The sequence below is a fragment of the Anser brachyrhynchus genome, assembly GCF_964034855.1.
Source record: "Anser brachyrhynchus genome assembly, chromosome: 1".
Classification (NCBI taxonomy): domain Eukaryota; kingdom Metazoa; phylum Chordata; class Aves; order Anseriformes; family Anatidae; genus Anser; species Anser brachyrhynchus.
In genome coordinates, this window is record NC_137694.1 from 63,398,033 (window position 1) to 63,470,121 (window position 72,089).

General features: G+C 40.0%; 1 protein-coding gene across 1 annotated transcript; it reads left to right on the forward strand.

Moving 5' to 3' along the window:
• Positions 1-14,922: 14,922 nt before the first annotated feature.
• On the forward strand, positions 14,923-59,620 carry PKP2 (plakophilin 2). Its single transcript, XM_080552077.1, has 13 exons — positions 14,923-15,273; positions 22,898-23,010; positions 25,627-26,321; positions 31,018-31,156; positions 34,143-34,350; positions 40,351-40,528; positions 49,407-49,524; positions 50,955-51,116; positions 51,992-52,165; positions 52,764-52,917; positions 55,019-55,208; positions 56,285-56,372; positions 58,708-59,620. The coding sequence occupies exons 1-13, from the start codon at positions 15,060-15,062 to the stop codon at positions 58,774-58,776; spliced, it is 2,502 nt and encodes an 833-aa protein (XP_080408203.1). The 5' UTR covers positions 14,923-15,059; the 3' UTR covers positions 58,777-59,620.
• Positions 59,621-72,089: the final 12,469 nt, after the last annotated feature.

The following is a 72,089-nucleotide window of genomic DNA, read 5'->3' on the forward strand; positions in this document are numbered from 1 at the left end:
TTTGTTTGACATGCAAGAAATGTCTTCCTTTGACATCTTCCTATGAGTTATCAATCCTATTTCAATTACTTCAATGATTAAGAAAGAAAGAAAGAAAGAAAGAAAAGAAAGAAAGAAAGAAAGAAAGAAGGAAGGAAAGAAGGAAAGAAGGAAGGAAGGAAGGAAGGAAGGAAGGAAGGAAGGAAGGAAGGAAGGAAGGAAGGAAGGAAGGAAGGAAGGAAGGAAGGAAGGAAGGAAGGAAGGAGGAAGAAGGAAGGAAGGAGGAAGAAGAAGAAGAAAGAAAGAAAGAAAGAAGAAAGAAAGAAAGAAAGAAAGAAAGAAAGAAAGAAAGAAAGAAAGAAAGAAAAGAAAGAAAGAAAGAAAAAGAAAGAAAGAGAAAGAAAGAAGAAGAGAGAGAGGAAGCAAGGAAGGAAGAAAGGAAGGAAGAAAGAAGAAGGAAGAAAGGAAGGAAGGAAGGAAGGAAGGAAGGAAGGAAGGAAGGAAGGAAGGAAGGAAGGAAGGAAGGAAGGAAGGAAGGAAGGAAGGAAGGAAGAAGAAGAAGAAGAAAGAAAGAAAGAAAGAAAGAAAGAAAGAAAGAAAGAAAGAAAGAAAGAAAGAAAGAAAAGAAAGAAAGAAAAAGAAAGAAAGAAAGAAGGAAAAAAGATATTGTTGCTCAAAATAAATCATGCAGCAATATTTCCACCTTCAGTGGCCTCTTGGTCATGCTGCCTAGTCATTACTTAATAGCCATCATATTTTATCCTTGTTTCTGCTGAGCCATTGTGCTTATGCAAAAATCCCTTCCTACATTTGTAAACTCTTGGATGGTTTATAATATCTCTGAATATAATTACCTTTTTTTTAGTTCCATGTCATATTGATATGGTAATACAATCTATGTGCCTCAATCCCATAGTGTGTATCCAGAGGTAAACCTGTGATTCCTTATGGAAATTTTATCTGTATCAGTTGGGTCTCATCAGGACAGAAGACTCCTCAGTGTAATCTTCTGTTTCTGAAGTATATAATATGGTAGATATGAAACAGTAAAATTCATTTTTACTTTAGGAATCTCCTTTTCAGTATATAGTGTGATAACTTCAAACTACCCTTTGTTCTTTCTCATATAAAACAACTTTTAAAAAGTTTTACAAGCCTGTGTGACCAACTAGAACTTGTCATTTTTCTTTATTATTTGTCTCATTAAAAAGTACAGAAATTGAAATCTGAAAATAAGGTATCCAGAATTTTAATGAGACATTTTGTGATATATCAACACATTTCAAAAACTTATTCTACATTTTCAGATTTGTGTTCATTACAATAGTTTAGTGTGTTTATAGTCCCATCACTATGTCTATTGTAACATATAACTTGTCCATATTTCCAATCTTTTTTCTTTTTTTTTTTTAAGAGATACTAACAATACAGAGACACATTTCAAAGCTCATTAAAGTTTCAAGCAGATTGAATTAAACCCAAGTTCAAATATTTCATACCCATTGTGTTCGTGCTATTATTACACAGTATGTGAAGGCTGGAGTTTCAGCGTGAATGAAGGCTTATACCCTCTTCCTATCTCTTTTTATTATTCTTTCTTCCTCTTTCTTTACTAGATCCTTTCCTCTTGATGAGAACAGAAAATGTGTCTCTTTCCCATCCATATGCTAGAAGCAGATCCACCTTGCTCATGCTTGTCACCTAAAAAGAGGACATCAGATCATAACTGTCCCTTTACAGAACACAATTGCAAAATTCCTTGAACACCATACATCACTAATAGTGCCAATGATGCTATATTTTTCTTTTTCATTTCTCAGGACTACCTCGATAGCTCTTGCCATTTGTTCTCAATGGCCATCCCCTAAGATATCCCTAAATACACAAAAGCTTTCTTTGTTCCTATCAGCTATTTCCATGTGGATTCCATCCAGCAATTTGAAACTTATCCCTTGCACTTACTGTGGGCCTTCCTTTTATTTTGGAACCCCTGCAACATGTCCTGCATTTACTTCAGCTGGACTTCTGATGTAATGAAACATACTCCTCATGACAAAGTAATAATATTCTACTGACCTATCTTTTAGTGATAACTTTTAATCCTCAGCTGTGCACATCTCAATCTCATCCTTTTCTGTCTCATCAAGAGCATGACAGCTGCTTTTGGTAAAAAGAACAGTCAATGCCAACCACAAGTCAAGTCTTCAGTTTCTGCCATGTCTATCAAGTCTGATGATTGTTTCTGCTGGCATCTCTCCAGCAGAATTATGCTTCATCTTCAGCATAAATTTCACCAGGTGTTCAGTCTCCATTCACATTTTGCTGCTGTTTCTTCTGACAAGAGTACTACGCTCCATCTGCCTGAGTGGAGTTACGTATGATTCAAGTAGTGAAGGAGAATAAGGTCTCTAATCTGCATATACAAAAACATAATGAACTAAAAAGTATTGTCAGGCTCACATAACTCAACTGCAGTGTTTCTGTGTGATTTTGAAGTCAGGTGTTATATAAGCACATTTTCTTATTACTTAATCAAAAATAAAAAATAAAAAAAATGTCCCTAGCCACATTCTTAGTCATTTCCTTTTTTGTAAAAGGAAAATAAGCAATATTTTGAGCAACTGTAACTTTAACCAGTAATTCAATTCAGGGAATAAATTTCAGTGTTTTTAATTTACTTCTCAGTAGGCTACAAGGTTGTATCATTTCTAAAAAGAATATTACTGTGTAGAAAAAGTGTCTGACAAGCGCCATCACACTTTTCTGCTATCAGTAATCACCAAGAAATAACGCCAGCAATTATAAACCAGTTTTGGAGAAATGCCACACATAAGGCTTTCTGTTTAACAATTGTAGTTGTGCTTATGCAAAATATTCAGTGTTTGATGCATAGATTGTTTCTTTTTGTTAATCACATTTATTTCATATTGAAGCCTCTAATAATATATACTGTTATCCCTACAAAATAGAAGATAATATTTATTTCTTAAGCACTTCTCCTTTGTAAGACCCCAACATACGAACAGAAGATTCTCCTACCTAGCTGAACAAGGTTATTGCTACAAGATAAGGAGTCTTTTGATGACTAAGTGTAACAGGAATATCTCAAAGAACCAAGGAAATTCATAATTAAAATGAACGAATTGCTGGCAGAAGGGTTAAAGTCCTGGACCGGAGCTCAGGATTCAAGAGCTGTGTGACTTCAGGCAAAATGAAGTAGATTTTTTGGAGGTTTTTATTTTTTCCATTTTCTGACTGGCAAGATGGGTGTTACCATACAGCTTTTTTCTGCTCTGTCTGCTGGACTGACTTATTCTATTTCTGAACTGATGGACTACAGAGAGTTTCTAAGGTGGAGACAGCCTGTGCCATAGCCAAATTCAGCTTGTACAAGGATGCCAGACACAGTAGTCCCACCTTGTCTCCCTCCTCACACCTTGGCTTTTCCAAAGGAATGTGGCCACACAAATTTAACTGTCATACTGTGCAGCAGCATTATTCTGTGGCCAAATTCCCTAATCAAATGATGAGGACATTAGAACACCAGGCAGCAACCCAGGACAATTTTGTTCCCCACCCACAGTGTAAACAACAATCTATGAGAAGGTGTAACAATGAGCACAGTAGAACTGCAGTTCTGGCAATATGTTAATAACAATGGTTTAATGATAAATTATTCATTCTTTCATATTTTGATCATGCAAAATAGCAAGAGGTTAAAAGCTCAAAGTCTGTGGAAAAATGTATTTGCAGTCCTGTTTCATAGCTGTGAGTAGACCAGAAATCCAGAGTTTCTTCCTCCCCAGTGAACTCCCGAGGGTGGAAGAATGAGAGCGTTAATCTGTGCACATCTGTGCATACCTCTGTGTGTGAATAAAAAAGAGTCACATTACCCCTTACTAACATACAGCCATACTTCAAAGCAGAACATGGCATAGCACTGAACAACAGATCCAAAACCTCAGAGCAGCCTGCACAATGGGGTAGGAGAGGAAGCAAAGAACAAAAACAAAAACATAAACAAAATCAACCAAACAATGACAACAAAATCCTAGAAAGCTGCTACAGCACCCTAGATCTACATAAATATTGTGTAACTTTCTTCATCTGAAATACTGCCAAGATCTTGTTTCAGAGCTATGGAACATAGAATAGATACTGCGAAGACATTTTTTCAAATATTTCCCTGTGATGGAGAGAAGAGGGACTAAATGACTCGGAGCAGGAGGGAATAAGCAAGCTGCTGGGGATGGATCCCAGTAGTGAGAGGAAAGCTAATGGAAAGTAACTCATGCATGTTTTCCAGCTGTCTGCAGCTTCTGCACAGACATTAATTTTTGGTATTTATGCAGTTGCATGTGTGTATTTTACATATATGCAGGCCCACATATTTTTTGACAAAATTACTTAATTTGCTTCTGATAGCGTGCATTTTGTTGTGTTTGGCTGCTCACAAGAAAGAAAGGTCCTTCTCTTCTGGCCTACTGCACTGGACTTATATTATACTCTTTGAAGAGAGGGAGAAAGGAAGAGTTGCCTTTTTCCTCAAAAGCAAGATAAAATGCTGAGCTTGAGGGAACCATCTGGAGCACAGGGGCAAATAGGACAGTACGAACTGAGAAACAGCATGAAGTAGCAACAGGGACTGAGAAACTAAGTGAGAGGCAGCATGCAAGAGCGAACAAAGCCACAGCCAAAACTCAGGGGGCCATTTCACATCACCTGTCTGCCAGAAGATTTTATCTTGCTCCTTCAGCTGCCAATCTCACAGAAAACTAACCCGGGGGAAAAAAAATATATATATATATATATATAATCTGTTTTAACTAGAAAACTATCTTAAATAATTGTCATGCCCTGATTTATTATTTTATATTCATTGCAAAACATTGATTTAACAACTGGGAGCCTTTGGTGTCTTTTCCGTGTTAAAAAACAGAGCTCGGGAAGACATTCCAATTCCTGGCTGTGGCTGATTCCATGCCTAGTGAGGAAAACTTTCAGCAGGGGTTTTAGAGAGGCTGTCAGGAGACACGTCAGTAACAGAAGATGCCCCTAGTGACCTCTTCAGTTAAATTACTGGCCACTGCATGCCCAGGATCTGGCAGACACTGCTTAACTTCATGCAGTCCCTTCTTCCAGCTCAAATCCAGACAGAAAATATATTTGTCTGCTCCACTTGCTCTTCAACTGAACAAATAGTCCAGTTTAAAATGCCTGTTGAGATATGACCTTATTGCAGCAACAGTTATCATCAACATCATCATCATTATCATTATGATAAGTTATCATCAGCAACATTTCTAGGGACAAATTCAGTTTAGTAAACGTCAAAAAAGCACAGCTTGACTAAAAATAACCATGCTGGATTCAGATTCTGGAGAGACTGACTGATTCGTTTTAAAAATTTTCATAAACATTCTGCCAAAACGAAATGAAACAGATTTAGTGGGCACCAAACCAATGTTTATTCTTGTTGTATCTCCATTATTACCAGTGGCTTCACATCAGGGATACATTTGGCTGGATTTCTTCAGATTTTCAGGAAGTGTTTTACAAAGCTCCCAGATCCCATCTGGAGTTATTGTCTAGAGTTGACAAAGGGTTGTAAATTCCAACGGTTGCTGGCACAGCATGTTCAGAGTTATCTAAAAGCATACGAGAGAAAGAAATTCCTATAGTTACAATTTCATTAAGCTGAAAATGAAAGAGAATACTACAGAGAGCAAAATGTGAGTGCATACACTTGTATAAATTATCTAAAAGATTCCACAAACTGGCAAAGGAGGCAACAACTTTCCAGTCTCCTGTTGATATTAAAATGATACTGAAATTCAGAGACATAGCACATAGGAAAGAACTGTCCACTGGTGTACAGAACATGTACTGTTTAGATCCAGCACCTGGATTAACAGATGGCAAATGCTGTGGTACTGATAAATAAACATGAATTTGTTATGCAAAAAAGCAGCAAAGGGGAGGGAGGATATAAAAGTGCTTGAGTATATTGATCAAGCCCCAGCTAGAGCGTGTTTGAAGAAAAATCCTCTACATTTCATTTCATTTTGCATATGGCCCTGGGTAGGGAACTAGTTGCCAAACATTCTGTTTGGGTGATGTTTTCGAGTTTAGTTCATGAATCCATGTAAAATATTTTGCAATCTTTGGAACAAAGGCAATGTAAGCAAGCAATACAACTGCTATTACTAGAATAGAATCAAATGAGTTTTCACTTCAAGATATTTTAAGTCAGTAAAAGATAGAGACTAGCTTTATATTGAGCAATTTTTACGTAACTAAAATATATACACTAAGACACAACTTGCTGGAAGTTTGAAAACACTTGAGAAACTTGCTGGAAGTTTGAAAACACTTGAGACGGGCAAGCATGACTTGTTTTTATCCAAGTTTACTCTCCACAGGTAAAGTTTGTGTTTCTCTTGAAGATTTTGCTTCAGTTCCTTTTGACCTATGTTGTATTCTACAACATCATGGACACCTTGTGAGTTCACCAAAGCTACAGCAGTAGTTAGATGTCCAACTGCTAAACCCAGATATCATTTAGAAGTGTCAAGCAAAATATTTAAAAGCAACTCCCAAGGCACAGTGACCTTACCACCATTTTCGTCAAGATAATGAGTTAACAATAGTGATAAACTAGAGAAAAAATAAGATTCAAAGAGACAGCCAGGACTGGAAACACCATAATAATAGGATAATTTAATTACTATTTTGTAGTTTTAAATGTCACAGTAGGGTATTTTTAGACATTGCACATGACTGTTTCATGGATAAGCTAGTCAGAGAACTCAAAGGGAGGAACTGGATTTTGACCTTCTTCTGAGAGGTATTTTTGTCCTGTGTCACAAGGTTGCTGTCACTCTGTAATATTAACTGAAATGTGTTTATACTCAACATGCTTGCAGGAGGCATGAAGGCAAGACAAAGAACCATTTGCACAAGTGTTTAACTTCAAAACACCGGCTTAGAAGCAGTCAAAAAAGCTAACTGAACATTAAGGAATTATTAGGTGCAGAATAGAGAATAAAATGGGATATAATCAATATATCACTATACAAATCCAAGGTGTCTCAGCATCTTAAATACTGTGTGCAGTTTTGATGTTCCATCTCAGAAATGATAAAGCTGAACTAGAAAAGAGAAGGCTGATAAAGATGATCTAAAGCCTGAAGCAATTTCCATGCAAAGAATGATTAAAAGGTTAGGGCTGGAAAACCAATTGCAGAGGAATAGAAGAGAGAACTGCAAAGTCAGTAGTATGGAGAGGATGAATAGCTTATTCTCTTTTATTTCGTAATACTGAGAATAGATGATATCAAGTGAAATTATGATCAAGCACGTTCAAAAAACACAAAAGAGAATATATATTCTTATACCCTATAATTAAGCTGTATAACCCATTACAAAGGGGCAATAGTGATGCCAAAGTTGACACAGATGCAAAAAGACATTATTCAAATTCATGTAGGGGAAATCATTAAAGACAATTAAACACAAAAGTACTGCCTCTGACTAAAGATATCCCTAAGTTGCACTTTGCTGGAAGCTGCAAATGTATACAAAGGGAGTACTGCTCTACTTTTGAGCTCACCTTGTGCTAGGCATCTACTGTTGCACATTTTGCAGCAGGGCATGCTACCTAGATCTTTGGTCTGATCCAGGACAGGCATTTTCCTGTTCTTATGTCACTCCCTAAACTGCAGTGGAAATCCTGGAACGTGAACTTTTCATTGTAATATTTGGTCTATTCTGAGAACCAAACTGGGGGGGGGGGGGGGGGGGGTCGGGAGAGAGAGAGATTCAAGGGAATTGAGAAGTAGAGGAGACAAGGCAGCTATTTATACCACAGAACTGGTTGCATTTATTTGGAGCCAGGATCAGGTTGGACTGTACTTTTCTTGTCCTGGTTCACCCAGGATAAATTACTACAAAAAATGCATCCATTAAGAGTCTGACTCCTTACAGAAAAAAATAATAATAATAATGAGAGAGAGAAAGAGAGAAAGAGAGAAAGAGAGAAAGAGAGAAAGAGAGAAAGAGAGAGAAGAGGGATGTGGGAGAAAGGGGAGGTAAAAGAGCGTCAGAGAGAGGACAGAGAGACAGGGAAAGAGTGTGAGAGAGAAAGGAAAATGAGAGAGAAAGAAAGGTATGAGAGAAAGAAACAGAGAGGAAGGAAGGAAGAAACGAAATTAAAAGGGAAGGAAGGAAGGAAGGAAGGAAGGAAGGAAGGAAGGAAGGAAGGAAGGAAGGAAGGAAGGAAGGAAGGAAGGAAGGAAGGACGGACGGACGGACGGACGGACGGACCTACATACCTACTGGGAAATCACTGTATTCATAGAGCAGCTCACAACCGCAGTTCTTGCTGGCCAACTGGACCTGCTCATTCACAGACAAATCTATTATAAATATTCTGGCAACCAGAGCCTATCTGGGACTTCCCTTTCCCAAGGAAACAAGCTGGCCAGCTTTGTGACTGCTTTGTGCACAAAGCTGCTGAAGAAAATTTAAGGAACCAGCCCAAAATGAATATGCACGTGCACTTTGGTTTTCTTCCAACTTAATCTCCTGTATGTTTCAGTGCTTTCTGTCGTATTCTAAGGGTGACTGGTTTGGACACGTTAATGTCGCGTTATGAAAATTAGTGTCTAGTATAACAGATCTTTCCTGTGTGTATCCTCAGGTTGTGGAAAAGCAGTATCATACAGAAATAGCCACCCATTAAATAACATATTGAAAGAAGATTAGGTATCTGTGATATTTATATACAATTAATCCTGTTTTACAGCAGAAAATGAGTAGATGTCTTCCACAAGTCCATTCATCCCTGTTTTCTGCAACTTCATTATACTATCAGAAGAAATTAAGATAGTTTAATGAAATAACATTTTTTGTTGTTGTTGTTGTTATACCCCCAGTTACAGGGGTGCTGACAGCTGATATTAAAAAAAAAAAAAAAAAAATCCACAAAATTTTAGTTTTAGCTCAGAAGATGCTTTGATGGGAAACATGACCAGTAAAAATCTTTCTACTAATACTGGAAGAAAAAGATTGTTTTAAAATGATGCTCTATCATATCTTGAATAACCAAATCTCATAAATCTCAAAATTAGCAACCAGAAAAATGAAAAAAATAAAATGTTTTTCAATTTCTGTGTTACCACATTTCTTCAGGAATTGCATTTAATTTCTCTATCCCTGACTTGTATAGGAAGATGAAACATCAGTCATTTGGATGTATTGCTTACTTGTACTACAAGATGAAGACAAAAACCTCTCATTATATGCAGAACCTAGCAAAAGAGGGCCTAATAAAATTCAGAGCCTCCAGGTGATATTGCGTGCAATAGCAACTCCAATAAACACTGGTGTTGTGCTCCAGTGTCAACAGCTTAAGAGTATTCACATCTCCACCTCTACACAGAACATGCTCTTTTATTACAGGGACCAAAATGCTAATGCATGGAAGAATAACTACCACCTGAGACAACAGAACAAAGTGTTACTCAAAGCATTGATTGCAGCTTACTGATTTAGCCCCACTTCATTCCTTTCATTCCAAACCTTGCAAACAAGTCACATCACATTGCTGCTCTTTTTACGGCAGCATCTGATAAGACCATTTGATTATGCCTTCCTGCATCTTTCCTGGCTGTCTCCCCAGTGCCCAGATCACTCAAGAACTGACATACACAGCACAGCCTTTGTTCCAGTAACTGGCTATGTGCGGCTCCGAGTCTGGAAAGAAAGAAAAAAAAATCACACTTTTAAATTATTACACTTGATTACTAAAAAAGAGAGACTAGGAGTGATAGGATAAAGCAACAAAAGCTCAGGGGCCTGGAAGAAAAAGAAATGAGGACAGTAAGGCAAGCCCCAGGCACAGGCTGCTGCCAGGGCAGCCAGTGGTGGGGCACCAAAGGGTCCCGTGCATACACAGGCTGTGCCCTTACTTTGTTAATCTTTAAACGCAACATTACCAGCATTGTCCTTGCTTCTTTGCTGCTCAGTTTCACCTGCTTTACTAGCAAGCCTTGAGCCAGCTCTGATAAACCTGGACTAACTCTTCTTCCTCCTCTTGCTCACTGAGCATCTCTTCCCGCTGGAGCTGTGCGACCAGGCCTCCCCTACCTGCTGTGCAAAGAGGAGCCCACCAGCTAGAAAAACAGGCCTGGACCTGCTGGGGAGTCTCCACAGAGGTCACTCCTAGTCAGGCCTGCTAAAAACTTCATCTCAGATCCCCCTGGTCCTGCTGTCTCAACCACTGTGTCAAATCCTTTTAGAGCATCACAACAAAGGCTGGATGTTATCTTATGCAAGGGTAGCCACACAAACACACACACAAGTACACACCCCTTTCTCTTGAACACAACTCTATCTACTTCATGTTTCAGAGCATGGTCTAACCCCACAACGTGTGCTGGGCAGAACATCCCAAAATATCCCCTGGTTGAGTGCATCCCAGTTTAGATCTTTAGCAGACCGCCAGCAGTAACATCCCATTCCCATCAGATCAAGCTCAGTGTGGCAGTGAGGGGATGTAAAAAAACTTTTTAGTGGTCTGTGGCCCAGGAGTAGCCCAAGCAGAGATTTTACCTGGGAGCTACAACACTATCCAATGTCAGCTGCCACTCTGGCACAGGAAGGCTAAATAAACAATACCTCCAGACACAGGAGAAAACAAAAAGAGGCAAGACTGCTGAAATGAACTTGGATTTACCCCACAGGTCAAGATACAAATTAGTCCTGTCATACTGCACCATTAAAAAGCCATATGCCTGAGGAGCCACTGTTATCTACATCTTGAGGTCCATCCTAAATTCCTGCAGCCCTTGGCTCTCTTGAGATATAAAACAAGTCTCACAGCCATCTAGCATTTCTGACCTGACATTTCACAACTCAGGAAGGTTAGCCAGCTCTAGGCTATGGGCTGGCTTTCCAAGACCAGCACTAGCGCACACACCTCCCCGAAATGCAGAGTGATGGAAGACTTGTGATGTTCCTAGAACTGGATGCAGATCATTGTTATTTTGTGTATGTGTTTGTTTTCTTTTGTCAGGCAAACTGCCACTCCCTTGAACCTTGTTTGGCTCAGGTAGAGAGTGCCTATCAAAGACCTTGCTGTTTTTACTTGTCACAACTTTCTCAGAGAACTGCTTTCATACTTGTTTTAATAATGCAAAAGTGACACTTTTCTCCTAGGTGGCTTTGAAAAATATCTTTAAATTATCTTAAAGAACAAAAATGTATGATATTCTGCTCCTCTGCTTCCAGGAATTATGCTAGGATTAAAGAGAGCAGTATTTCCATAAGAGAGTATAAGAGGTTATCTGTGCCTGATGCAAAAGACAGATGGATTTAACTTCAGCTTTATCTCCTGTGACAAATAAAATTGCAATAAAATACTGACCTCGGGTGTCTAATTATAAAGTTAACTCTTTCCTTGGTACTCTATAAATCTGCTTTGCAAGTTTTACCCCGGAGAGGAAAGGCAGCAAGGCGGCGGCGCTGGGGTGTCTGTTCCCCAAATGGAACACGCGGTGGCAGTGCGGCTGCTCTGTCCTCGGAGGGGGTTTGCAGACAGGGAGGAGTTGGTTCGCTTTCACTCGGCAGGGTTATTCAAATGATTAGACCAGATGTGGAAACAATCCAGCTATTCCTGACTAGCCTGTACTTGTACATAACACCTTCAACCATGGTATCCAGACCTTGCATAAATAACTGAGGAAATAAAAATGAGTGAATAGCATTTCATTCTCTGGGTATTCCTAGAGACGTACTTAGGAATAATTTTGTTTGTATTTAAAATTATGCTTTTGTTGTCGAGCTCTTTCACTCCTCAGCTGAACACACCAATGTCCATACTTACCATCGGTTTTCTCTAAGCTGGAAATAATCTGTTTTCAGCATACCATCAAAACTAGCTTGTTCTGTAAGTCATATCACAGAGAGAGGGAAGTAGTAGGAAAGAGAAAAAAGAGTGAAAGGATGAGCTACCACAATATACCTCTTATTATACGCATTATATATATACATTTTATTTGTCTGGGACTTCTAATGGGGATAGGTTGCATGGTTTAGGCCAAGCACACCTGGACAGAATAAGAAACAAGTCTTACAAAGAACTTTTTTTTTCCTTTTCTTTTCTGAGCTCCTTGACTCCATCAGACACCAGACAGGAAATGAATGTTTTTGTGATTCTTCACCCCTTAGTCACTATATGTATCATAATTAAACCTCTTGTTCAAAAAAATGATGATCAATCATCCATCACAAGTCACCATCCATTCAAGGATAATCCCTGAATTATCCCATTGCTTTGAATCTACAAATGACACATATTTCCTTCTCACATAACATGAGTCAACTTCGAATAATTTTGTATTGATGGGACAATCATTTACATGGTATCTTGCTATTTTCCTTGGGTAAGAAAGTGTCCTAATTCATTTTTGTTTTATTATTTTCTTGATTAAGCATTGTTTGAATGGCTGTGCAGTCAAAATTATTCCACCACCACAGCTTTCTAGTTAGCAGTTATAGTTACAAGGAAAGCAATCTGTCCCAGAAATCTCATTAAAAATTTTAAAGCCCAGAGAAAACAGCCACTTCTGTTGCCACAGATTTCACAAACACAAACATACATACTTGCACGATGAAGTTAATAATAATAATTCAATAAATAATTAAGAAATAAAATATCAATAACTTAATAATTAAATAATTCAGTTAATTAATGAATTCAATAATTCCAAGAGAAGTAATGCCAATGTGGTAAGAGCTTGCAAAACCCTATGTGGTGTCAGTGGCATCTGAGGACACCCTCTACAAGAGTATTTTCTAAATCTTGAATCCATTTCAGGTGTATTGTATGCATAAAACCAAACTATAGAAACTATACAGAATTTATGTTTGTGCTGAAGTTCAGGAATGGAGAAGAGGGCAGAAAAAGGGAGAAGGGGAGGAAATGTTTCACATTTTTTAAAATGTTTTTTAATCTCCTCAGCAGTCCCCACTCATCTGTGCCTGCCAGTTCTTGACACCCAACAGGAACATAGTATCTATTGTTTACTGCAAATGCTTTTGTGACTGTCTGTATTTTACTAAAAGAATCTAACATAGTTTCTAACATAGTTTACATTCTTTCTGAGTTGTGATGTGTCTTCCCATTTGTTTTTCCTGCTTTGTCCTGCCTGTTTTTCCATTTTTTATCCTTCCACTTCTCTGTTACATTTTCAGCCTGCCCGTCATAGTTATGCCACATAGCTCCAGCTTCCTCCTCTTCACAAATCCCTGTTCTTCTTTCCCACCTGGTACCCCACAGCTTATCGCCAGCCTTTCTGCTTCCATGCATAACCATTCCGTGTTCATTATGAAGGAGCGTGTCGCTCCATCTCTCTTAACCAGTGAAACTATTTTTGCATATCATATGCAGCCATTAATATGACCTCTCCTGCGATAAGGCGCATGAGAACAAAAGGGGATGACGTGAGCCAGACCGAGTGACAGGACAGGACAGAACTGCCTCCTCCTCTTAAAGAAAAATGGGAGGGAGACAAAGAGTAAATCAAAGGCAAAAGGATTGTGCTGCTGCAATGTGTGTCAGCAAGCAGAACTCCTACACACGGAGCTAGTTCCTCCCCCACTCCTCAGTCTTCAGAGAATAAGCAGGAAACTGCTCCTACATTACGATGTACCCTAAAACAAGGATCATCCCACTCCCAGCCACCCTGTGCCCTCACCACTATGTCTGAAGTACTGGTTAAAAAAATAAAAGCCACACCCAGCTCATTTTGAGTGCCAGTGGCCCTCAGAAATATAGCAACAAATGAAGTTAAAAGCTATATTAACCTTTCATTTGCTTTTAAGAAATATCAGACTTTAAGAAAGATCAGATTTTCCATGAAAATGCCTGCATTCAGTTTGTTGGTGTTTTTGTTTGTTTTGTTGTTTTTGTTCGTTTTTTAAATTGAGAAACCCTGGCTCATCTATTTATTTTTCTAAATGGAGTGTGCAAGTCTACACTTTCCTATCCAGAAGACTTTGCATGGTCCCTTTTCCAACCACCTCTCAAACCAACCCGATCCCAGGGCTCGTTTATACAGTAACTCCACGTCGTGTCCGAGACAGTGGGGGAGCTTGAGCCTCCATCCTGCTCCCCTTCACTGAGCCCTATTTCAGCAAGTAAGAAGCCACTTAGGACAGTAAACACCAGCACAGATGTTTGCAGAACAGCCTGTCGGGCGTTTTGGTTGTTGTTTGGTTTGGTTTTGTTTGTTCTTCCCCGGTCTTTAGTTGCGAAATTCCCTTGCCACCTTTTTACAATGGCACTGAGAGAAGACGGCTTCAGTTCACCCCTCTGCAAATCCTCTGGGCAGCCTGGAAACGTGGGAGAGCAGCAAAACTCCTCCGCCAGCAGCCCTGCGTCTACTCCCAACACGGCCCCGCCCGAAAGTTTTTATCTTTACAGCGCGGGCCCGCTGTATGTAAAGCAGTTTCGTATCTTAGTGTAAGACGTAGAAGTGCCTAAACCAGCCAGCGTAATGCCAAATAACTACAGTGCAAGGCGTGTGAGGGGTGTACGTGTTTACAACAGCGTTCACGTCCAGCGGCTTCCCTCCGGGAGCCCCCTCTGGCCCCTGCGGGGCAGCCGGGGCTGAGGCCGGGGCCGGGGCCTGAGCTGACGCCGGGACCGGGCGGCGGCTGCCTGGGGCGGCGTGGCAGTGACCGCGCCCCGCCGCCTAGGGCCGGGCCGGGCCGCCGCGTCCTTGTCCCCGTCAGGGAAGAAAGAAGGCGGGAGGGGAGGGGAGGGGACGAGCGGGGCCGGGAGGGGAGAGGCGGTGGCGGAGGCACGGGAGGAGGCGGCCCGGCCCCGGCGGCGGGCGGGGAGGCGGTGGGGGCGCGGGCCGTGCCTGGCACCTGCGCGGCGGGCGGGGCAGGCCCCGGGGCCGTGCTGAGCGCGGGGCGCGGCCGGCCCCTGCCGTCCGTCGGCGGCCGAGCGGCGGCGGAGCAACAGGTTAGCGGAGCCCAGCGGCGCCCAGCCCGCCCGCCCGCCCGAGCTCATGGCCGGCCGCGGCCCCGGCGGCGAGCAGGGCTACATCCGCACCGTGCTGGGCCAGCAGATCCTGGGGGAGCTGGACAGCTCCAGCCTGGCGCTGCCCTCCGAGGCCGGGCTCAAGCTGTCGGGCGGCCGAGGCGGGGAGGAGAAGGCGCTGCGGATCCAGCGGCAGGTCCAGCAGACGCTGGCCAGGAGGAGCCGAGGCTCGCTGCACAACGGTGAGTGCCCGAGCCCCGCGCCCTGCCTGGCCCCCGGGGGTCTGGGGAGCCGGGTCGGGTCGGGTCGGGTCGCTGCGAGCAGCCGGTACCGCTGCGGGACTCGCGACATGCGCGGCTCTGTCGCGACTCTTGGTGCTTTTGGCCCGGGTGAGGAGTTTGTGCCTCCCCAGCGCTGCAGCTGCTTGCCCTGCACGGCTGCCCGAGGGATGGGTGGATGGGTGGATGGATGGATGGATGGATGGATGGATGGATGGATGGATGGATGGATGAGTGGAGACTGGGTCCTCCGACCGTAACAACCGTCTCTTGCGCTTGCTTAACTCCGTCTCTGCCCACTGGCCCTGTCTGCGAAATGAAATGGGAAGAAACGTTGGAAATGGTTTTCCTTGTTTCACCTCGAAGTGAACTAAAGGGAGGTTTGGCAAAATAACTCTAGGAAAGGCGTGGATGGGAAACGTTGGGCAGCAATGCTACCAGAGGGGAATTTACGCTGCTCTTGGACGTGCACGGTGCAAATGGAAGTCGCCACACGGTCAGGCACATCCAGGATCTGCAGCATCAGGCCCCAGCAGGGTGACTTCGTCAGCGCTCAGGGTTTCAGGCCAGCTGCCCGCGGGGTGTAGTCTTAACTGCTAATAGGCAAGAAAATCATTGTTTATACAGTAAACTTAAAAAAATGTAATCTTGTTTTTACATACAAAGATATGGCAGACTTACAAGTTATATGCCCTGTTGCTACCGGTGTCATTATAGAAGCCGTCACCTTTCATTTGCAAAAAGCTATGAGCAAAGGGGCTTCAAATTTATGACTATACTTCACTCACCTATCTTGTCAGGCAGAAGAATGTTTCCTCGTACTTCTGGCTTCCATCTAAAATACACCTCATGGCTGAAAAAGTGATGAAGAACATGAAAAACTGAAAAAGTTGGGGGTTGGAACTAGGTGATCTTTAAGGTCCCTTCCAACCGAGCCGTTCTATGAAAAAGAGTACAATGCAGGTGCGGACATATTCTGAAAAATTAGGCACACATATCACGTAAACGGGCATACATGGCTGTGTGATGTGGAGCTACGTGTGCAAGTCCTTAACTTGGCAGCTCTCATTTAAATACGGTTTCTAAACAGTTCTTGGAGTAACCATTCCTTTTTCTGTCAGTAGAGAAGAGCAGCCTGGAAAAGACTTTCTAAAGCAATTGTTAACAAATGAAATGGTGTCATGAACCTGAGATCATGTCTCTAAACTGTAATAAAACTATGAAGACAAAGTTCCCATCTTTCTAGCTTGTCTTAGCTTCTCTTCAGTACATTAACAGACCTGACAGATTTAAGGGTAGTTGTCATGGTGTGCCTTGTTTTTTCTAAAGGTCAAGTATTTGAATACTTTGCATTTCTGAGAGCCAAACTCTCAGGCTTCTAGATGAGGAGTGGCAAATGTCATGTCCGTTAGATGTATTGTTCGTGCATAACATGAACTTCTCTTCTTTAAGACATATTCTGGTGCCCAACTTACCATGCATTTTTTAGTCCCACTGCAAAGCTCAGAAAAAAAATAAATGGAACTAAAATGTATTCCATATATTCCATGCATTTATACATGCATATCTGTATATTAAAAATATATGCATATAGCTATCCATCTATGTATATATATCTGAAATATTTGTATATCAAATGTCTATAATGTATTTAACATGCTAACTTTCCTGAAAAAAATAAATGTATATGTGTGTGTTTATGTCCCACTGTGCTTTTTTTTCATAGAAGACTTGCACAAAGATTGAGTAGGCTTTAAAAAACATTTTAGTTTTTATATGTGAGCTACATCTTAAAATTATACACTATTTTATATACCAAAAAAATACCCACTTGACTAAGCCATAACAGTTTTCTAGATAAATTCAGCAAAGGTTTCGTGTTGTTTGAAGTTGCAAGGAAGATAATACAGAGATTTAAAAGGGGTAAAAGCAGGTCCCTGTGCTATAACTGTCCTATCTGTAGGAGTATTTCAGACCCTGTTCAGCAAGGTACTTAGCACATACCTAACCAGAGTATTCACATACATGTCTAAAATTAGTTGGGCACATAACCACTGGGTATGGAAAATCAGTGTTAGTAGAAGCCTTACCCAGCATTGTTTGCACGCACCCGTTCTCCACTAACTGTAGTGGAGGCTTTTAAGCTGCAAGAAGTACCCCACCAGGCAGCATTTCTCCTTAAAGTTTTAGACCAAAGGTGCCTGCTTAGCCTTCAACATTACTTTTAAATAGAAAAATGAATGGAAAAAAGTTTGTTTGTTTGTTTGTTTTACCTCCTATCTTCGTATTGTTCCCCAGTTTATGCCCTTCCCCTTTTTAGGGTGTCTTTCCTTTTTGTTTTTTTATGACAGATATTCAGGTCATCATCGGATTCGAGGGTTCTTTCAGCTGCTAAATGATTAAAATTACAATCTGCCTCAACTCTTTTTGAAGACATTGTAAAGCATTGTTTATAGTTTTTCAAGCATCAGTTTAACAACAGCTATAACTTTTTCAGTTCATCAGTTTCTGAACCTTTGGAAATTAAACAGGGCTGCCCTGCCCTGAAAATTTTTGAACTAAAGTAGCCACATAAAATTTCTGAATGCTATTTAAAGATGGAAATGGAATGATAGATAGTTCAGCCTTATCAAAGAAAAATGGCATTCAGAGCGATATACATTAATGACTAGTGTTCTTCGTCTCACATGGTGCAACAATATTGATTTTTCCTTGTATACTTCAGTATATGATTCCACTTCTCTCTGATCTTGTTTGGCTTGGATTTTGATTTACTTTTAACTTCATCTATGATATTCATGTTTCTCTAGTGTAATTGCTGGACCAAAGTCTTTCTTCATGTACATCCTTACCAGGTCTGCTGTAAAAGATGAGGGCAGAATTTAGTAATATATCACACAAAACCAAATGGACCAATGGTCTATGTAGAGTTGCTTTCTCTAACACAGGGTGTTATAATCACAGAATATTTACAAAAAACAAATTTAAAGATTAAAGATTTTTTTTAAGATTAAAACTTTCATGGTTTCCAAATCAGCACCATTAAATGATTACAATCAGAGTCTTACTTTTTTCTTTATATTTCTTCACTTCTAAAATTCTTAATAGTAATTTTCTTAAACTTGCTTTTAGGAATTTGTAGGAGTTTTTTGTCCTCAGCTTTCTATTTTGCAGAAATCTTATCAAGTTTCGTAGTGATTTTATATCTTCATGGAAAAAAGAAATACAAAAAAGATGGGGTGGTGACTTCTGCTTTTTGTTGGCTTCATTAAATACCTCACCTCTGCTTTCTGAGCCAGAAGAAAAAAATAATAATTTGAGTATTTGTGTAAATGTACTGACCAGTGCAAAGTAAATGCTGGAATGTCCTTTGGGACCAGTCATGCTCTGGTAGTGTGATGAAGGGGCATGATCAAAAAGAAGGCTCTTTCATCTCTAGATGAGGTGATTCAGTGAAGTTTTTGATATTCCATTCCTAAATGGCACCAGCCCAGTCCATTGTGAGTGGTGAGGTATACAGAGGGATTAAAAGATGACAAACCAGGAATACTTATGAGTTTCTGTTGGGGATATAACCACCCACTTACCCTGAGCAGGAATGGAAAATACATACTCAGCAGGCAGGCACTCAGCATGCATGAAAATATCATAGTCTGTAGTAGACTTCTGTGTACAGGGTACAGCAACATTAATTCCTGCTGTGGGAGGTTTAAAGCCAAAATTTTGGCTTTCACGGTAACCATTCAGGTACAAAAATGCTGAAAAAGATACACGGCTGAGAGGTAACAATGCACATGATTTGAGAGGAATCTGATACACCTACCTCCTTAATAGAGGATAATTGTCTTTTTCATGTCTCATATATCGTGGAGATGTCACTTGTCATGGTTATTTTCAAAGGCCAAGCACATAAGAGATTGATTTGTCTGCAGCTATAGCCAGCAATCGCTAGGGAGGAACTTTCAAGGCCTTTAGAAACATTGGGTTTATCACACCTAAGAGGGCTTGAGAAGAACCACCACAAGGCTGGCTGGATTTTTTTTTTTCTCAATCATCTATTCAGTTTCCTTCCTGATAGTGTAATTATTATGTCAGGTCTCAAAATTTTGACATAGCTGTTGAGATATTAGGTGATTTTTGTACAGCTTTTATTTTAGGCTTGAGGAATAGTGAAGAGGTGTAGTGTTCCTCCTCCACTGTCCACGTCCAAAGAGCCAGCATTCCTGATCTTCAGTTCAGACTGACAGGACAAAGGGGAGACTGTGATAACAGGTTGTATTCAGTTGTCCACACATGGGTGGCTGTTGCTCTTTGAGAAGCCTGAGTTTTCCAAAATATTCATGTTGGTTGACAGATGTGACACAGGGCCTGTAGGAAATCCATCCTTTCTTTGACTGGCTGCTGGAAACCAAGTGTGGTATCCAATGGACCCCTATGGATGAGTAACTGCATTCATATTTTCTGAAGAGAGAGTTTCAGTGAGATTTAAAACACTATTTCTCACAGTTAGAAAATATTAATTCTAACAGTAAATGTTAGACATAATACTTTAAATATAAAGACATATTTATAGACATAATACTTTAAATATATACAAATATTATTTTCTCTTCTCCTAACCAGTGCACTGATATATAAGAACTACCTAATGATTTTTGAATACATATAAAACTGAGCAAATCTGAGAGGTGAAAAATGTGTAGGTTTTTGTAGCATGTTGAAAACCTACCTGGAGGAAGCCTCACTGACAGAGGCAAGTTTTGATCAGATCACCCATCCTGCTTCTCATAACTAACAGAAAGGACCAGCATTTTAGTTACCACTTTTATCACACTGGCTTTTGGCACAAGTAAAGGGCCCATCTTGCAACCTACAGTTTATGCCTACCTAATAAATCTTCAGGTAAAACGCTGACAAAAAAAAAATAAATACTGGTACGGTAAGAGAAAGCAAGAGATACAAAAATGCAAAGTGAAATTCCGTAAGCTAACATATACAGTTTATCTCTGAAAGAGAAAAATGTTTTGTTTACTGATGGATAGTTTCACAGGGAGACTGAGGGTTAAAAACAGATGACTGCTTAAAGCCACTGTTCAGCCAGAGATAAATGAGTGTTGCAATTTCTGAGTATGTTTTGCTATTACAAACAGGGCAACTGTTAGATGTGTAGTTTACGCTAGACTGCTTCATGGCCTTATTATTTTTATTTTATCCTGATTATTTTGTTTAGTAAAGACACGGAGTTCAGAGTTAACGAAAACATGCCAAAATTACTTACTCAAGGGTTCTTTATGTTCTAAGGAGATAATTTCTCGCTAAGTAGACTAGACAAAAATACTAAGTATAGAGAAACAATCATCTGTGAGTATGTACTTAAACATTAATTATATAAAAGTACTTTGATAGGTAGCAAAGAATAAAGCTAATCTTTAAAAAGCAGGCATAGACAATAGGCTAAGATGTGGTCTTACTGGGCACCTGAGGTTATACATTGGAATTATATCACAGAAATGAGAGACTTAGATGAATTTTCAGATTTTGGATGTCAGTGTATATTGGCAGGAAAATATTTGCAGTATGAAAAAAACCAGTCTTCTGTTACTGCTTTGTCATGTACTTGGGTAACCTTTGGGCTGTGACAACCTTGTAATGTGTCATGAAGGAATTACTACAATCCAAATCATGAGTTAGACCAGGCTGCATCATTCTACTCTCATTGACGCCAAGCTAGCATGAATGTGTCTTAACAAATCACCTAATGCATGTTCAAATCTGTCTTGCATAGTCAAAGTACAAGAATTGGGATGATTAAATAAGTAAAAGTAACTGGAAAGTATGAATAAATTGGACTTCAAATTATTGCACTCAACTTTTATATTACACACAAATTTGGACTTATCCAGGTAGGTCTGTGCTAGTGGGAATCATTCACAAATTATTGCTGTTACATGAGTCTCTTGTTTCTTTTCATCCTTGTCGAGCCTTTACGAACTACATGCACTAAGGTGTGAAAGACACGAGTACAGAAGTTCCTAGGGATACCCACATGCAGCTGATGTCGCCAGGAGTTGAACTGCACAAACTGAAAACCTCAGCTCTTTGGAACAGATGCTAGGTGCTTTCAAAAATCCCATCAGGCTTTAGCCTGCATGTTTTTAGCACCTGAATTCCCTTCTGCATATGACTCCTAATATTTTTAGAAGTGAAGACTTCATCAGTTTGACCAAGTTAATGTTTTGCTTCTGCCATTTCCTGTATTCTTTCTCAGACAATATCAGCTATTTTGAAAATTCATGGCCAACTTCTTTATTAACTGGTATTATGTGTTCAGCCTCAACATCTGCAACCAACAGTGGCCCCATTTTTGACAGATTTGAGGAATATCTTGCCTTCTGCTTTTGATTTCTGTGTCACCTCTTCAAACCTGTGTTTTTTATATTCCTGTATGCAGATTCTCATAGCAACTTGCGAATCTCATGAACAGCCATTTTGGCTGTATCTGTTACAAAGCTTGACTTATTTTTTGTTAGTAGAAGGACTTTTCTTTCAAAATTCATTGTACCAGTGAAAGAGAAACAGCCTGAGGCTTTTGGTTCTCTTTCTTTTTTTTCTGTGCTTGTGTTTTCTTTTTGGTTTTTTTTGTTTGTTTGTTTGTTTCTTTATTTTTAATTTAAAGGATAGTGAGGTCCTAATAAAAGAAGTAATCACCAGGCACTGTTCCATTTTCAAAGCTAGGTTGTGGAAAGAAACTATCAAAGTAGATATGCTGTGGATCTTCTACCTTGTTTGGCAGATTAGTGAACCTTATAGGTACAGATTTGAAGTGTAATTAAACACCAATACTTTTTCAGCATTGTACACCACGTGCCTCCACAAGCCAAAGATTGTGTTTGTGGACTCAGGTTCTTTGGGTGAAGCACTAAGAAGATTAGTGAAGCATTATTTGTTCCAATATATTATCATTAAACTAGTGTGTAAGGGAGAAGAAACATCAGCAGTTGAGGTACACAGCTATGAAGTAAATAGTCTATGTTGAGTGTGTGGTATTTCTTTAGTGACAGTGAAAATTACATCTCTAGGGTTTAACTAGGCAGTAACAGAGGCATACACTTAAGCCCAGTTTGCTCAGTTGCAATCTACAGTTGCAGTATTTTAACTAGTTTGTGTACTGGGTGTGTTAGAGTCAGACTCTTAGGTAAACCATACGTACACGTTCAAAGCGGTCACAATGAAAAATAAGTTCTTGGTAGCACTTAATTATCTGTCATTATCTGGGATATTTAAAATATCAGCTTGTTGTGTTTAAATATCTTCCATGAAATAGCTGTGTGAACAATAAGACTTCTAAAAGTTAAATATGTCTTAAGTAAAATAAATGAGAATTATCTGAGGCCTGTGCCCTCAGAAATCTTTTTTAGCCATATTTTGAATGCTATGCACTGAATGAAAACATCTTTCCATCTTTCCCCTCTCTGATTTTCAGCTAGTATATCTTATCAGCAGTGTATGAGTCATTTCCCTAGTGCCCAAAACCATCCTTTATAGTAATATTATGTTTTGTTAAAATCTCACTAATTTTTATTTATAGGCAGTTTACACCGTGCTTCCAGTGTTCCGGAACATGTTTATAACATGGGGATTACTGAAAATGATTTTGCATCAAGATCTCAGTATGGTGTCTCTTACTACCAGTCAGACCAGGTGAGGAAAATGAATGGGAATAAGTGCATTACCAAATGCATAGTTTTGAAACCACAGATAACAGTATGTAGATGATATTTCAAGGTTTATTTGTTCACTTTTTGACGCCTGATTTCTTGAAAAAGAGGTTTTCATGATTGAGATCCATTAATGTTTTTCTCTCCTTCTGGTGACTTCTGAGCCCAGTGGCTAAACTCAACGTAGTATGACAGATGGGCTTTTTGCAGTCGTATTGGTTTTGTGAGAATTGGCATGCGGGTAGAAAATGAAAAATCGTATTAAATGCCATTTAGGCAGAGGCTGTTGCAAGTCAGACCTTTATCCATCCCAGCAGCCAGCAGGTCAGTCAGCACATACTTAGCCCAAAGTAGCCAGAGGCCATGCTGGCATGTACCCAGATAAACATTTAGAGGTTGCTGGAGGGAGTTCAGCAGTCCTGCAGGGTAAAGAATGACAGGGGTTGGACCTGGGAATATGGTGAAAGAGGTTAGGGAATTAAGCATCCAAAACCACAGGAAAACAGATTGCACTAATTTCACAATGACAGGTAGAGTGTTCCTTATCATTTTAAATAATCCTGCTGTAATCTGTTTTAGCATTACAAGAATGTGAGTCTTTGTAATACAATAGTATTTCTAAGCTAATTACAGCTTCACTTTTTATTTTGACCCACTTCACTTGGGTTCATGGCCTAAATGCTAAGATAAATAGCTGATTTTCTTCAGGGTTCATGACTCAGCTCATAACTACTATGAACCAGTTATTATATGGTTGAGGGAGCAACCATATAATTTGGTAATCAACGCATAGCTCAATTAACATATAGCTTGGAAATCACACAGTAGCAGTGCTGCTGCATGATCAACATCAGTAAACAAATCAGTTCAGCTTGGGAATAGGAATATTTGTTTTATAAATAGTTTAGGGGGCAAATTCTTTCTTAATTTCAGATGACACAAGAATGGCATATTTTCATGGAGTGAAATAACCTGGCAGCTGGCAAATTAATTAATCAGCTCTGGCACTCTATGGCAAAAGTTAGAACCATTTACTTGACTACATTTGTCCTCCTATTCTTTGTTCTCACCTGTCACCCAGTCCCTAGCATTTGATGTGAATCTGTTCTTTTTAGAAGAGAGCAAAACGAGGAAAACTAGATGTGACATAGGAACAACAAGAAAATAGTACAACTTTCCTGACAGGAGAAGAAAAAAAAAAAAAAAAGGAAATAGGACATACTGTCCTCCCATGCTGCCATAAAAGTCAGAAAAAGCCACAAGGTCTAGTATTTCACAAAAGCATTCTTTTCTTTACCACCAGACAAGAGATAAAGAAAAGATATCCTTGCATAACTCCTGTAGAATAAACAGATAGCCCCAATGATCTTAGTCTCAGCCTAATAGATTCAGCAACCTTTGCTCCTTTTGTGAGTCAGTTATCACCCTCAATAATTCCTCAACAGTTAAAGAAAGGGATTTCAGTCACTATCTGCTAAGCCCTATCTCTTCAATGAATAACATCAGTGTAACTTCACTGTTTACCTTTAAAAATGTCTGTAATATTACAATACTTTAATACAACATGAAAATATGTGGGACTTAGGTTTATGGCTGGATGCTACTGTGCTCACTACTACTACTACTACTAATAATAATAATAATAATAATAATAATAATAATAATAATAATTGGCCATCGCTCCTCTATGTAAAGCAGATAGTCTCCCAAGTTGATTTAGTTCTGGAAAGTGTTGAATATGATCCAGTTTAGAACATAACAGTTCAACAAAAAGGTAGAAAAATAGGAGAGAACCCAAACAACATCCGTACAGTAAAAAGTTTTGAAGACACATCCTACAAAGAAAGGTTGAAGGAAGTGGATTTATTGAGATTAGAAAAGAGAAAACTGGAAAACAAGAATATGATCGATTACTGTCCTTGCCCACTGGGGACAGGAAAATAAAAATAATCTTAAATTGTAGTTGTAGATTAAGGGAAACCATTGAGAAGGTGAAATGGTTATTTTGATTTCCTTGCAATGTTATGGAATCTCATTCATTTTCAGTATGAAGTTAAGCAAACAGGAAAGAGAATATGTCTCTTTACTAGATCCTCCCACAGTGTGAACAGGAGAACAAAATAACCTCTCAATGTCCTGTCAAGATGAACATCATAACAATATACAAGTGTTTTAGTATATTTTAATATCTGACTGACTGATTATCTTCTGTTGGGCAGCCTTGAGTTTAATTTCAATAATTGATGTGAGTGTTAATCCTCAAGGACTTTCAAGCTGAAACTAAAATCTCTGTTTACAAATACTGCTCACTATCAGGTATAATTGACTTGTGCACCTATTTTGAGGTAGTGACAGAAGACTAGTTCCTTAGACTTTGTCTCCTAAAGTTTAGATCGTACTTGTTCTTACCTTTGTTAGGCAGATACAAAGAAGTATTGCAGAATCCCATTTAATAACCAGTTTTGGTGATGTTCACATTTTATTTTCTTATTCTCTTAGCAGACCTTATAGTTTTTATCTTTACATTACTGGTTTGATTTCTTTGGTATTAATCCTAAATGCCGTGATCTGACTTTTTTTTTTTATGCACCCTTAACAGGTGGCCTCACCATCCTCTTATACAAATGGCTGGGGGACAAGAGTTACTTACAAGACAATGGAAGAGAGAGGTCAAAGACAACCCCTGAAGAGATTAGAGGTTTCACCCCAGCGGGGTCCTGAAAGATTGTCATATGTGTCCAATGATTTTCACTATGACAGACGGTTTTCAACTGGATTCTCTCCAAGGCATGGAGATAATAGGAGACCCACCGGGACTGTCCCACCAAGATATGCTCGGTCTGAGATTGTTGGTTACACTCTTCGTGATTCAGTGAACAGGGGACGCTCTTTTAAAAGACACCCCCAGATGGTGGCTGTTAATGACACCATCCCTGATGGTGTCCCCCTTAGCCCTTCTGCACTTCTGTACCATCAAGCAGGCAACAGTCGCAGTATGACCAACCTTTTAGAGAAAGAGAACTACCTGACATCAGGTAGTGCGATGGGACAAGTAAGATCACCAACTGCTTCCCATTTTGGGTCTCAGAACAGGCAATCTTTTAGGTCCAGCTGGCACCAAACTACTTTCAGAAACACACAGACCAGGAGGGATGCTTCCCAGCCAGCTTCAGTAACCGGTGTTGCTGCAGAAACAGATGGGAAGAGGATGTCATTGACAGCTGCTATGGCAGCAGCAGGGAGAAATGGTTTCCTGCAGAACGAACAAGTCACCATCAATGGATCTCAGCTAGGGTAAGCATAAAGCAGGACCTATCTAGGTTATGGGGTATCACAGCTGAAAGGAACGTATTTGTTTAAGAATGGAAAGTAAACTATACAGCCAACATAGTGTGAAAATTCACTTCCAGTGCAGCAAAGGAAAGAGAGAAAAAATGCACGTGTATGCACATCCTGCAGGGTCCACACCTCTTGCTCATGTTCGGGACCACCTTTTTCCAACAGTTGATCATATGTTTAAGGAGACACAAAGTAAATGCTGAGCAATTTACAACTTAAATGATGTTACACAGTAATGGCAAATTTTTTGCTTGTAAGAAACCAAATGATTTTATCACTGCTTCTCACTAGAGTACATTAAAAATATGCCAATGCATATTTTGCAATTCGGCTTTTGGCAGATTGACAACCTTCAGTTGAAACTTTCATGGTTCCAAGGAAACTTTTTTGTTTTGACAAACTTCATTAAAACATAAGCAGAAATTTCTTCCTTAGAACATTCATCCTTAGAACAAATATAAATTGCTCTGAATTTCAGGACCCCAAAGCCTCTCGTGAACAAGGGAACCATATTTTGAGGTTTTGTTAGCCCCAGTGGTAGGGGCTCCAGCAGATTCCTTAGTGTGTTTCTGAGCCACAGACAGCTATTTTGATATTCGATCACGTGTAGAAGCAATTTTGGTTCTTCTGCAGGTGCAGTCATTGGCATCTAGTTGTCTGCCTGCACAGATGTCAACCAAAGTGTTTTTCACACCTTCAGATGTAAACATCTATCTTCAGTCATTGTGCAGGTGGCTTGCTTGGGAAAGTGCTGAACTCCAGGTGAAAGATTTGTAACCTATTGGAAATCTCTTTGGCAGTGTAACTCCTTAAGTGACAGTTTTTCAGTTCAGCTTTTGCTGGAAGTTACAAAAGAAAATGATTGGAAGTACTATGAAAGCTTCTAAAGTTCCTTTTGCAAATGTCAACACATTTCATTTATCTCAGTACTTCTGACCATTTAATTTACTTGCACATATCTTTAGATTTTCAAATAAACTAGGTTCTACTTTGGATTCATAGCTAGATTTTTTTGAGGGGGGAGCAAGGAGCTCATTGGTCTACCCAAAGTTTTAAAAAGTTTCTTTAAAATATAACAGCTGGTGAAAATTGACATGTGAGATAATTCCCCAAGAGATTTGGACCACTAGATTCTTAAATGATGAGGAAGGGACTATAGTTATTTTAGCTGACTGAAATCAGTATTTGTTACATTTGCTTATATAATTGTTCATGATATCCACATAGATTATTACTCTTTTCTGATGTCTAAAATACATATTTAGTAAGTCCCCTTGTAATTCTCATCACTGGAAGGGCTTGATGTAGAAGTCCTATTTTGGTTACAGTACATTCCGGTTCATCCACATCTCACTACTGCACAATTGAATGTCGAATTAAGTGTTTAAAACATAATAAACCAAATTTTGCTTTGGCGTACACACAGCTGTCAAATTAGAGCTATTTCACTTAAGTCCATCATATCACCAGACATACAGTTTCTTCCAGCAAGACTTCTCCGTCTAAGATGTTAGTAAAGACTTTTGCATTTCTTATCATTTCCCATTCTCTTTGATTTCAGAGTTGTACTATGTGATAGATTGCTCCCTTATTTGTTGCTCCCTTAATAATGGAAGGGACAATAAAGATAAGCCCATTTTCAAAGTAATTTGATTTTTCCAGAAATTTGTACTTCTAATACAAATAACAGTTTAGGACTTTTCAAGGTTAAGGTTTAATAATTAAGAGCATGCTAAATAGTTTAGTAAGGTTAAAGAGAAATATTGGACTAGTTCTGTATAGAATTTAAAATTATATAAATGTATTTGCAAACTTTCTGTAGAAGAATAATTCATGCTATGAAATCAAAGTAGAAAAAAAAAACAATATAGAGATGCTATCTCTGAATCTTCTGGTAGAGTGAAGCAGTTAAAAGCATCCATATATCAAAGGAAAGAGAGGGATACCACCTGAAGCTATCTGAGAAACAGCTTACAATGCCAGACCTCTAAATGGGCTGAGGACTGTCACAAAATGATCAGAAAACACAGTATATTTTGAAAAGCTTATATTCTGGAAATTAAGATGAAGCTACAACTGGTCAAATCATTCTTTTTTAACAATCATTGCTTGAATATCCTTTTGTTTGTCATCAATACACATGCTCATTAGCCATGTGGCTTTTAGGTTTGCCTGTAAATATTTTGAGGATAGAATGGAGTAAATACATCAAATTCTATTTCAACTGAAGTTGGAGTGCTGTAACTTGTTGAATACCATTGAGGGTCAAAGATTATATTGCATCCTCATTTACTGTCTGATAAAACTTTAGTGAGAACAAATGTTGTTTTTCATCCAACGAGAGCAGTCCTAGTACGGCAGCGTACAACATGAGGGAAAGATTTTGGTTACTACTCATGAAGGAGTATCAGCCTTGAAGGGATGATACTGGTGGATTTTGGGCTGCTGTCAGTCTCTGTGCAGTTCTGCACATCCAGCACTTAGAAATTTGGTCTCTGGCCATAGATGCATTTTTCTCAGTCTGTCAGGCTGGTGACTGCTGGTGGGCCTCTACTACTCTAGTACGTCCCTGGCATCCTGAGGCTGAGTTCCCACGTATTCTCTGATATCCCATCAGGGATCAGCTCATGCAGCTCTCTTGACCTTAGAAAGTGCATGGATAGAGTCTTTATTTGCCTGGTGAAATGACTCACAACTTAACGCGTAAGAGATGTCTGCCACTACATAGAAGGTGGCCAAAATTGTTAAAAGGTCTCCGAAGTTACTACACTAACTTGCAGGGAGGAAGGCGTGCACACATATGTAACATGCTCACAAAAGCCTTGTTGATTTAAGAAACCTGGCTAAAACCCATGCTGGAAAAGCCTGTTTTTCTGTTCCCCTTAAGAGAGACTAAGAACGAGAAATATGATCTGTTTTTTGTTTCCATACTCATTGTTCAAGATCTTGAAGTAAGTTTCTGGTCAGTACATCCCACTTGCAATGAAAGTAACTTAGTAGCTACTTTGTTTTAACTCAGGGCTAAAGTAAACTCAAAATCTGAAAGCCCTAAGCACTGCCAGAACAGAGCCCAGAGCGCTACAAATAGCAACTGTTGTTCTGTATAATTGCAATTTGACTTAACTTCCCCATTGACATCCTCAGCGCACTGTCCACTTCATTTCACCTTTGTCTTGCACAAGTATGCTTCAGCATCCATATATGCAGCATATTTGCTCAAAACGCCAATTCAGGGGAGGGGAGAAGACAGGAAATAAAATGATTTACACTGAATGGAAATGTAAAGTCAGGTGGAAACCTCAGGGTACTGGAGCAGAACTTAATTTGGAGCAGGTGCATCTTCATCTCTTTACTCTCCTTACAGCCATACTAATTGTCTTTTGCCTTGTGATTTACAGGATAGCTAGAAGAAAAAAAAAAATCTAACAACATCCTTTTTTGTCTCAGAGGTCATGAGTTCATCACAGATATTTTGGTCTGATTTCAGTGCATTTGTACCAGGATTCTCTGTGAGAGATCTGCCTGATTTCTGCCAGCTTGTCTCTACCTTGCCTCTCCACAGCCTGTTCTGGGCAAGCCTGTGCTTCCAGGCTCTTTTGTTCTTGCCAGTCCATCATTGAGATGGCCTCAGAGCTGAAGAACTTAGTGGCTCCTGGTACAGTGCACAAACACATGCTTTACATGTGGTTCTTTTCTCAATATTAAAACATTTCTTATTTGAACTTCACTAATCTGAACATCATGTATTATTTAACATTCCATCTTAGTTAAAAGAAAAAAAAACAATTTAAGCAAATGTGTTTCCCAACCACCTGTTTACCAAAGAAAGTAATTGTATCAAAATTTCAAATTTTAGATGTACTTGCTGAAACGATTCTCATGAAAACCATTCTGATTCAAGTGAATCAGGATGACGAAGATGGCTACCCTCACTGTGGTTCACAAACTGCCCTCTATTCCCTGTCTGGCCAGACTGTGATCTGGTTGTACAAATTTATTTAGTTAAAAAAATAAATAGAATAGGTGTGGTTTTGTGTCCCCACACACACTTTTTTTTTCCTTTCCTTTTCTTTTTCCTCCCTCCTCAGGGTGGGGAGTGTTTGAAACCAACAGTAAGTAAAAAGGCTGGGGAACGTAACCACCCAGGTTATCCCAGAGTTAATGCACCTGATTGTGCCATGAAGTGTTTCGTTCCCTCTACTAGGAAAAAAAAATGGGTGTGGTGATCTTTCTTTCCAGTTTTTGATATGGTCTAGCACAATTATTATTCAAGCAAACATGCAGGCAGTTAGAAAGAAAATGGCCATGCATATTTTTAATCCTACCACAGGCGATGTACTTAATTTACTCAAGGTGATTGCAGCCCTTCAGCTGCTAATGGTTCCATGTTGTTTTTATAATTTCAAGAATGTCTCGTTTTGTCCACAACCTCTTATTGCTGCAACAATTCAATTTATGATTTTCTCTTCTCCCAGAATATTAACTTCTCTTAAAGGTTTTATAATATTTTCTTCTACTAGTAAGATAATAATTTTCTAAGTAAAGCTAATTGAAAAATATGAACAGTGTGGTATTACAAGAAAATTCACAGGATAAATGATGATTTTCTACAGTCTTTCTTCACTATATTTTCTTCAATTATACTTTTAAGGAGCCCAGAAGGGGAGATGACTCTGGAGCATGCAGTGAGCATATTGAAGAGTGAAAATACACAGTCAATACCTAGGATTCTTGCTGCAGTGACTTTCATACAGCATGAGTGTTTCCAGAAAGCAGAAGCCAGAAGAAAAGTAGGTGATTTTTTTATACAAGCTTCCATCAGGTAGAGCAAATAACCGTACTATATGGCACTGTTTACCAACATGAAAAAATGCATTCCAGGAAACCATGTAGGATACTGATGTTGAATATTTTCCCTAAAATATGCTGATGCCTTTTGCTGCAGATTATTTAGGTCTGTAGAGTAGCACTGGTCTATGCTAGCCGAAGTTTGGGTTTTAGCATTTTGTGATAGGAAACATGGAAATGTAGAGGAAGAAAGGACATCAAGAATTCACCCAAACTATTTGTAATTGCAGATGTTTCTGACCTTTTTAAAAATAAAAAATAAAAAAAAATACGCACAAGCTTCCTTAGACAATCAAGAAACTTTACTACTCAGTTAAAGTATAATTAAATCTTCCTTTTGCAAACCAAGTTCATTAGTTTCTATTTTGTCTTGATGGATATGGAAAAAAATGTCAATTTTTCAGTCCCTTTTATAATGATTTTTCATGTGTGTTGAGGCTGCTAAATGTATACCTGCTCAAGCCTACTCTTTTGCAGGCTAAATGAACATAATTCTTTCAGCCTTTATAAGTCGTAGAGTCTGAACTTTTTATCAATATAATTGCTCTCATCTCTCATTTTTGACTGGCATGCATACACTATTGGTGCAGAAATATCCCAGAAATGGGAAGTCTGGGAGTACCCTGCAAAATTATCCAAGCTTCAGGGTTTGCTAGGACCACACAAATGTGTTAAAACAGGATATGGATGAGGCAAACTGATAGGAGCTTGCTAGGACTGTACAAATACATTTATATATTGTATAGATTGATCAAACAGGTCAAACTCTTAAAAGTTTTTTGAAAGGGCATATTAAAAATATTCTCTTCTTCATTTTTCTTTAAATTTCACTGTTAAACAGAATCATGGTTCATTTGACTGATAGTTCTGTATATTCATGTGTACAGCAGCTGTTTATTTTACTTTAACCATTTAAAAAATATCTTACACTTGCTTTATTTCATGATTTGCTCAGTATTACTTATATGTAATTTCAGTCTCAACTCTGTATTCATGTATATGCAGTCCAGTTCGGTGACAACCAGACATCACTCAGTCCTTTAGTAGTTTTAGCGTACTTCACTGTAGGTCAAACTCTGTTTTGGAAAGAACATCTGTATAATTAGCAGCTTTAACTTTAGTTTGAGGACAGAGCTTCAGAACTGAATGTGTGAAGGTGGTTTATTATTCAAACCTGTCTCAGGCAGCTTCCCTGAAAAACAGGCAGAGGAGTAAAAATGTTCAAACTGAACCAGTCAGCCTGAAGCCTTCTTCTGTCTTCCTGTCTATCCCACGTATCCTAGCTGAGCCTCTCTATTTGGTGCCCATCAGACCTTTCTTTGTTTGCGTTATTTGCCATTTTTAGCCATTCAGTGTGCATTCCTTTTCTCTGCCTCCTAACGCTTTGTTCCCCATTACGTGATAGTCTAGTGGCTTTTCTTTTTTCTTTTGAACATGTGGTCTTACAGTGTTTTGGTGGATTTTGTCTACCAATGAAAATTTAGACAGACCAATCAATAGCTTTTGTAAAGCTCCTCTGCACATGGGGTCCAACTAACAACACCTGTTTTACGAGAGCTACAACTCACTTAAAATTACTGACAGTAAGTCTGCATAAATGTTTGAATTAAAAACAAAGAAACAAATAAAAGAACCGTAAGTTATTGGTGTCAAACAGGCTTATCTACTGTAATAAAATGTGCCTTTGCCTTCAGAGTGTTCTAATCTCTGCTTACCTTCAGATATAGATTTCTGTATTTCCTTCTGTTAGAATCTAGGTGTTTTTGAATGAATGTAGGGAAGATCAGGTCAACGGGGCAACAGCAGCAAGAAACTGCCTTTTGTACAGCGGAATCAGAGGACAGGCAGACATGCAGTGTAGTTTGCTGGGGTACAAAGGGCAAAAGGCTTTGTTGCAGTTCATTTCTTCTGGTTCCCAACAACTGTTGGTCATATCAAATTCTTTTTATCATTGGGCTCTGGAGTGCTCAAAACAGTTATATCAGATGTCTAAGTCTTTCATGTGCTGTCACTTCTACACAAGGATGAGTTTGTCTTCAAAACCATATGGCATTTTTAGATGTTGGAGGAAACCATCCTCAATTGTACATGAATGTAAGATATTTTCTATTGTAATCTCACTCCTAAATGAGCCGAGGCTTGATTATACCACATCGCAGCTCATCTTGCATTCATCATTTGTCACAACACATAAAACTTGGAAACTATTTGTTTCCATACATCTGTTGTAAAATAACATCTTCTTAATTCTTCATTCATTTGGGGCCAGAATTTCATTTTCTAAAAATTAGACACTGAAGAGTAGTCTTTGTTAAACGTGGGTGGTTCAGTAGTTGACTAGCTTACAATGTTTAATGGTTTATATTTTGAAGTTCTCTATTTTTTTCTCAGTATGCCACAGATAAGTACCAAGTAAACTGTATTCTTGCTTAACATATAGTCACCACATGCACAGAAGTTAACAGGGAAAAGTATTATCTTTTCCACCAGCCTGGCTCTCGAGAAAAAGATACAGTCTGGCACATCAGGAACATGTTACATCCAGAAATCTCAAAGCAGTTAATGAATGTTCCAGAGTTAAATCTCAAATATACATCTCACCAACGCAGAAGCTAAAATACAGAGCAATCAAATGTCTTGTCAGCGAGTACAAATCTGTGGCAGAGCTGGAAGACAGCTAGTTTCATTCTCTTGCATTAATTACTAAAACATGATGCCTCCCTTAGGTGTGGATTTGAACTATGACTCATATGAAAGCCCAGAAGTTAACATTCATGTCCAAATGATTAATGATCTGTACTTCAAGTGTTTCAAACGAGCAAATGAAAAAGGCCCTACAACAATAAAATTTTGGCAAGGGGAAGAGGGAGTGGATTTTGTCATTCTCAGTACCTAACTATTCTCTGCTGCATTTTCTCTTCCTCACAGGTTTTCTCACTTGGTGGTATCCCCAGACTTTTACAGCTTCTCGACATTCAGAACGAGGACATTCAGCGGGCAGCATGCGGTGCTTTGAGAAACTTGGTGTTTGAGGACAATGACAACAAACTGGAAGTGTCAGAGCAGAAAGGGATCCCAGTCTTGCTCCATTTACTTCAATACACCAAGGATGTGGAAACTAAAAAGCAAATAACAGGTAGCCTTCTGTGCCTTCAAGCGTGAAGTGCTTTAAGTAGTGCACAGGCTTTCCGTGTGAGGTGCCTGATTGTTTACTTACTCCAGTGTTTAGTGACTAAATAAAAGAGCATTGTTACCTTTTTTAAACTCTTCTCTTACAGTGAAATTCCAAGGTCCTCAGACCCAATACCAGTCTGTGTGTAAGACAGCAGGAAGAGAGTAGGAACTGCAACTTTTCCTCTTAAAGCTTCTTTAGAAGTGACATAGGTCTATATGTTTACGGGAACCTTAAAGGTCTTGATATTCCAGAGAAGAAAGTAAACCTCTAAACAGCAAATTCTTCCAGACCATATTGATGAACGCTGCTCTGAGCAGTCCCAGAGGTGCAGGGGACCATAATTATTGCCCACTACTTCCACTGCAGCTCAGCCCTCACTGTGCTGCTGCAAGCTCCTTGTTGGAGACTGTGCTGGGTCTGTCCCCCAGAACTGTCAGGTGCCAGGTATAGAATGCAGGTGCCCTGCTTCCCACAAACCCTACAGCCACACATTTCTACTTTGAGCTCACTCACTGCTAGCAATTTACACCCCAGAGCCCATCTTCTCAGATGAGTGAAAAGCAGAAAACCCTGCCACAGAAACACTGTGCATCCTTTCTGTGTGCAAGGGAGAGAATTCATGGAGAACATCCATTTTTTCGTAAAGATGATATGATACAGTCAGTGGAGTGACCTGCTTTCTTGATTCAGTTTTTGTGGGGATTAGGTTCTCATCCTTTTTGTTCCACTTCCTTGATGAACTTCTAAAAATGAGTGTGGCCCATTGTGATCTTGGAGGAAGAGCCCTTTGGATCAAAACCTCCATATTACATGTTTTGTCGTACATCAGTGCAATGGAAGGAATGCTGGGAGTAAAAGGCCACCATTTCTCACAAGAAACCTGTGGTTACCACCCCATTGGCTTTGAGGCAGCCAGTTAAGAAATGCCCACCACTTCGTCCCTGCAATGCTGTCTGATCATAGTGTATCACTCGGAAGCCAGTTGCTGGTGACCCACATTCATTTTAGTTAGCATGCAAAGGAAGAACAGGTTTATATTTTACAAATGGAAGAAAACCTTATGAATAAATGAATGGAGATTTATTTCAAGTGTTCTTTAAAGACATCAGCAACAGAAGCTATTAAAATAGCAGTGCTTACAAAGATACAGAAGGTGTCAAGCAGCCCTGCCTTGAAGCAAAGGCATGTTGAGACCTTCTGTAGTTCTGCATTCTTTTAAGTATTTAAAATACTGTGCTCCCTAAGCTGGAGAACAAAGCTTTGTATTGTTGGCTCTTTTGGCTCAGTTCTACAACTCTGCAACATTAAAATGTCTTGAAGTTTTTCACGTTCATCAGATGCAGAACTGAATCTGCATTAATTTAATAATCATTAAATAAATTATTGCATAGTGTGTTGTCTTTTGGTGCATTTACGCACCAGTGAGGCAAGCAGTGAAAATGGTGGCACAGTGGCCAGAAAACTTTGTTCATTTTTTTGCTAGCAATTCTGATACGAGATTTGCCTGTTTATGCAGGAGGACATGTACAGATATGGGTACTGTGGATATTGTCTTCCCCTTCAGTAGTGCGAAAACCGATGAAGAGTCACCTTTTTTCTGGAATTACTGCTGTCACTGAACATTTATTTATGAAGTATAGAAGACACTAAGAAAACATCTAGGCAATATTGAGCAAGTTGTTGTAGTTGGCATAAGGCAAAATATTCTGATGTTATTTCATGTCTATCAGCTGCAGGTGATGGCTTTAAAAATTAAGGACAAAAGGAGTATTGCATAATTTCAAGACCAAATGTGCAGTCAGGAGGAAGAACACTGGGTTCCTTGGTGAAAATGTCTCTACAGCAGATTTTCTGCCATCACTTGAGGAATTCTTCTTGCTCACTAGCAAGTTGTGAGGAGCCCACAGGGCACAGGACAGCCTTGTTGATTGATTTTCTCTGAGAATATTAACCTTGCTTCCAGCCACATTTCTTTCCCAGCCCACACAAGGCAGGCAAGGAGCAGGCTGCAGGCAGAAAGCAGGCAATCACTGTTAGTGTGTGCTTACTGAGGTTGGTACTTCCAGATGCTCTTGGCATGTACAATGATATCTAGGAAACAGTGGAATTACTGTCCTGTAGGGGCTGCGTCATAAGGCTTTTCCAAGTGCAGTGCAAACTTCTGAATGCCTTTCTACCAAAATGGTTAAACCCCACGGAGCAAGTTTCCCTGAATGATTGGTGTCTCACCTACAATTTTGTTCCTCCTTTTTCATTGCCTTTGGCTTCCTTCAGGCCTAGAGGAATACCATAGCTATGCATGCAATTGCAATGGAGTATTGTAACAACATACTTCCAGGAAAAGGTTAATGCAGAATCAGGAATTCCACCTCTTCAGCAAGAGAAGGGTGCCTGTCTTTCCATATCATACTTGTTAGTTGCCTGTAAATTAGAGACTTCCAAAAGTGTGGTAAGATAGCTAGCTGCATGTCTTCCCCCATAAGAGATCAGTACCTGGTGATAACACGCTGCACTCCTGTGAGAGACTCCTGTCCCCGAAGTGAAAGCATGTGACACTCATCAATAAAGATGTCTAAGCTCAACAGAGGAAAGCTTTTTGTTTCTGCTGCTCTGTAGGAAGCCTTGTACCAAAGCATTCCACCTGACAAAAATACGTGATGATAAAGACGTTTTTGGAGAGAAGATGTTTACGTTCTTAAACAGTTCTTCATTACCTCTCAGAAACATGATCGTAGTACTTGTGCATGTGAGAAAAGTATATCTGAGCTTATCTTTAAGGTCAGTGGCTAATTAGCAGCAGCACAGTTAGTACCGATGAACCGTGCCTAATATTAAGCCATATCGTATGTTGTATATCTCACAGAGTATTTTGAAGGTCTGTGTTTTCTTCCGGCCTGGCTCTCCCTTTTCTTTCCCACAGTGAAGAGAGGAGCTAAGAAGCCCACAGGAATAACAGGAAAGTAGGGGAAAGCTCCCTCAATGTCAAAAATGTGACTCCCTTGTGTTGACTCCACCACAAATAAGAACCTGCAGCTGCTCTTCCCTTTGTGTTTGCTCCAGTTTGAACACCAGAAATGCAATTGTAAGCCAGCACTTAGGCCGAGAACAGACTGAGCATAGTCATGCAGTGAGGTTTGTATCGTCCTGTGAAAAGACTGAAAGCAATGAAATGTACAGAGGTAAATGCTGATTTTAGCAAGTGCTGTGTCCTGCCACACAGTCTGTGCCTTCCAGAAGAATGCACAAAAAGCATGAAACCAGTGTCCCCACCAAAGTGGCTGTGTGCTTATGACAGTGGTCTGAAAACTACCATGGACCTGTTTACCTAATGCACACATGCAGAAAATGGCTGCTAGGTTTCTCTGTGCAATGTCTGTGCTTATAGGGTTAATGAGACTAAAGTGAAGGAGCCATAGGCTTTGTCCTTTATTTGACATACAAACTTCTTGTATGTGTTTTAGGAAAGGAATGTGGATACTCCTGAACAGTGGTAGAGGATGTCACTTTGAGACAGTGCAGGAGCCAAGACAGGAGTGATGTTTTGTAGTGTTTAGTGAGCACACTGAGGAACAGAAAGGAAAATGGTTGTGGCATGAAAAAAAAAAAAAAGGAAAAAAAGAAAAAGATTAGCTTTTGAAGGTAAGCCAGATGAGCTTCTAGAGAGTATCTAACCTCTTGATCTTGTTATCATGCAGCGTAAATCAAAGAAATAAAAGAAAATTCTTTCTGCAGGGAAGATTGCTGCACAAACAGAACTGTCATAGAAAGAAATATAAATTTTAAGGAGACCCCACCCATTTTGCCAAATAACCATCTAAGGGGAAAATATGCCACTATGAATACATTATAGCATATAGCTGCAAGGAAAGGGCCCACTCTTAAAGACATTTTCTAAATTGAACAAATCCATTCAAATACAGAATGCCACCGAGAGAATTCTTCTGACCCCAATGAGATAGAGCCTGTGGGTATAGGTAGGATTTATGTCAAAAAATTTACAACGTGAACAGCATTCAAATCCTGTTCTGACAATTCTGACCTCTATTCTAGGTATCTGTCTGTAATTCAAAATGCACTTGTGCCTTTTAATACGATATTCTGTCCTTGTGCCCATGGATTTATGCAGTTCTGTCTTAACGTGCTTCCATTACCAATGCCCTTTGGACTGCTCGTCTGATTTCCTGTAAGCCTTACTTATCCCTCAGGAAAGTACATTCTTCCTTTTATCCCCTAATTCAGAGGTTGAAGAGCTGATCCAAGAAGAAGGAATGGGCTGCTTCTGGCTGGCTTTTGTTTTGATTTTATTATTGCTCACAATAGCTGTAATTAAATTCAAAGTGTAAGGAGATACAAAAGAAACATTTTTTTTTGTTGTGAACTGATGAAAGGAACATTCGCTAATACCCTGCCAGTGTTTGGAGGAGGAGGTCTATGAAACTTAGAGCAGCAAGGGGGGGAAACAATGAATGCCTTTGTAGTGAAAATACGTGTCTAGGGAAGACTTCGTTAAAAAGATTTTTCATCTATTGGTATAGAACAGAAGCAGAGCTAACCAATTTCACAATATCATATTTGAGATTTGTTTCAGTGTTTGTACATGTGAGTAGACAAGGTATGTAGTGTTACTTAACAATTTGTTTAGTGACAATTGTCTGGACAGTGACAGCCAACCAGTGGTTAACACTTTTCTCTCTTATGAGGAATTTTGCCTTCAGGTGTTAGAGAAACTTGGTAATGGGCATCTCCCATCTTCCAGCAGGTTTCCAAAGACCTGTAAACTCACTTCCTGTGCCTCCCGTCTACCCCCCTCTGCAAGTTTATTCTCCGGTGTGTTGTTGGTACTTGGAAGCACAACTAGTCCTGCCAGGCATCTAGATGGGACGATTTCCTCCCTGGAGATGTGTAAATGATCACAGGCGTTGGGTGTTAGCTCTGTTTCACTTGTGTTGCTTGATGACTGAGAAGATGATAGCTGCAAATTAGCAATGGGCATGCAGAGCCATGGAAAACTGCACTTCTTGGTCAGGCATTGGAAGGACTATATAGATAACTGACTTTAATTACACAGATAAATGCACCCTTTGTTTTGGTGCCATTTCCACATCCTCAGATCAAAGTCCTGTCACACCGGTTCACTCTTAGAGTTGTAGTACACAGCCATGAAGGTATAAACACTTTTCCCTGTGTCAAACAACTACCTGCGTCCTCAGAAAGGAGAGTTTTATATTAGGAAGTGTTTTCTTTGTGAAACTGACACAGCTGGGGGAGGTGGTCAAAATTACAGTAAATAATGCAATAGTGAACATTCAGAGCTACTTGTTTCTTTCTTCAGTGTTAAGGTACAACTTTTGCTGTGCTCTCCAGTCATGTACATATGCCTAAAAGCTCTGTCATTTATCTGCTCAATGAGAGGACACAGAAAATCAAATTCGTTGTACATTCACTATTTTTTGCCTCCTTTTTCCATAATCCTAGAAAGAAGACATGAACCAATAGGCACCAATTTCAGACTTTAAAAATGTTCAATCCAAAAAGTTCAGTTTTTTTTTTTGGACAGAGAAACTCCACAGTGTAGTTCAGATTCTTTTATTTGTCACTTTAGTGATTGTTTGACATAATATGGCTAATTGCACTAGTTGAAGATAAAGGAAGAGTATGTTCATTTAGTCCGTGTATGGCTGAATGCCAAAGTGCTTATCTCATGAGAGAAAATAAGAAAAAAGCCTCTCAACTCTCACTGGTGACTCTAAAGACTGAGCAGTGTGCAATCACACGTGGTGGGGTGTTGTGTGGTGTTGTGTCGTGGTGGCTGGTGAGCTCTTATCACCCTCTTCTGCTCCTCTTGAGGATGTCGAGAGCCAGACAGGCTCCTTCACTGATTAACTTAAAGGAGTTTGAGATTACATCTTGCAAACTTTGGGGGAGTCTTTTGCCACTCTGATTTTATTTTGGATATTGCAGGTTTATTGTGGAATTTGTCCTCCAATGACCAGCTGAAGCATCTGTTGGTTAAAGAAGCCCTTCAGACCTTGACGGAAGCTGTTCTCATCCCTTGCTCTGGCTGGCCAGATCGAGATTACCCAAAGTCAAGTGTTCTGTCTGACCCTGATATCTTCTACAATGCCACAGGATGCCTGAGGTGAGCACTCAGTCTACAAGTACCCAAAATAATAGTGGTGCTAAAACAGGCCTACACACTTTCTTTCTTGCTTGCTTTGAACTGTGATGGCACCAAGAGAAGGGTTTGCATACAGATCATATTTTGAAATGCTTCATGTACTTTGTGTCAAACCAGAAGAATTACTGCTTGCTACAGTAAAAACAACTTTCTTTGTGAGGTTCCTCTGTATTGATCTGATAGGTACTCCGCAGGCTATTTATACCCATAACAGAAGATAGTAATCAGAGCCCTAGTTGCAGTGCATAGCTGCATTGAAGTCAGAGAGATCTTTCCTGAATAACAGTTGTTGATATGATGTATGAAATCAGCTCCTGGCTGATGATGATAGTAGTAATAAAAAAGCTTTTTTAAAAAGTTGTAGGAATGGTACTACAAATTAGCATTTGAGAAAACCTAACAGTAACTTAAAAGAAATTTTAAGCCTCTGGGAACCATTTAAAGTTATTTTAGGACTTTAATGAACTGGTCTCCAAATTTTTTTGATTACACACCCATATCAGTAAAAAACTGCTGAGCACACTCCCCAGTATATGTATATTTATTTATAAATTATATACGCTTACTACTGTGCTAATACATTATGTACATTATAAAATGTACTCAACAATAGGAAGTAAAAAAATAAAAAATAAAGACAGAATTAATGCTATTTTTTAATATTATTTTAATTATTAATGGTCTAAAAATATTTTCTTTTTGCACTCCACTTTAGAGACCACTGCTCTGGTGGATAACTTTTAAAGCCTCTAATGGGGACTTTTAAAGCCTCAAGAGAAATTTGCTGTCATGTGTTTTATTCAAGCAGTGGGTAACGTCATTTACAGTGGGTCACTAACTGTAGACAGCCAGGAGCATTAGTATTTCCTATAAAAACCACAAAGAGGGCAGGCAGCTTTCTCTTACAATTTTTCCCTATTACACTTCAGTGTTGAATAGCCCTATCGCTTCCTTTTGGGCTACTGTAAGACTAACATACATGGAGGATTAATTGTGCTGTCATTGGACCATCAGTGGGACAACTGAATTGCTTGTGTACCTGGAATTTTCTTTCCAGAGACTGAGCAAGTCATTTTCATTTACAGCAACATTAGATATTAATGGGACAACAGTGATTATGCCATTTATGCTGGGTAAGTTCTGCTCACCTCTGAGACCTGCTGTAATGCCTGCTGAGTCTTACCTGCTGTACCAGGAATGGGAGCAGTCCTTTGGGTAGTAAGCAGAACAAGCTCAGCAGCAGCCAAGTCACTCTTTTTTTTATATGTGGCATATAAACCACACCTAACAGTTATATTCAGTACCATCTTCAAAGATCCTTTGGCTAAGTACACAGTAAAAGTTAGTCTCTAGCCATAATTGTTTCTTATCTAAATAGAGGACTTGGAAAGGGGACATGGAACAAAGAAGTACAGAGGAGTGTTCGGTTTTCAACTACTGCCAAAGACGCGTACTTCAATGTATCACAGCCTGTGGTTATGCTGATTAGAAAATGGCTAAATTAGGTTTTAGTCATTTTTGAATCAAAATAAGTCACGTTTAGCTTTTTTCACAACTTTAACTAAATGAAGGCCAGGCTGCCTGGGGTTGATGAATAGATTTACAAGTGTGCATCTACTGCTGCAACCAGGTAACAGCCTCATGAACACTGCAGCTAGTACAGAGAAACAGAGTACAAAAGGCCTCAATAGACCCACCCCTAAATTACTGCAGTATAAAAGTCACATCTTTAAAACAGGATACGCCTTTTAAAATAACAATCTATTAAACTGTGGCCCTTTGTCTTTTTTGTGAGTTCAAAGTGATTGTACATTACGTAAATACAAACGTGAGTATCAGAGACATGTCTTTGGATTACCTGAAAGGCCATAGTTTGAATAAAGTAATGAATAATAATATGAGAGTCAAGGCAAGGCCTAAGTTTTAAACTTTTATGAGAAAAGTAAAAGGTATTAAGTTTGGAATTTAGAGGCTGGGAAGCTGCCCAGTTTTGCCTTACACATATCTATCTGTTCTGCTAACATGTCCCACAGCAGAACAGGTCTAGCTGTATTAGATGAATTTGTACTGTGTTTTAATAATTAACTTTTATTTTTTCTGATAGCTCAAAAACAAATACAGAGAAACATTAACTAGCCATAATAAAATCTTTCTGACTAGTGGTGTTGTCTCTGAAATGAAGCAGATCGTCTTTTTTCGTGTGAATTAATCTGAGCTGCATATGTACAGAGAACAGTCTGGCTGTCAGATGTACCACTCGTGATAGTGCTACTTGCTCCTGCATTTGGATTCAGGAACCATCTCTTCTCAGCAAGCCAGTGTATGGGGACACAGAGTTATTCATAATTTGAGTATGGTATTACTCTTTCTGAGCTTATTGAAGCAACTTGATATGACTTGGTATGTGACAAATAAGGAGTAGCAGTAGCTGGGTTGTTTTAAATCAAATAAAAGTGGATTCTGAACGTACCTTACTGTGTACAGAAAGTGAGTGGGGCTAATTCAAAGCTGCAGTTGGTTCTGCAGCCTTAATTGAAAAGTCTCTCAAACTGACCTTTTCCCAAAGATACATTGCCTATTTAAAAATATGATGTCCATATGCTTGTCCTTGTCATCTTTAAATGCTTGAGCACTGAAAATGATAACTGAGAGGAGAACAAGGTCTTGAAAATTCACAGTTAAAGTTGATCTGTTGGATTGCCAACATACTTCCTAGCAGAGAATAGTTTTTAATGAGGTTTGTCATTTTTGCACAGGCCAAAAAATACAAGATTTTTAGCATGAATCAGTTTGCTTCTCTTTAATGGAAATTAACACACCTCCCAAAGTATCACCAACTATATTCCTAACTTATGTGCTGCTTAAAAAAAATCTTTGCACAAAGAAGCTCTGAAAACTAAGAACAGCACACCACAAAATAAAAAGAAAACCTGTGCATTGAAGGAATGATGCTAGTAATAAAGATGTTTTAAGTGTAGATATGTGCCAGAATATAAATCTGTAATTAGTCTTCCTTTTTGTAATACTAACATGTTTGTTGTGCATGTTGATAAGGTCTATAGCCTGCAGCTTCTATTACAGAATAAAAATAGTACTTTGAAGTACGATATATTATGCATTGTACAGTGCTTAGGTACAGAAGGATGCCAAAACTTCTTTTAAAAAATTTGCATATAACCATTGACTGACAGAGACAGCCACAGTACAAATCCAACACTGTCATCTAACATGGGTGTAGGCACTGTGCCACACAATTAACAGCTAGTAAAATAAAGCTCTCTTTAACATAGTGTCAAGAGGGAAAGTGAATCCCCATCTAGCAGATGATATTGCAGATACTACTGCTGGAACGAGTGAACAACCAGAACACTCCCCATTCTGCTAACCGGTAACTGCAAGAAATATTGTTGAATTCTGAACATCAGCTGCCTGGGTCTGTGCATGCACTCACTGATAAGGCAGTCTAATGTTGGAAGGATTTGTTAATCCCATTCTCTAAGATCTGCTATTTGTCCTAAAGTTTTGCTTCTGACAGTTTTAAGGAAACTGCAGGGCACAAAACTTTAAAGAGCAAAATGTAGCAGTGTACACCACACAGTTTTGCATTAGCAGTTAGAATAAATAACAGTATTGTTCAGTTCTGAAATGCGATTAGAAAAGCACTGTGCCCTGAGCAGGCAGAGTAAACCAAATCAAAAGACTTCACTGGTTGCCTGACAAAAAGCCAAATAAATAAACAGGCATATTAAACTATGGAGGGGAGTAGTGTGGACGTTTTGCAGACAAGACAACTCTTGTTGGATTTTAAAGAGACAGTCACTCTTTTTTGGCCTGAAAGTAGTATGCATAACAGTTCTGTCTCCAGTTCCACTAGAAATGGATTGGCCATGTATTCTGGAGATACTTAGCCTCCTCCTCCATACTCCTACTCAAAGTCTGAAAAGTAAGATGCAGAATATATGGGTTTAAATATTATTTATACGTAACTGAATTTCTGGCGTGACTTTTCCTGTGAATTAAAAGGAAAGCTTAGCAGAAGACTGTATATTTTACTGTGAATGCTGATAATGATCTTGGTACACTTTTACCTTGAAATACCTGTTCCCAAAGTTCGAGAATGTAAGATGTTTGTGTTACTCAGGGACAGAAAGTGATTGTTCTGCTGAAGCAGCTAAAGGGAGCATTGTCCTGGGTGTTGCCTTGGAGGGCTGATCTTTCCAAAAGTTATGTTTGCTGGTCACAATTATTCCTGCAAAACATTTTTTTAAGAGCTAACGATCACAACTACAGTTTGTTTTGCATCACTGCTCTTCACCTGTTGTCTGTCCCAGCTTTATTTTATATTACACGGGGACTCTTAAAGACAGTGGAAAGCTGTTGTCTGAGGAAGTAGTATCATTGCACTTCAGACAAGAAGGCTGCATAACCATCCAGTTCCATTTTATCTGGAGATAAGTAAGGCAAAAGCTCTTAATGATGGTTGAAAAGTGTAATGGCAGATCAAGTTTGTAATGGGAGCTTCTAACCGAGGTTGTAAAACAAATGACTAATGATAACAAGTCTTTGAACCTAGGCTTTTTGCATAGCATAGCCATTCCTTTAAGTTTATTTCCATCTGTTCTTATCTTCTCTTGTCTACTCTTTGGTCTGTCTGCTCCCCCCATTCCTGAAAGGAATTTTGTTATTTCCAGCCAGCAGCTTGCAGCCTAGCATTACTGTGTAGATCCCTGAATTCCTTTCCCTCCCCGTTGCATTTTTGAATTGTATAAGGCATGAAGTGAATACAATTTCCTGAACTATTTCAGGAAATTGTTGTCACATAATTGAGTTAAATTCAAATTACCAGTTTTGGCAGAATGAGTCCCAGGAGCAAAAGCCTTCTTCTTATCAGTAGTATGGATCATTCACAGCAGTGCAAAAACCTTTTCCAACGTTGTCTGCCAGAATGTGACTCAGTGCTAGCTTAAAGGAAGCATCCCTTTTGTTTGGTTAAATTTGCAGTGTAACTGAACATATATTATCATTCAGCTTCTATCAAAATCATGCTTGATTTTACTATGTTACAATTCTTTGTACTTACCTCACTCGGAGCATAAAATTTTCCCTGACATGGAATTAGCTGATCCTCCATAAATGTCACTGGAATAAGGGTTAATGCCTACTTCAGACACAGATATAGTTCTACCATACACATGTGCAGGAGAAAATAGAAGCAGCAAATTCAGTGTGAGATGAACGAGGCATGTAGGTAGTGACATGCATCCACTTTAGCATGCAGTATTGTTTGGGCATGTCACCAGGATTAGCATATATGAGCATGCCAGAAGTCAGATATTTGTAATGGCTAGATGATATCAAAGCTTAAGCTCTAAATCTCTCAAAGGAGGGCGTCCCTGCAAGCAGCAATCTGTCTAATGCTGCATCTTCCCAACCGTTCAGTACTGATGCAGGGCAGAAGTATCAGGAATTGTGTAGCAGAAGAGGTTTTCGACAAGACTGTTGATCTTGACTCCAGCTGATTCTTTTTTCCACAGATGTATTTGTTTCGGTATAATTCTGATGATATGCAAGTAAAACAAACTTGCATAACAGGCTTGAAGATTTCTAGGTAGCCCTGGAGTCTCACCATGAGGTTGCCAGGAGCTGAAATTCTGGGCCAGTTCAACCATGGCAATTGCCCAAGTGATGGACATTTCAAGGCCTTCAGGAGCTCCACTACAAGAAAGTCCAACTCCTGAGCTCAGAGAGTGGTGCTACAGTTGTCAGGAGACATAAATCTTGGGAAGGCAGGATGAAGTCAGTTTTGCAATTTGCTAAGCAAAATGCTGCCATTGTTTCAAAATGATTTTTTTTTATATTGGCGATTGATTCTTATGTGATGCTTCTCAGAAACATTTTTTTCCCCCCCAGTCTAATAACATTTTCTTCCTGGAATTTCCCAGCATTTCAATAGGGAAAAAAAAAAAAAAAACTTTAGTTGCCAACCCATTGCCTTGAGAACCAAATCTGACCTTATTCAGAGCAAAATGGTTCCAACTGTAGTTGGACAAGTGGTAGAGTATGAGGTCTTCCCTTCCCGATCCATGTTGTGGTAATAAGGAGAGAAAAGGAGATGGAGAATGGAGTGGCCATATATGTGTGCACACACACAGGTACACATAGTGTTGTCTCTGGCTGGATAAACAGTTGAGGATCAGCTACTTAAGGAAACGGTTCAGGAATGCATTTCCTTTGCAGAGCAGGACAGTGCCTCAGCTTCATACTCTTTTCTCTGCTTCCTGATCTATGAAGCTGTGTGCCACACCACAGTCACGCTAGAAACAAGGCAGAGTGATGGCTCTTCCTTTTACAGCCATTCAGTGTGATCACAGCTGTGTAAACTTCAGTGATTTTTAGAATAACGTACTGTGACAAGATGAAGTGCTATATCAGCAGAAGTGTCTTTGGTGTGGGAAATTCCACACTTATCTTTTAATGGTATTTTTAGTCCGTGTACCTCAGAAACTATTTTTGCTATGCACTAGAAGGGCTGTAGCATGTACATTTCTGTCAGCATAACCATAAACTCACTGAAGCGTGACATGTCTCAAATGTGACATATATAGGTAAAATTAAATTCCAAAGTGATGCCTTATAGAGGAACCTGAATATTAATTCTGTGATATATAATTCCATGAGAACATGAATGAACTTATAAATAGGGACATTATTAACAGCATGCCCTAAAGTAAAACTAAAATTAAAACACATTTACATTTAACCTAAAGATGTACCTGCCAGGGTCTGGGGGGACAGAACTGCATTGGCAGTATTTAAAATCACATGCATTTTACAGTAGTAAGCCACAGGAAAATTTAAAGCTGTGCCTTCCTGGCTTTGTCATTAATAACATTTTAAACTGTTGTAATTCCCAGTGGTTAAAGTAAGTGTGTAAAATAAACTCCCTGCAAATATTTAAAGTACATGACCCTCTTGTTTGTGATAGATGCTAACACTGGGCCATATTTAATGTTATTTCAAACAAAGAAGCAGGAATGTGATACAGCGTGCAGCCTTTTGGCCAGCAGAGCAGCAGGAGTCCAAAATAATGAGGCCTAGATTTACAATTGCAGCATTCCATAATTCAGAGGGCGTTCAGTTGTAAAAATAATTATACCTCAAAACTGTAAGTGTTGCTACTTCCCCGAAAATCAGAAGCTTATTTAGAGCCAAACTTCATACAGGAAACGTGTCCTTGGGCTTTTCAAGGGTTTTTAAATCACTTTCATCGTTCATTTTCAAGCTGCACTCGGGTTACCACAAAGCACAGGAAAATTCAGCAGAAAGCAGGGCAAGCAGCGGTTTTCTGTGAGCCTGGAGGAGGCAGAAAGTGTGCACAGGCATGCTCGAGCCACTGCGGTGCAACAGCAGAAGGCATCTGCAGAAGGCATCTGGCATTTCCCTCGCTCGGGCCGAGCAGTTTCTGGAGGCTTCAGCTTCGTCTGCTGAGGTGCAAGCAGGCAGAAGGCTGCTCTGGAAAGCTGGGAAGCAGCAGAGTGCAGTGTGTTTTTAACTCTTCCTTGCCCCTGCACATTTGCTCTTCTGAAAGCTGTGCAGGAGCACAGAGAGTGGTGCAGGGGCAGTGGAGGCATTGCACTGAGAGTGTTTTAGTGGGACAGAGAAACTATTAACTGGACCTTGAGGACCTTGGTATCTCCACAGAGGTGGGCAAGCAAGCATTTGGCAGAGAATCAGACAATATGCCATGAGAAACTCTCCAGAAGACATGCCCTTCCCCATCCTTCCCATATGTCTTTTTCTGCAGGCAAGGGGAAACACATACTGCTAGCCATGTGGTAATGCGTCTGCTGTGCACCAGAAGGACACGATGCAGCACAGCAAAAGGAAAGGTGCTTGGCTGCTCTTCAGTGCCTCTGAGGGTCAGGGGGAAGCAGAGAAGGGAATCTCCCACCAGCTGGAGCAGAAGCGTTGGTATTCCCATGCTGCTCAGCTGGCAGCGATTGCAGCTCCCTTGGGATGCATCGTGCGGGCACTCACCCCGAGCTCTCCCTGCAGGCTCGGCTGCCTTCCCCTCCCCTCTAAGAGCACATGGGTTGCTGTGTGAACCTGGTCCTTAACTGAAATCAGTTATCTTTAAGTTGAGAAAAGGTGCCTTTATTCTATGGTTCATTTACAGGCACAAGAGTGAGTTTAGGATATAAAGAAATGTCTGTTCTCTGTTTTCCAGAGCTTTAACTGTTAATGTGTGGATGTTGCTAAAACACTGAGAACGTGTGTCTATTGACGGGTGTTCAAGAGTTGGTTGGGTTTAGGTAAATGCTAAAGGACATTTGTATGCATGGACATTTTTTGTAGGTACATTTCCTCTGATAGTTTGACATAGCTGATGTCCCACATATACATATAAATACCTAAAAATGGAATAACGGGGAAAAAAAAAAAGAAAAAAAAGTCCAATTTGTTTGGAAAATCATAGAATGGTTTGGGTTGGAAGGGACCTTAAAGATCGCCTACTTCCAAGCCCCCTGCCATGGGCAGGGACACCTCCCACTGAACTAGGTTGCTTAAAAAGATCAGTTCAACAAGATGGAGATTTGAGTCAGGTTGTACCTTATCCATCCAAACAGCTTGTTTTTCTTAGTTATTTGTTATCATCTGGGAATCCACTAAAGTAGAAGTTTTACTTAGAGGCTCATACTATTTCACAGTTCTGCAGAAGAAAAAAGCAGTTATCCTTAACTTCAGTATTTTAAGATTTATCTGGAATAGTTTATCAGAGGGGCACAAGGAAATATCTTTGCCTAAATCTCTTCTTACCGATGTATTCCTTCCTGCACAGAAACATGAGCTCTGCTGGCCCAGAAGGAAGGCAAAGGATGAGAGACTGTGACGGCTTGATTGATTCTCTTGTGTATTACATTCAAGGAGCTATTGCAGACCACGAGCCTAATGACAAGGTATTCTTCAAGATGGAAGGTCTTTTCCTAGGGGAAATCACAGAGAGAGCAATTTTTTTGTTCAGAAACCGGTATTCAGAAACAGCTGTGATGTAGCTGCCAAGCTTGTACTTATTTCCAAAGCTTTTAGAACTACCAGAGATGAAGGTTCAGAAAGAAGCTTTTAAAAGTGTTTTTTATCCTACTGTGTAAAAGAATAACATAGCTTAGCTGTGGGAAAACAGTTTTCAGAATCACCACAGAGAACTAGAAACTTTTAAAGATTTAGATATTACCTTTTTAGTTGTCTAAGGGAGCTAGCTAGCTAGAAGTTTTAAAAAATTAATCTGGGCACTTTCCTGTATATTTAGTGCTACATACCCCTTAGGAAATGAAGAACCTAAATCTGACTGGTAGTGTAATTTAGGAGCTTGCATCATTTAGAATGGGGTTCGTTTTCCTACTTTTTTTAGAAGTTATTCATTCTGCCTAAGCCAGTAACTGCAAGGACTGGGTCACCTCCAGAAGCCAGTTCCTCTCGTTCTCTTCCTCCCACCACTGACTGCAGCTGAGCCCAGAACATCGCTTAGACTAAATGTTTGTCTTTCAGCTGGGTGACGTTAGGTGAAAAGACCATCAGTCGCTGAGGAGGTTAACCGTAGCCTGTGAGGCACTTCGGGCATGCCTGCTATAACTTGTGCTGTACAGCATTAATTACTGTATATTTACAGCTCTTTCCTAGGATTAGTTACTTGAGCTTTTCCATCTCCCTGTATTCAGTGCCATTAGCTCCAGGGAGAATCCAGCACGTAATCCTTGTGCCAATAGCTCCCTGTTGCATTTTGTCTTAAAACCACTCATTCCCTTTTCACTTTCAAAAAAGGAGGAAATGGTAATAAAACTATTTGCCACTAAACTCATCACTCAGAAATTGTCAACTTGACCTTAGCTATGGCCAGAAAGGCTCATCTAATTTGGGGAAAAAAAAAAAATCTACCACAGAAAAGTGCTGTATCCTTGGGTGAGACACTAAGTTTTCTTTTTGCTGACATTGTGGCTGGGTGTGTACGTGATCATCTTTGCTCTTAAGTTCCTAGACGTTCCTTGGCACACTTCTGGTCTGTGCCAAATAGCACGTCCTAACAATTCCCAGGTACATTCAAGAATTATAATGTGTCAGGACCATTTCCAGCAGGCATGCACCCTGCTCTGATCACAAGCCCTGTGTGCCAGTTGGCCTCAGCGCTCAGGAACATCCCAGGACATGTTTAATTTCTTGGTGTAAATACAGTCTTGAGGATCACTGGCATGAAGACGAGCTCTTCTGTAAGCCATTAGAAGATCTGCAGCTAATTGTTTAAGATCCAAAAATGAAAGTTCTTCCCATGTCTACACATGCCCTTTCAATACATGCCAAAGCTTTCAAGATTTCTATTCTTTTGCTATTTTAGGCCACAGAGAATTGTGTGTGCATTCTTCACAATCTTTCATACCAACTAGAGGTAGAGCTCCCTGAGAGCTGTGCCCAGAGCATCTATATCCAAAGAAGAAATATCCCTACCCATGACAGAACACCGGGCTGTTTTGGAACACGGAGCAGAAAAGTGAAAGAGGTAAAGCACATGTTTCATTACATCTCATTTGGTTAATCAGTTGTAACAACTGGAGAATAAGGCTGTGATCTACTTAGGTTGCTTCTCTGTTGGTGATGTATCCAGTAGTGTGACTCACCCCAAAAATGTAAATTTATCAATAGCCTTTCCAAACACCCATTATCATGTTCAGTTGCTAAAGGTACAGGTGACAAAGCAATTCACAGTTTCCTTAGTTAAGGGATACTGTCAGTCAGTTTCATCCCTTCTGATGGATCTAAATGGTATCTGTACCAATTACAGGAACTGTGCAAGTGTCCTACCAATGACTGGGCATTGTGGCAGTTTCAGCAGTGAAACCAGCACAAGGTTGCTTGCCAGCTCCATGGCTTGCTGGCTTTTGGGCCTCTTCTTCTGATGCTATGTGTTACGGATCTCAAATATTCTGGTAGCTGGGAATTATTGGAGAGAAAAATAGGTATTGGGGAGGGAGAAAGGGAAAGAAAAGGACTGATGACCCTCCCCCATCCATTATTTTTGCTAGATCGTATTCCTCCTTCCCCTGTTCCATCCACAGTAGAGCTCTAGCATGCTATTTCTCTTTCTCCTTCAGCTCAGCCACCAATGTCAACAGCTAGACATGCAAAGCAACTTCTCTATCTATCTCCTCTTTTTGGATGGAATAGTCAGTACAGTTAAATATTGAAGTTGTACAAGTTGCCAATAAATATCTGTGTCACATTAATGTTCACTTTCATTTTCATGACAAAAGTAGTCCGTAGTAAGTTCTGCAAAATCATGTGGTCATGGAGTTACAAAATTGCTAGTTTAGATTGTGATGCTTTATGTCATATAAAGTCACTGGTTCTAACAGCTTGATCTGTTTACATGTTTAGAAGCAGCAGGACACCCCACTACCTGAGGAAAGGAGCAATCCCAGAGGTGTGGAATCACTCTGGCATTCGACACTGATTAGGATATATCTGTCTTTAATAGCAAAGAGTACCAGAAACTATACCCAGGAAGCATCCCTGGGAGCTCTTCAGAACCTCACAGCTGGCACTGGACCAGTAAGTCAGCTTTTTTCTTTTTCCTGTCATTCCCTTCTTAATGTAAATGCATAGAGTATAGGGTTGCAATGCAACGCTCACAGCACCAAGCTCAGATAACCACTGACAAGCCGCTGATTCCCAAACACTGTCAATGAAATCAAAGAACATTGAAGAGAAAGTCATAACCAGCACTGCAGATATTTCCTGCTTGGCAAATATAGGGATTACTTCTTTTCACTCTGTCTGTGTATGGAATTTGCTAATTCATTGCACAGCGAGGGATGAGTCGATGCTAAAAATGTGAAAGAGGGGTTTTCTGGATCGTAATCAGTCCCATGGGGAGAGGAAGTCTTTGACACAGCCACACATCACTTTCATGGTGAAGAAACTGATGACCTCTGTCATGTTTTGGCGTAGGAACTGGCCAAAGAGCATGTGGGAGACAGAGGGCTTGAAACTTTGTTTATATCACCTTGTCTTCTGTTGCAACTCATACATACCATCAGATCTAAAGTAATTTAAATATACTTAAGATGAGGCAGAGAACCTACTGCTGTTATTTATGAGGCTATACATTCATCATAATGACATATTATTGCCGTGTACCTTATAACAGATGCCGTTTGCAGTGGCCCAGACTGTTGTTCGGAAAGCAAATGGCCTTCCAAGTATTCGAACTATGCTGCATGTAAGCCACCCGACAGTAAAGAAGACAGCAGTCTCACTGCTCAGGAACTTGTCTCGCAACACCTCTCTGCAAAATGATATAGGTGAGCAAAGACTAATATTGTCTCTTGGGCTTTCTTTCTCTGCTCTGCTTACCTTAATCTTTCCTTCTTTAATAAACATTCAAAAAAATGGATGTGGGTTTAGTAGATAAATATTTAGGTCAGATACTTGCAGTCATTATGCAGGGTTAAAAATAATGGATTTGCCTATGGAAGAATCTAACCTGTAGTTTTCTGTACATTGTGTATTCCTCATCAGATACTTCTATTGATGTTACTTTCAAAAAATAAATAATAGACATAAAATCTACACAGGGAGTTGGACAGGGAGTTTTTCTTGTGCTTAAAATAAAGGAAGTAAAGGAAGGTAACTGCAGAGTTCTGTACTGCCACAGGTATGTAGTCCTTTGTAAGAATCATGGAACGTTTCTAGTTCTTCTAGAGATCATATTTTCTTCTCTTATACATAAAACTTTGGAAGCTTGTCTCTTGCACATTTTTCTTGTATAACTTTTCAGAAAATGAAGCTAGAAGATGCTACAGAGAAAATAATAGGGTTTTTTTTGGAGGGCTTTATTTCTAAAATGTTACAATTATTTTCACATCAGAATACATTTCTATTCTGAGTATTTTCATTTCAATTTAATTTATATTTGAATATTTTTCCTACTGATAGGATAAGTGCATTCACATCATTTGTTGTCATTTTCTGTGTTCTCACCGAAGGGGGAAGGGGAACTTACAGGCCTACAGCTTGTTCATGGGACAGATTAACCTCCAGAATTCTGCAGAACAGTCTCCTGGGCACCGCGTAATCTTTAGAAAACATTCCCTATTAATGAAAATATTAAATTATGTTGTTGTGCTGATTTTGAAAGGATAATACATGCGGTGTTAAAAATTGCAAGTGGTAAATCCTCTTGAAAGAGTAGGAATTAACCTGAGAGGAAAAAATTGGGGTTTCCTTAGGAAAAACAATCTATAAAAGATTGTGGAAAAGGCAGAATAGCATGAAGCTCTGGAGAAAGGTGCTTCCCCTTCACAGTCATTTTCCTGCTTTACACATGGTAGAGAGAACTGGGGGAATTTCAGGTGAACCTTTTCTCCATGAAAAGGAGTTATTTTTGATTGACTGTGGATCCACATATTTTTGATATATGTGGATTCAGGTCAAATTCTCCAAATAATGTTGGCTGAAAGAAAGGAAGGGCATAATGTTTCTTAAATAAAAGTGTTTCTATTTAGCAAGCAAAATGAATATATGATACCAATTTGAGTTAAATTTCATATAAAACATGTGAAAATAAAATGAATGAAAAATGAGATTAAATTTTTTATTTGATCTGAAATAAATAGCCTGTTCTGAACAGACATTTTCAAGATACTGCCAGATGTAATGATACAGACATTTTCATGATACTGCTTTCTGAAAATCAACTTACTTGATTTACCAATGAAAAAAAAGACTATCATCTCTGACATAATTGCTTTGACTGATATTTATCATAGGAGGTGGCTCATTCAGTTTTAAAGGTCCTTTTCTAAATTGTATGTGATTTTATCTCAATATAAACAAACCTTGTCACATATCCACCTGAAGGAATGAGCAGAAATCAGAGTGAACAAAATGCTCGCAGTCCGAGCGGCACACTGGATAGCGAGGGCAGAATATCCAGTATGGCCTCATGCTGAGTACAAAAAGCACCTTCTTTTCCAAAATGCCCCCGACTGTTGCCTGGTGCTGCTTTTTACATGGGGAGCAACAGGCTACAACCAATTGCTGAACGCTGTAATTTTCTCCACCAGCTCTGGACATGGACCAGTCCATATGGCACAGGTCTTCACATTGCCCCACCAGTAAAACTCGTGCTATAATCACCCTCCCTCAGTTTGCTGTATACCTGTAACCCGATGACTAGCTAGAGGATGCACGTGGTTCTTCGGGAAGTGGCAGCTTGTACAATTTCGTGTGGAGGCATTAACCTAAACTGTGGGGTATAATGCAGCTATGAAACCATGACCTTTTGGGGGGATTATACAGCACCATGATAGGTGATAATGGGAGGACTGAGGTCTTGTAGGACTCCTAGATAAATCCGTACCCATTAGTAATGGAGTTGTCTGTCTGTTTTCCAACTTCTAGCTAGAGAAGTTTTGCCTGATTTGGTCTCGATACTTCCTGAGTCTGTCCCAGGGTCTGATATTGCCTGTGAAACTACAGCTTCCGTCTGCTACACCTTGTACAATTTGACACAGAACAGTTCTCACAACGCACGGCTTCTCCTGAATGCTGATGGCCTACCGAAGATCATTACCATTAGCATGAATGACAGGTAAGATGGTTGAGAAGCCTTCCCCTCCCCTTCCTCTTTTCCCCTGGGGAAAAAAAAGAACTACAACCTCTGCCGCTTGGGAGGAAAACACTGCTTCTTAAGGTACAAGGCAGCTTAAAAATGACTGCAATGTGAGTAAGATTACACATATTAGAAAATGCAGAGAAATCTCTTGTAACAACTGTTTCATCCACAGGTAAATTTGCCGTGCTCCAGCATTTTAAATAGCACCTCCAAAGATGACGGCACAATACTAACTATATTCTAATATGTTTAGTTGAAGACGATTAAATTTTATCTGTCCCCAGAAAGTTTCTGTATTTCCTGTTCTTTGTAACACAGCCCTAGTAATCTTTAATTGTTAGCACAGGAATACATTTTATAGAAATGATGGAACCATACTTAAGAATTATTTATAAAGTTTATTTTGGATAATAGATTGTGAATGTTCTTCAATCATTCTTTAATATTTAATCACATGTAACTTAAGGATTATTTATAAATTGGCATTATGGATAATAGATTGTGAATTTTCTTCAATCATTCTTTAATATTTAATCACATGTAACCAATATTTAAACAAAAAAGAATAATTCATGCTTTATGAATGTGAACAATTATTCTGTTTGCCTTCCTCTCTTTTTACAAAAAGAAAGAGAAAATTCATCTCAGTAAAGGAGACCTCATGAGGCCCTGAATAGTATTAATCCTGTCTAATTAACCAGATATTTTACCTGCTGGGAAGATACTCTAAAATACTTTTTTATTCTGAGATGTATTTTCCTCAACTGAATTTGAATTAATATGATAGCTTCTCAAAGATTAAGTCTATAGAGTATTATTTAATTTATCTATAATTTTGAAGAATAAGTTAAGCAGGAAGTTATGTTTCATTTGCTTCAGTAGTCAGGACAGCATGAGATGTGCTAGAATGCCTAAAGAGCGAGAAAGCAGCATTTAAGAGGAAAGAGGCAGAACAAATGCTACAAGGTTACATATTCTGAAGTCTGCATATGCACTGTGATTATGAAGTAGGAATTTAAATGTGTTTTATCATTCTTTTTACAAAATTGCAGTAACATGTTCAGCAAAGCTAGTAAGGCTGCTTCGGTCCTCCTCTGCTCCTTGTGGTCACATACTGATCTCCACAATGCTTACAAAAAGGTAAGACCTGGCTTGTAGCAAAAACATTTAATCTGTCCTTTCAGATCTATTTCAGGTCTTGTTTGACCTCTGTGGCTTTTAGCACTTCTGCACTGTTACTTGATAGGATTTCAAGGGGTCTCTGAATTTGGTGTTTCTTACTCATGTATAACATGACCAGCAGCTCAGGGGAGGGGATTCTGCCCCTCTGCTCTTCTCTGCTCTCATGAGACCCCACCTGGTGTATTGTGTTCAGTTCTGGGCCCCCAGCACAAGGACATGGGCCTGTTGGAGCACGTCCAGAGGCCACGAGGCTGATAAGAGGGCTGGAGCATCTCTCCTATGGAGACAGGCTGAGGGAGCTGGGGTGGTTCGGCCTGGAGAAAAGAAGGCTCCGGGGAGACCTTACAGCGGCCTAAAGGGGGCCTGCAGGAAAGCTGGGGAGAGACTCTTGGTCAGGGAGTGTAGTGACAGGACAAGGGATAATGGCTAAAAACTAATAGAGGGGAGCTTTAGATTAGGTATTAGGAGGAAATTCTTCACTCAGAGGGTGGAGAGGCACTGGCACAGGCTGCCCAGAGAAGCTGTGGCTGCCCCATCCCTGAAAGTGTTCAAGGCCAGGCTGGATGGGGCTTTGGGCAGCCTGGTCTGGGGGGGGAGGTGTCCCTGCCCATGGCAGGGGATGATTACAGAAAATCTTGCACAAGCAATGCATGCCCTTAATTTTCGCTCATCTTTGTTCATATTCTCTCCCTCTGCGGTTTTATATGCACTAGAAAAGTTTATGAAAAATGTTGCTGCTGCCTGCCAGATCAGATAGTGAGAAGAAATGCTTAGTAGGTGTCCATCCACCACTGACTGAACCAACCTGACACAGATGGCAAGCTGCCAGCGAAAGCAAATGAAGGGTGAAGCAGCTTCTTGCTTTAAACCCAGAGCAGTTTTGTTCTCCTTATTGTCTGCGTGTTTTGTAAGCCCAGGTACTAGTTATAACCAAACAAAAAGGTAGAGCCAGGGAAAGGTTTGGCAAACATTTACTGCCACAGTCAAAATCAAACAAAAAATGACCAGCATGAATCAGCCAGCCAACAAACCAACTTGTTTCTTTCCTTTTGAGGCTCTATAAGTGCTTTTTCTATGCACAGCTGGATTGACTTCAACCTGCCTACCTCCAGCTTTCATTTCAAACTGTATTCATTCCCTATTTCCCTGCTGCTTAGAATTTCTGTCACCTAAAATTCCCAATAACCTAAAATTATCCCGTTTTCCCAGCCTTCAGCATATGTTAGCCAGTTTGCTTCTTAGCAAAGTAACAATGCAACTGAAGGCTTCTAGCTTAAAAAAAAAAAAAAAAAAAAAAAAAAAAACAGTAAGAACTGTAAATTTTTTATTTCAATTTGCTTAAGGAAATTTACATAGCACAGTATCTTTTTACAGTCTTGCATCATACTCAGCAGTATGCTGCCTCACAAACCAGAAATCTGCATTCAAGAATAAGGGTCCTGGAACCATAACGCAATATCCCGGAAGGCACAAATTTTCTGAAGTCTTTGGTATTTTGGATGTGCATATAAGACACATATGTCCAATCTTATTTTCAAAAATCCTGTTTACTTGCCGTTCCTGTACGAATCGTGGCCCCTAGAGATATCAGGTACAGCACTGAAAACTTAAAGCGACCTGTCTGGATATTTTTGAAAAGTCAGCCTAATAAGCAGTGGAAATCATGTGATCAAATGAGATTGATACAATCCTGAGGCATTTTGGCATTGTCCTGAACTCTTTGTTCAGGCAGAGTTAATCTCAGATGACATTAGCAACCTAAGAGTTATGAGTCTGTAGAGCTGAACTAGAGGAATAGGCTCCCCATACAGTCATTGGAGAGTTAAGCAACTCCCAACAACAATTCATAGAACCACAGAATATCCTGAGCTGGAAGGGACCCACAAGAATAGAGTCCAACTCCTGGCTCCACACAGGACCACCCAAAAACCAATGACCACTGCCCTGGGTAGCCTGTCTTTGTGTCCGACCACCCTCTGGGTGCAGAACCTTTCCCTAACACCCAGCCTGACCCTCCCCTGTCCCAGCTCCATGCCGTGCCCTCGGGTCCTGTCGCTGTCCCCAGAGAGCAGAGCTCAGCGCCTGCCCCTCCGCTCCCCTCGTGAGGAAGCTGTAGAAGACCTTCTCACTTATCTTAGACTAAACTGAGTCACTTTGGGGAGGCGCATATTCTGTCTCTGTCTGCCTAGACCTCTGCCATGACTCCATACCTAGCTTTTAGGCAGGTGAACTCATCTTTCCCTTGCAGAATTGGCACTGAAGGTAATGAATTTTTCTTTCTTTCATTCCAAAGGCTGACTTTAAGAAGACGGATTTCATCAATACCCGGACCACAAAAGCCTATAACTCACTAAAAGACTGAGTCAGATCATAACACGACTGAAGATAAATGAGACTGTACATCAATTAGTGTAACTATCTTCATGTGATTGGCATTGCCATCATGAACCAGGAAGTATCTCAGAAAAGAGGGGCTGATTGTAGACTTGAGTGGCCTGTGATAGTTGACTTGTGTTTTTAATCCTAATCACATTGTCACTGTGTATATCAATGTATAAATAACCAAAGATGGATTCTTCAGGATATCTGAGGTGAAGTTTCATCTAGGTTTACCATTTTTCAGAGTTTCAGATTGCCTTTAGTGTAACAGGCATTTATACAGAGAGGTTTTAAATGCTGATTGGCAGCAAATTATATTCAGATTGTTTTATACAAATAGTTTTCTACTGTGGCTAAGCATCAAGTGCACTGCTCAGGACATAGAAATTTTTCACCCTTTTTTTCTTCACATATGCTAGAAAATAAGAATTTCCAGACTGTGAGTATGCACAAGAAGCTGTTTCACTACCTGCATTATAAAAGCACCAAGGCAGTTAAAATGAGTATTTTTATATTACTTGTATTCATGTGCTCACTGGTTCTTAAACCTCTTTCCTTTGAGATATTATCAGCAAAAGAAACAAAATTGATTGTACATATGTCTCCTTATTTCTGGCTCTCCTCATCCTTGCTCACATGGCTGTCAGAATTGATAACTGTGTCCAGAAAAGGTTTTCTCTAGAAGCAATATGTCAGACACTTTGGGCTGAACTTACATCCATCATTCTTTGCTAATTGTTGGAAGAGTTAGTTGCTGGTGATTCAATGATTATTTTAAGAAAATCACGTTTTCAAACCGATTCTGTTGATTAAATATAGTAAAGGGAGTGGAGTCATGTCTTTATTTTTTAAGAAAAAGATATATATACATGAGATTAGGATAATTGCTGCTTGAGGAATTCATCTGATCCTGCTTCATATTCTCTTAGTTGAAATCATCATCCTCCCTACAGCAAATACCTGCAGTGTGATAACTGACGGACTATGTCTGCACATGTGGAAATAGGTAACAGGAGGAGACAAATTCCTAAACACCTGAAGGCTGTTCCCATGATGTGATCCTAGGAGAGGAAAAAGAAGCATTAAAAACCCCTATCTGATGCCTTTAGTGAGCAAGAGTTATCTCAACAAACCAGCAGTTAAATTGTCCATTAAGCCAATTGAACGTGAATATGTAAATATGTAAAGCTCTGTGTATTGGATTATGAGTTGGTATGATCTGGCATTACTCTGCTAATCAGAGGAGCTAAGCTACATTTACGGCAACCAAGACTTTGGCGTATGCATTCACAGCCCTTCCTGCAAGAAAGGAATCTGTACTGTGCCCCCACCCTGAACTGCTGGCACTGCAGCTACCGCAGCTCTTCTTGCCCAGAAGGGGATGGCTAATCCTTTGAGCGGGGACCTCACAGAGGAGAGCATCAGCCCTGTTCATTTCAGCAATTCTGGCCAAAGGTTTAGCTCCCAGAGGAAATTTACAGCCAGCAGATTGTGACATTGCACCGTGTCCAAACATATTTCTGGATATCAGGGAGCTAAATTCTGCTTGTAGATGCATAGTTCTCCTAGGAACTCTCCCAGGAAGTCACACACCTGCATGCAGAACAAAATGTGTCCTGGAAGTTAAACAAACAACCCTGTTTTCCTAGCACAGGTCATTTTCATAGGTCTGTTGGTCCTTCACATTTGCTTTGAATAACACAAATGAAATGCATTCCAGTAGGAGGTTTGATAAATACTATTGTTTTTTAAAAGGTCATTTTAAAAATACTCCAGGTCCAAAAACAACATAGGGGAAGGGAATTTATAGCACCTCATGTTGAGAAAAATATTTTTGTATATTTTATAATATGAAAGAAAACAGACAATTAAAACCTAACTTTGTCTTCTAACTTGTTAACCTAAATAATGCTGCATATGCTATGAATGAATAAACAGCAAGAAGCCTGAACAAGTTTACTTTCCCTGCATAAAAACAGTGGTAGTGAAAGTTAACATACAGAAAGCAAACTACAGACAGAGTAGCACAGGAATGAAGAACTGCAGTCTAAAGATCAGGGAGAGGGCTATTAGAAATAGTCAAGCACTGGTTTACTTCCGTGAAACTCACACTCACTTAAAAAGAAGACACACCAATGCCAGGCATTTTTAGACATTTTGGTTAGTCTGTCTAACTCCCGGTAAGAGATAATTAAGAATAGGGTGCAAACTTTTTGAGTTGTTTCTACAGATAGTGTCTCTTTAAAATCACAGTGGTGTTCAAAAGTCACAGAGAGGAATGTCAGGCCTGGCAACAACTGAAAGCTATAAACAGGGATGAGAAACAATGACACGCCTTATTACAACTGATCTCCTACTTGTGTGTAATCAAAAACATTTCAGCAAGATTCCAAAGAAAGCAACAAATATTAGAGAAATAATAAAGTGTTCTCTCTAACAAAAAAAAAATCTGTCCTTGGTCTTTGTTATTACTAGTGAAACTACTTGCTGGAATGCAGCAAATGTATTTTCAAATCTTACCCCTTCTTTTTGAAGGGCAAATTCATTTTTAAATTAAATCTAGGTACAGCGACTGAGACTCTTACAACTGGAGCCTGTTACTAAAGGCAAACTGTGTAATGCTTCTGAAAGCATCAGAGTGCTCTCGCAAATAATTTGTTTATACTTTCATGGTCTGTTACAATTCTGTCCAGTATTGCTGAGCTGTCAAAGTACCAGGAAACCTCTGTCTTTGTTCCTCTTTAATTGAGCTAAACCTTTGCTAGTAAACTTTACCATGGGCCATATCACCACTGAGTCATCCTCACCATAGTCTTGGATTTCAGAAATAAAGCCTCCCCACTTGCTCTTACAGAGAGGAGAGCTGAGACCTTGACTTTAAACATACTGACGGGCAGCCAGAAAGTCTTTGGCTGAACCAGGAACAGACCCCAGGTACTCCTATGTTGAGATAGTGTCTTACCCATAACGAAATAAAATAATAATGTTGTACTAGATACCAAAGAATACAGAGATTAATTCATTGCCAAGACACTAGTCATTGCTTCCCTCATCCTCATTTCATCCTCTTACCTTTTTTTTGATATCATTGCTCCTAAATATTATTGCCTTGTCTTCTCCTTCCCTTACCAAACAGAATAAAGCCATATAAAATATTGCACTGTGCATGCGCACAGTATTTAGGTTAATTTTTTTGTTTGTTTCTGAGGTTCTTATTTTGCATAGGAACATCGTATATATTAATAAAGGTTAACTCTCCCTTCTGGGCCCATACAAAACCGCAGGTGAGATGAACTGGCACCGCTATGAACCATGATAAAAGAATCCCGGGCCCTTCACTGACCATTGCTTAGCCTGGCAGTAAGTTCTCTAAAGGCAACTCATTAAAGCTGAGGAATTGTATCTCAGGCTGCCAGTTTGCTTGTTACCATGTTTAGCACTTGGGCTTCAGCTGGCCTTAAATTTTTCTGCTTTTTGGGTTCAGGACCAAAACACCCAACAGTACCACTTTGCAGCTCTCTTTGTGAGGGGTTCATGAGATAAGGTAATGAGTACAGAGGGCACAAATCACCCAAAAGCTGTGCGAAGTGATGAGACTTATGTTTCCTAAGTTATTTCAACTCCAGCAGCTGTCCTTGCATTCTTTTTCACTTTTATTGATACTGATTAAGACCTCCATTTTCATTCCTGACCTAACCCTAGATGCAGATCATGAGCAAGATAACATGACCTTAAGGCATCACCTGATGTAAGTCAAACATCTGGAAATAGTGGCAGAAATCAGACTAGAGAAAAAGCAAGTTTGAGCTCAACATCACAGGGCATTGAGGACAAGGTTTGAAGACTCAGGTGTTGATATAACCTTGTGAGTCTGCACCTTTAGATGCTCCACAGCACGTGCCCACTGAAAACCTAACAGGGAGATTTTTTCAAACATACCAAAACCAAAATGTGTTTTATAGCAGATAGTGTAAGTAGAGCAAGGTTTTACCATTCTCTGCAGTCATACTTTGGATATTTTAATAGGTTTGCTTATGATAAGGAAATAAACCCGTTTTATCTTAGTTCATAAGTTCAGAGCCAAAAAAAATTAATTATACATAGTAGAGGTATTGTCCACTCAGGATCAGAAGCCAGAGGAGTTTGCTTACATCCACTCTTCAGCTTCATATACATGTGTGTGTGTGTATGTGCACGTATGTATATATGTATATATATTCAGCCTAAGCTCACATTCCTGTATTTGTATTCTTTTAGTGATGTCTCCTCAGACCAGTCTAAATATCCACACACACGAAAAAGAGGAAGCAGGCATTTGCTTTAGATATCCTTATTATCTACAGTATACGGCCAACATTGCAGATCCACAAAAGGTATCAGTGCCTTCTGAACGTGTATGAGCCCTTGCAGACAGGGCAGGCAGTATAATGACTGTGCAAACAAATGGGGATATCAACACCAGCTGCAAATACAGTACCTGTCATTGGGTTCTTTTTGTCTGTGCTGACCACAAATTCTCTTGATATTACACAAGGCTCTCTCTTACCTATGCCTCTGGTTTGCAATCTGTACACCAGTACAGACTGAGGACACCAGTACTGCCTCAAATGTATCTAGACATTTGGGAGTGCCTGCAACTTAAAAAAAGATTTCAAGTCTTTCTCTATTCTTGTGAGATTTAAGTGCATCTTGTGACCCTCAAAAATGTCTTACTGTGTGTATTGCCTGGGAAGTACCTAGCCCAGAAAGGAGGAACCAAGACTTCCTACCCTACTGCTGGCAGTCCCAATGGGAGTGCTTTCCTCTCAGGGGATTTTAGGGTGCTGTAAAGAAAAGGTTAACTCAGCAAGAGGCATGAGGTTGGAGAAAGTGACGCTAGCAGCATACTGCCCAGAACAATCATCTGGCTCAGCTTCATTTTGGGATGCCAGGGCTGGGAGACAGGGTCCAAAGGACCAGGATGCAGCCAGTGAGACCAATGACCTGGTTCCTTGTACGAGGCAAGACACCCAAGAGGCTGATGTTGTCACTAGTAAGCGTGAATCAGGGACAGAAGGTGTCCCGGAGGAGCTGGAGATCCCTCAAACAAGAACTAAGTAAACATCTTGTGCTTTATGGAGGAGAGGGACAGTGGCAGGACTGCAGTGAGATGAGGGCTGGCTGCAGGTAGACTGAAGCCATAACTAACATTTCCTGTATGACATCTCCAGTTGCAAGAGGCATTTATGGAGATGCCATTTGGAGATTTGATCTCCAAATAATGGAGAGAGCTTTGAATCCCTTCGTTCTGAAGATGGGGTGCTTCGCTCAGAAACAAGACCACAATCATCTGCAGAAGGAACAAGAAGACTGCCAAGGTGGTACCCCACACATTCACTAGCAATATAAATAGCAGAGCCTGAGCCCCTGGGTGAATAAAAAAAATAAAAAATGATGAAGACAGAGGGGCTTTTTTAGGGTGAGCTTAGCTGTTGGTTAAGAGGGCAATATCTTTCGGAAAGTTCAAAAACTTAATGAAGCCCACAAAGGTCGTAAGATAATGGTCCCAGCTAGAATAGCTGTGTTTGGCTTGGAATAAAAACAAAATAAATCGGTAATATAAAGTCAGCGCTGAACTCTGTCTGGAAAGCACACTGTGCTTCAAGATACATTAGCAGACTTTAGTTTAACCCACGCTGGACACTTGGCATGGCCCAATTAAAAACTCAGCAAGAGTTCAAACCCCGTACAACCTCTAAAGGCTGGAGAACCTTAGATGAGCTGTAACTGAGATTAAAACAAAGCCTGTGGAAAAAATCTGACAAGAAAAAGTAAGGAAATAAAAAGGAGATAGTTTTTTTCATTATAAAACTGTAATAAAAATGTTGCTTGGCAGCATGGAGGGGAGGGGTTGCACGGTGTGTTTGTGCTGTGGTTACCTTTGTGTTTGCATAGCACTTACAGCTAGGTAACATGCAGGATGCTGCACGGAGAACAATGGAGGCTTTCAAAGACAGCTTCTGTCCTTGAGGAGAGACGGGGCAGCCATGCGGGCTGTCTGCTCACTCTCTTTGCTAGCACATCGGATTAAGTGTGTTACCTGGGTCCTGCTTTCAGCCTGAAAAGAAAGCTGGGATTTTAGGAATTTTAGTCTGTTTTTTTTTTTTAGTGTGTGTGTTTTTCTTTTGTTTTGTTTTTTAAATAAAATAAGGAACTTGAAGATGTTTCTCCTTTCATGATGTTAGGAAAAAAAATCTGCTCTAATATGATGCATATAGCCTTTAAATAATATCTTATTAATAGAATAATATTTGTTGTTTTAAAAGCATATAGAAGAAGATTATAATTTCTTTTTAAAACAAAGGGAAGCTGTGATGAGAAATGTTAGGCCTGATGATAGATATGCTGATGAAAAGAAGAATCTACAAAGATATGCGAGATTTTAGATTTGCAAACCTAGAAATATTTGCAAGCAGTTCCACTCTGCTTGAAAATACTTAAAATCTGGAAGTCAGTACCTGATGCTTCAAGAACAGCAGTGTTCCTGCAAGTGTTGTTGTGGAAGTTTTGGCACAAATGCCATAAATGACGCAAGCAGACAGAAGAAAAAATGTGTCCTGTTGTAAAAAGCTGAAGTAGGGGTGCTTGCAAGAGGTGTGGGTGCCAGAGCAGTTGGTTCATCAAGGAGGAGGCAGAAAAGCCAGAGCGTGGGGAGGAGGGAAGGGAGCTGGCTCCTGTCTGGTAAGAGCGGAGGGGTGCCAAACCTCCAGTGAGAAGCGTTACCAGAAACGGCTGGGCAGCAAATGCTACCCCGGAAAAAAAAAATAAAAATGAGATGGTAACCCATGAAAGTGAGAAGGGCTAAGCAGTGGGTGTGGAAAAGGAGAAAGTTCGGAAGCTCTGAAATTCACTCAGCAGGAAGCAAGGCCATCAAGGTCAGAGGCACTTCCTGCACCTCCAGCACAGAGGGCATCTCTCAGGAGACCCTCGCTGCAAACCCTGTCAGGCTGCATGCAGCTCTCTGTCCAGCTTGTGCGTGGAGTGAATGAACACCTGGGTTTGGTATTGCCAAGGTGTAAGGACTGGGTGTTGCTCAGAGTTTTGTTGTGCAGGTTTTTGAGGTCCTACACGTGAGGAAACCAGCGTTTTCTGACACTCGCGTAATGCGCAGCCACGTCTGCAGGCTGGCAGCCTGGCCAGGGCTGTGCCTGCTGAGTAAGCAGTGTGTGCTACCACTCCACCAAGGAGGTTTTTCCTCATTAGAGCAGATATCTACTGCTGTTACATGGAAATATAGATAGATTCACCATTACCTGGGCTTAGGGCTGCAATGAAGTTATTGTGTGGGTAATTGTGGACAGTAAAGACGGCACAGTTAATTCAGTAATCTACAATATGCTCAGTCTATAAAAGAAGAGGTATTTAGTACACCTGAAAGACAAGGACCTGTGGTTTGCAGGCAACCTCATGTTATTTACATTTACTGCAGTGGGTACAAGTGTGAATTTGTTAAAATGGCATAAGAAAAGAAAAAAACATAAGAATATGCGGTAGCCTGATCTAAGAAGGTGTTTATAAGCAGGTTTAAAAGCTGGTCCCCACTGTTACCATTCTGTGCATTTTACAATGGAAAAATTCTTTCACATCCTCCTGTTCTGACTTGGAAAGCAAAGAAAAACCCAGCTGGTCCGCAGGCCAGTTCCCCCAGGGGACTTCAACCACAAAACATCAGACTCGTGCTGCCCACTCTGTTCCCCCTTATGCTCACTTTCCCCATAGGGCCAGAGAGCAGTCCAGCTTGTGGCTACCACCCCAGCCCGCCCTTACTCCCTGCAAGGCTCTACCTGCCTGCGCACAGGCACAGGTAGGTACCCGTTATTTTTCCCCACTGCTGCAGCAGAAGCGATGCTCTCAACTAGCAATTTTTGTGTCGTGCTGGGTCTCCACCAGCGTCTGCTCTAACAGTGCTGGGCAGGATGCTAGGCAGCAGCAAGACCTGTGGGGGGGGTTCATGAAGCAGACACGTGGCCCATGGGATGGATTCCACGGTTCCTTGAACAAAGCTTGGGGTGGTCACAGCATTGCAAACTGGAAGAGGTTTGAGCAGCACAGAGGCCGCTTTCTGTTCCTGTGGGCACTCATTCCTTGGGGAATATGCACTTAGCAGCACTGATAAAACAATTGTCTTACCAGTGCTTGGCAAAACACTTGGAAAAGGCATGTCCACTCTCAGGTGCTCCATTAAAGTCAGCAAGTAGCAGCTGGTTGATTCCCAACCAGGAGACAAAGCAAAGGTAAATACAGTGCAGCCCTGGATAATGGTTCCCGATCTGTCGTGTGCTTACACCACCCACAGTGCAGTAGATGCATGCGTTGCTCTATCTCTATTTCTATTCATGCAGCCTGGTTTTATGGCCTTGTCTAGGATTTTTTCTCCATAGACATGCAGCTCCAAAAAATTAAAAATCAGTATAACATTGCAAGCCAGAGAAACCTCTCAACAAAATTTGTGTTAAACACTCATTACTCACAGTTTGGGCAAGAGGACATTCTCCTGAGTGCTGAGGGCGTCACTGGAAAGATTACTCCTTTCCTTCAGCCATGGTCGGTTCCCAGCTCTGGCTGCAAGCAAAGCGAAAACATGACCTTCCATCTTCACAGGAGTGACAACAAATAGCCCATAGCTGCCCCTTTCCACTGCTGTCCATTAAATAAAGGCATCTATCACATTACTGGAGGGGGAAGAGGGAGCAGTTTAATTTTTGCATTCGTGCCATTTAATGATAGCCTTTTATTGGTAAGAGGAGGAAGGTGAGGAGGAGAAGAAAAGGAGTTTCTGAGAAGATCGTCCTGATATTTTTTTCTCTTCTGCCATAACAATGCCTTTCCTCCTAAAATAAACAAAACATGATTCTTCCCCCACAGACCTTCAAGAGAAAGCACTTAATGTTTTGGGGGCACATCTTTGTACAGGCTAGCTGTATACTGCACACATGCTGTCCTCCACAAATCATTTTTGCTGTGGCTTAGCAGAGAGTCTCTGAAGTTGACACCTGACAAAAGTGAAACCAGAAATAATCCAGCAGTCCCATCTCTTCTCCCTCGTGAATGTCAGTTCCATCCCCTGTAAATTTTGCAGTGAAGTCAGGGTAACATATTGCTTATCCCCATACAAGCCAAAACCTGTCCCCAGACACAGAAAGTCAGGACAGGGTGGAGGGAAAAGAAGCTCCCAAAACAAAAAATGTTTCAAGTGTGTCGGGAGGATTGTCTTGCCAAAACAAAGTGAGATACAGCTGTTCAGGTCTGTCTTCGCTTCAACAGCAACTGTGTTAACACATTATTTGCTCAGGGGTCTACAAGCTCTCCCCTGGTGAGTAGATTAAGGTAGCAGCAGTGCAAGACAGCCACACACACACACTCAGGGGAGATGTCACCAGCTGCACCACACTAAGAACATAAACAAGTGAGTTATCCACAGGGCAAATTCAGGGGGAGGATAAACCAAGTGACCACCAAAAGTTCCTTCCAACCAGCATTTCTGTAACATTATAGTTGGAGTCTTTCTGTTCCAGTGTGACATAGATTAATTTATCTGAATTTGTACTATGGACAACACAGTTGTTTCTATTCTGTGTATGGCAATTGCTGACAGGAGGTGATGTTTCAATGGTGCTTAGTGTTTGCTCTCCACTCATAACATATTATCTCTACAATATTTTAAAAGCCTCTATGCATAAAGTGAAAACTTGACAAACCACTTTAGGTTCATGAGGACAGAAAGAGAAATTCCTTGTGCTAATTGTAGCTTAAAACTAGGAAATCTTTTCCAGTTGAAGGCAGTCCCATCCGCTCGCTGGGGAGTCAAGCTCCATGTGGCCTTGCCTAGGTGGAAGAACCAACCGGAGAAACATTTGTTCCAGTTGACGTTAATGTTAACTTGGTTTCCTGTTGTTCTAATCAAACCAACAGCTCTGCTTCCATTAGATTTCATATAACTCTTACTTGAAAGGAAAAGTACATGCCGAGAAGAAAAAAGAAAAAAAAAGTGATTTACAGACTTTCCTGAAGTCTTAAAATCGTGGCAACAAAAGAGCTTCCCCATATCTATTTTCAGAGTCTACCATACTTGCACTCAAGCCTTGATTTTTCACAACACTGGCAGCTTCCTTTGCCATACTTTTATCTTTTTGTCTTCTCCTTTCAGTAAAACTCTCACGTTACAGCTGTAACAGCCACCATCAGTCAGACTGGGCAAGCTTTGGAAATTCCTTTAATCAACTCGCTAATCAAGAGCTTATATGCGAGCCCCACATCAGGAAGCAGTTCGATCTCTTAAAGAACTTAGAGTCTCGCCTAGGTGATGAAAGAGCAATGCAGTCAATTGTGAAAAAGGTCTCAGACAAGGAGGAAACCTAACCTTGTTCATTAGCTGTCTTCACCAGCTATAGTCAATAGATGGCTTCCAGACAGACTACGATCCTAGGCCCTCAGTGTAAATATTTGTATGACGTGGCACTAATTTTTCTCAATACAGTTACTGTAGAGGCAAATTACCACGTTCAATAGGTAAAGATATTAGAGTTTATCATTATGTAAAGCACTAAGACTTGGATGTATAGATTAATATTTGTTTCTGGGCCATCATTCAGTTTATTGTTTGTTGTTTCTTAAAGAAAAAAAGAAAATTATAATCAGAGAAAAAGGCAAAAAAATAAAAATGGACCATCGAAGTTTGGTTCATTTGAAATTTTTGAGCTTTTTTTATGATTGTAACGCTGACTTACAGATCAGTTTTATTCTCCTTTTCCCCCCCCAACATCTGTTAGAAATGCTAGTTCACCTGGGAACCTAGATATAAAAAACTGATAGGTTAAAGAGGTGCCCATGGAGCTGTAGCCCACATTTTTAAACATATTTAGAACCTATTTCCTACATAGGTAAAGGCAATGGGAAAAGAACTGGGCTTGTGGGGGGCATTTAATAGATGGGCAAAGTTCGTACTGCATCTGTCACTTAGTAAATGATAAACTAAGTGAAAGGAAGAAACAGATATCACAGCTGAGGAGGGAACAGACACGTTTTAAGAAATTGTAAGAAAGAATTTCATACTGAAATAATTCATTTGTTATGTCTCCAAAGCAGAATACCACTGTAATCTGCCACTCTAACAGCACTGACGCTGGAGGTTGTATGTTCACAAGGTAACTCCCAGGCTTCTTTCTTAGATGATGGAAAACTAAATGAATATCTGCTAAAAGCTCAATCTCGATATTGATATTGATCAACATCAGATATAGTTGGAAATATATGAACTAGTTAGCACTAATTACTAACAGAGGAGCTAGTCCTGTCAGTACAAAACGGAGAGGCATGCAAGCCTGAAAAGCCCAAGCACAGAGTCCAAGTATAAGGCAATTGAGTGAAGGGAGATAAGTGTTTTAGAAATCACCAAAGACCTTGCCACTCAGGAAGACTGGAGGCTGGAGCCTTCCTTTCAAGATGTTTGAGGCCCTAAGACGCCTAGGTGCCATCACAAATCATGTATAAAACTGAATTTTATTCCTCAAGCAGATAGGCCCTTTAAGAAAAATATCCTATAACGCTATGTGGAGACAGAACTACACTGTAGCATTGCATATCTAAGCCTCAGCACACACAAAAGTACAACCAGAACACTGTGCTCAAATCTCATTATCTGTATAAACGTTGTGGTTCAGAATGTGCTGCAGGAAAAGACCAACAGGTTTTACCTGTTCTGGAAGACCTTGCTGGATTCCCACAGTGAAAGGTAATCTATTTATTATTGCTCACCTGTCAGATCAATGAAAGGCTCTTGGCACCAGTAAAGCCTGTTATGAACCTTGTGCCCTGCTTTGGCATTGTCTGGAAGAGCAGTGGCTGAATTAACCCCACCTTTTCCATCTCAGACACCACAGGAACATAGGTCCATTCTACCCTAAAATACTCACCTCAGGTTACTCTCTGGTGATAATCCACACCACTTCCTCGGCAAAGTACTGAAGTGACACTTTGTTGTTGTTGCAGTTGCTTTTTTAATACTCTGAAAAGGCGTATTAAAAGGACTATTTTGGCACCAGGTGAAATTTACTCAGTGTCCACTGGGAGCCCAAACATGTGCCATGAACATACAGGGCTGTATTTGACAAAAGTACAATAATTTTTTTAAAAGTTAAAGATACTATCAAAACTGTTATTTAAGGCAATGGGAGTACGTGTAGCAATTCAGTGTTCCAGAGCAGCATAACAGTTTAGAAGCAAAACAATCTCCACTCCTGGCAATGGTTACTTACCCCTGTGGACCTGGAGGCATTTCATTAAAAAGTTCACAGTTTTATCACTATATACTAACCTGAAAACCTGCTGGGTTTGGATTGATTTTTTTGTTTGTTTGTTTTAAACAGACATCTCTGATTTCAGTTGATATATCGCTTTGGAAGGGGACTGTTCTTTACTGATGTCCTGTAGCAGCAACGTGCACTGGGGAGCCCTCCTCAGTATAAAACACATATGGCTATGAGTCCATGTGTCCCCTTCCCACCCTTGTTGAAATAGATAAGAAAGGGAAGGTCTGTGTATCTTATGGTTACAGAAAAAGCATGCATTAGCTAAAATAGAAATGTACTGTGATAGTATTTTTAAAATAAATAGTTTGCGCTTACTATAAAAAAAAATAATAATAATATAGATTTTCAGGATGTACAGATCATCAGTCCATGCCGCAGCTCAACAAGCCTGTGCTCAGCTATATAAACCAGCTTGGTGCAAACAGTTCTGCAGCCCAGATTCAAGCTCAGACTAAGATTAAGAAAAGTTACACAATTGTATCTTCCTACTGCTTTCTGACAGTTTGGATGGACTCAGTGATTTCTCTCATCTCCCTGATCTGACTTTGGCCACTGAATACTTGATGATATTTGCAGGAGGATGAAGCTTAGCAGTGTTGTGCCACCTTTCAAAGGCGGCAGTGGGCAGAAACACAGTACACTTTATTTATTAGAAACTTTGTATATTTTGACACGAATCGAAAAGTACTTACTTCAAATGAAGTGCTTTCTTCCCCTCATTCAGGCAGGGGAATCATTTTCAATTGCTGTTAAAGAAACATGTTACATAAGAGCACTGATGCTGCAAGCAGCACTACCTGCCTTCGTGAGCACTCTGACTGCTGCAAGCACGGCAGGTTCAGCGTTGCCTGGCTTTACTCCACCTTCAAGGCACAACAACTGCCAACTACTTTGTTGTTGTTGAGATTTATTACTTCTGACAGGCAACTGTAGCTTACATGTATTTAAC

Coding starts and splice junctions, on each gene's coding strand:
- PKP2 (XM_080552077.1), top strand. CDS start 15,060: ATGGCCGGCCGCGGCCCCGGCGGCGAGCAGGGCTACATCCGCACCGTG. Junction 49,525..50,954: donor ACCACGAGCCTAATGACAAG/GTATTCTTCAAG, acceptor TTGCTATTTTAG/GCCACAGAGAATTGTGTGTG. Junction 55,209..56,284: donor ACCATTAGCATGAATGACAG/GTAAGATGGTTG, acceptor ACAAAATTGCAG/TAACATGTTCAGCAAAGCTA.